At 35.8% G+C, this 72089-nt stretch overlaps 1 protein-coding gene across 1 annotated transcript; it reads left to right on the top strand.

Moving 5' to 3' along the window:
• Positions 1 to 53801: 53801 nt before the first annotated feature.
• LOC131077325 (heavy metal-associated isoprenylated plant protein 7) lies at positions 53802 to 57018 on the top strand. The gene is made up of 5 exons (XM_058014803.2): positions 53802 to 54035; positions 54162 to 54282; positions 54387 to 54580; positions 54703 to 54790; positions 56145 to 57018. Exons 1-5 carry the CDS (start codon positions 54027 to 54029, stop codon positions 56660 to 56662), a joined length of 930 nt encoding a protein of 309 aa, XP_057870786.1. The 5' UTR covers positions 53802 to 54026; the 3' UTR covers positions 56663 to 57018.
• The last annotated feature ends 15071 nt before the right edge of the window (positions 57019 to 72089 follow it).

Genomic DNA, 72089 nt, shown 5'->3' with positions numbered 1-72089 from the left:
GACGATGCTTGAGACGTCTGATCTTTGGTTGTATCACCTACTGCTTCAGATTTGGTACCTTTGGTGCCTTGCTTGGTGTCCTTGGGAGCTTCGGTTGAGACAGGTGGCTTCACTGGTGGATAAGGCTGAACTTGTTCTAAGACAGATTCACTAGAGACAAGTTTTGCATAAGTGGAGCCTTCAATCATCTCCTGCTCCGGTGCTACTTCATCCATCACATCTTCATCAATTTGTATAGTGTCAACCGGGTCTAGACCTTGCTCGGTGACATCTGGATCTTGCTCGGTGACATCAACAATTTCAATTTGAGATTGTTCACCGACATCCTTTTGTTTGAAGATCTCCTGCCACTTGGCTTTTGTCTCATTCTCCACATCTATATATATCCCATTCATCAATTTTAAGGCTCTCTGTTTCACAAGAAATTTAGAATTGTATGTGGTCAAATGCTCCTTGATTTCTGCTATGGACATGTCAGGAAATAGATGGACTAGATTTCTTTCTCTTATTTGTCTCTCTGAGTCCATTGCATATTTCCATCTGTTATCAATATGTAAGTAGAGTTCACTCGGAAGTGACTTTGCTAGTTCTAATGGTGCTAACCGAAACTTCAGAAGTGTACAGATGACAGCTTCTTCAATCTGTCGCTTCTCATCATTATTCCTAGTCTCATACTTAACATATCTAAATCCTACAAATCCACCGTATTCTTTAAGATTGGCACAAAAAATTTCAACACTGTGAATATTTACCTTTTTGCTTTTCACAATCTGAAATTTATTAGCATCATCAGACTCTGTATCACTCGACTCTTTTGCCAAAATGAGTCTCCGAGTAGATTTCTTATAGGTCTTGGTTACCTTTGGTGCAGTAACACTCTTTTGCTTCTTACTCAGTGATGTAGCTGATGCTCTGGTGTTGGGTCTCTTTGTTGGCGGAGTCAGTAGGGCCTTTGTGATGTCTTGTTTCTTTCTTTTCAGAACTTTACCCTTTGGCAACTCTGTGCTCAATGTTATTATAGCCTCTTGAGCTTTTGATTCCTCTTAGATAATGGCAAGATTTCCTTTGACAGGTGTAGAGGAGGATTCTTCTATGAATTTCTCAGATAAAACCTTTATCATCTTTGTAGCTTTTCTTGTAGCCTTAGGTACTACAATGCTCATTTTTACTTTCTCCTTCACCTCTTCATAGGTTCCATACCTTAGTTCAGTTGCATGCCTTGGCAATGATAAATAGGCATCAATTTGTTGCTGTGTAATATCATAATCAATCTCATAACCCATTGGTTGCAACGATTGAGTCCTTAGTTCAACAGCATTTACATAGCAATAATCAGTGTCAACTTCAAAACATATATTGTCCTTGTATTTTTCTACCAGCTGTGGTGGAATCCTGTACCTGTTGTGCATTTTCTCTTGAAATTTGCTGAAGTAATCATCCATGATATCATTAAAGTTATCTCCTAACTTCTTGTTGTAGTAATTGATATGATGGGTGATAGGTCAGTGTAGCTCCCATACTACTTTACCGACTGAGGGAAAGAACTTCTCAAAGTAGAAAAACATACATACAAGTAGTGAACCAAACTTTAGTGTATTTGCTGAGTTGCTCTTCTTCGGCTTCCTTATTGTGTTCAGGTTCTCAAACAAGTTCTTCAGTAGCACTTCACATAAGTCTACTTTCATTCCCTTCTTCACTATTTTGTAGGCCAAGTCAACTGCAGCACATGGTACACTGTTTTCCCTTGCAGATTGGAATAAACAGTAACCAATAACTCTAATTGCAAACTTGAGTTCTGCATCGGTGACATTATTCAGTTTCAATCCTCAGTAATCAGATTCTACTCTAGTTAGACTGATTAGCTCCTTCTGTGATATCATTTTCTGTGCTCATGCATGATCATAGATGGGATTCCCGGTGATCAGGTGAATGACGTCCTTAGTGATCTTGAACGGTTGCTCTTGTAGCCACATGAAATCATCATGTACTCTGCTCAATACAAACTTAACCCACTGGGGTTTGAACACATGGGGATAGACTAGGGCTTTAGTTAATCCCTTGATTTTGATATTCTCAAATTTGCTATCCAGTTTGCCATCAGTGCAAAGTTCATCATATGTGTCACTAATCTCTACATGACCGAGCTCCTCAACACGACATTTGGTGAAGAATCTAACATCTTCTACTAACAAGACTCGATCCGGGATGAGTGAAAATGCAGTTTTGTCATCCGGTTCTGAGGCATCTTTGGGAGTTAGAGAATATTTCAGCGAGGGCTTCTCCACATTTTGGACAACTAATGGGTCTTGGATCTTGGGTGCCATGGTAGGTTTCGGGTAAGATTTGACAAATTATCCTCAAGGTTTACAAACGACTGATGCTTCACACTCGGTAGACAATAGCAATTTGAATAGATCAGAAACCAGCTTAATAGTGAATAGATTGATGTAAATACCTCGAAATTTGCTCTGAATGAAGTTTGATCACTTTGATTCACTCTGCTCTGCTTCTCGAAAACTTGGTGAATGAAAATGACCGCGAAAACACTTTTAAGTACTCAAAAATACCTCATTGGGCTCCATGCAAGTTAGGTCAAGACATTAAATGCACTCGGTTCACCTTTTACCGATTTACTTCCTTTTTTTTTCATTTTAACTGAGTAACCAACTTTCCTTTATTAACCGACTTGACAGGTTTCCTGTATACACCGACTTGACAGGTTTCCTGTATAGTATATAAACTGAATAATTGCATCTTAACTATGTAGATTTTAAATTTTGTACATAATAGAATAGGAACTGTTATGATTTAACCTTTAGAGAATGCAGTCCCTTCATACCTTTTCTTGACTAATTTGGAATAGGTGCATCTAACTCGGTAAGTAAGGTGCTTTCTTCATCTAACATAATTTCCTTCTTTTTCCAAATCATCTTGAATTTTTCTTTTATCTCTTCAGTGTCTCTTCTTAGTTGATCTCTACAATCTCCGGCTAAATGTCCAACTTTGTGACAATAAAAACATGCCATACCAGGATTTGTCCATGATCTCCGGTTGTTCATTCCAAATCTTATAAAACAGTTGGATCTAATATGTCCATATCTTCCACAACATTCGCACCATATCATTGTATTGTAATCCCATGGTACTGCTACATATTGTCGGTAAGGATTTGTGTGAGTTCGGTAACCTCTAGTGTTTGCTCAGTGTGGATACTTCATGTAGTTCTTTTGCTTAGACCAGTACTTCTCGGTACTATGTCCATATCTATTGCAATTTCTACAAAACCCTTTGAATTTTGCTTTCTGATAATTGTTAACAGACTTTGTCCTACATTGATTAGATGTGTGACCATATTTGTTGCAATTGTAACAATATCCATTGGACTTAGTGATATTCAGTTGCTTACCTTTTCTGATCTGGCATATATTGGCAGTATGACCTTGATTTCCACAGTAGTAGCAAATAGGCTTTTTCCTTTTGATGTTATTCCTGTTTCTAGCTTGTTTTGATGATTCTCCTCTCTTGGTAGTATGAATTCCTTTCTTGGTTGATTCTTTTCCTTTGTAACTGAGTCCTCCATACTTGTAGGATCTTCTTGTATTTAGTTGCTCATCCAACATCTTTGATGCTTCATAACTTTTCTCCAATGATTCTTTGGATTTCTTCTCTGTTTCAAGCTCACCAGTCAACCTTGATACTTCAAATTTCAATGATTGATTTTCATCATTCTTCAGAATTGCTTCATGATGTGCATAACCTAGTTGATCTATCATATTTTGTTGAATACCAGTTAACCTTGTGATTTCATCGTCCTTATCAGATACTAGAGCTTCAAGCTGTTGTTTCTCCCTTTGTAGATCTCTTGCTTTATCCTCAGCTATCCTTAATGCATCTAGATTTTCAGTCATCTGTGTACTAAAATGTTCATGTTCTATTTTCATTGCTTTCAGTTGATCAGCTAATGCTTTGTTCTTTTCTTTCAACATTCCAATCATTTCTTCAGTCTCTTCAGATATACTATTCTCAGATGATGTCTCGATTTGTTCCACTAGCTCTTGAGAATCCTGCAAGTCATCAGATAATCTTCTCCTTACTTTCAGAGATTTTTGCATTTGCCTTTGCATGTCTGCAATCACTTGATTTGCATTATCCAGCTCTTCTTGTAGATACACAATCCTTCGAGATTGCTTGTAGCCTTCCATTGATAAGATCTTTCTCTTTAGGTAGTTAAACCCTTTTCCAAGATTCAAGCTCTGATACCAATTGTTACGCCCAATATGGAAAGCTAATGTACTGAGAGGGGAGGGGTGAATCAGTACTCCAAAACTTTTCTTCAATGATAACCTTACTGTTATGCATAAACAGAATAGTGTAGTAACATAAAATAAAGTTAAAACAAACAGATAACAATCATACATGATTCACTCCATAACACATATTTTGGTCACGCAGAAACTCTTGGTTAGAGAGAAAAACTGCGGTGGGGATGGCACCCACAACTTCACTACTACAATAATAAAGATTGCTCGGTTAGAGCTACATTTAGCAATTTCTGATAGCTTACCCTGTTAGGAGTATCAAGATTAGTTAGATCTACCTTACTAAAGGATTTTACAACACTATATAAATGCTGCACCTGGTTAAAGGATTTACAATTTATAGACTTGGTTAGAGTCTTTTACCCTGTTAAAGGTTTCTCTTACAACTTCAAAATATTACAATAAGACTTTACAAATATCTGCAACTTTACATCTGAAATGCTATAGCAGATTCTATGTGCTCAGAATAAGATTACCTAGCTTGTAGCATACCTCGGTAACCCATATTGTAACTCAGTAAACCCTTCTGTTTACTCTGTTCTTCGACTGTTCACTAATAACCTTCTTAGTGAACTCTCTATGTCTCTATAACAGTCTTCGTTCATGGATACACACATCTCTTATTGTTGTCATGTCTAACCCTAAAATCATGCTGTATAAATAGATCTCTTATAGTTGTGATCTAATTCATTGCTTCAATCTTACAAAAATATTCTTCGAATGAATAAATAAACAAAATACTTCATTGGTTAGATTGACCTTGTAATCATACACAATCTCCTAGTGCAATTTCCAATGTAAAAACTGTTAGATGTGCCTCGATCTTGTAACACGTTTTCATGTGCATGTCCAGGTTCAATGTATCTGGTAAAATGTTTCACTCAGTGAGTTAACTTTACTGCTCGGTAGTCATGAAACATTACTCGGTAAACAGCTCAGTGAATACTGCGTTCTATGACTGCTTTCTTCTGTAACCGACTAGACTGTTCATACCGGCTTCTCTATGTGTACCGACTGCATGATTTGGTAATACTAACCGACTAGAATATATAGTATGACTTTGGATATAAAACTAATGGCAATTTGATAAGTAGTAACAACCAATTGTTAGGTCCAATATGGAAAGCTAATGTACTGAGAGGGGAGGGATGAATCAGTACTTCAAAACCTTTTCTTCAACAGAAACTTTACTATTAAGCATAAACTAAATATTGTTGAAACATAATATAAAGCTAAAACATATAAATAACATTCATACATGTTTCACTCCATAACACATATATTTTGGTTACATAAAAACTCTTTGTTAGAGAGAAAAACTATGGTGGGGATGGCACCCACAACTTCACTACTACAATAATAAAGGTTGCTCGGTTAGAGCTACATGTTTAGCTATTTCTGATAGCTTACCCTGTTAGGAGTATCAAGATCTTTAGATCTACCTTGCTAAAGGATTTTACAACACTTATACTAAATGTTGTACCTGGTTAAAGGCTTTACAATTTATAGACTTTGTTAGAGTCTTTTACCTTGTTAAAGGTTTCTCTTACAACTCAAAATAATACATTCAAAATCTTTACAAAATATCTGCAACTTCACATCTGAAATGTTATAGCAGATTCTATGTGCTCAATATGAAATTACCTTGCTCACAACATACCTTGGTAATTGATAAATCAACTCGATAAACCCTTCTGTTTACTCTGTTCCTTAACTGTTCTCTGAAATCTTTCTCGATGACCTCTGAATATATCTGTCAGTCATAACAGTTATAACACATTGTGCTTTCTAATGATTTTGCCTTTCAGCTTATCTATCACACATGTCTTGCTTCATACTTTTTGATCCTCATTTCATGTTGTATAAATAGATCTCTTATGACAGTGATCTGTTCATGCTTTGATCTTACAAACATGATTCATCTAATGAATAACCATACAAATTATTTCATTAGATAGATGTCCTCAAAATCATACAAAATCTTAAGGTGCAATTTCCTATGTGATAACGGTTCCCTGTTCCTCGATCTTGTAACACGTTTCACTCGGTTCATATTAACTCGGTATACCATCTTTGCTGCTCGGTAGACATAGAGTGTTACTCGGTAGACAACCCAGTGTATACTAAACTCTGTGACTTCTTTCTTCTATAACCGACTGCTTTAGTGCTTACCGACTAAGTATTTCAGTAGTATTAACCGACTAGAGTATATAGGATGACTTTGGACATAAAACTAATGACAACTTAGTAAATAGTAATAGTCATACTTAACAAAGTATGAAGGGTAAGGTATAATGAGAATTTGGCTAGTGTGATATTTCTTGTTAACTATTGTTGTGGTATGGGTAAGTGCACCAAGATGGGGGACCAAAAAGGGGTCTTAAGTTGCCACTTTTTTCTAAAATCAGCAAAGTTTGAACTTCGACAAGAAAATGAAGATAGTTACACTCAAAACGTGAAGACCCAACAATAACAAGAGTTGTAGTGCTCCAAGTCTACTTTCTAAACTACTAATTTATTTTGAAATTGGTGGAGATTAAGCATTTCAAAAAGTGGGAGCACACAAAGTGGTCCTATTTTTTCAAAAAAACATAACATAGCACCTAGAATGCTCCCCCTAAAATGTCAACTTTTTTTGAAATTTCTAAAATTGCTTTGATGAGAAATTAGCAAACACCATGTAAATTATGCTCGACTTTTCAACTAATTTTTTAATATGATTTTTGAATAGTTTTTAAAGCGGATACATCTTGAAAACAAAAATTTGAGTGTGCTCCCCCATAAAATTTATGCAAACTAATTAGTTAACAAAAAAAAAATTGTGTAGAATAGAGTCTCGTTTCTAAAAATGTAATTTGTTTCAAAATTCAATGAATGAGTAAAAATATATACCCAAAATACAACATGTTGGTTTTTGACAAAAAACAAACACACTAACAAAAGAAATTAGAGATGAAAACCTTAACATAATCAAAATGTGAAAAAAATTATATGGTTGGATAGCTAAGAGAGAGCTAAATGTCATCATGGTGTTTATTTTTGTTTGCATTGAAACATGTACAAATCTGATGGAGAGCACAAATAAAAATGTGACAAATTTTTTCATGTTTTCAAAAAAAAGTCTCAGGCTTGAGAAGGTCATCCACTCCTTTGGGTTGGATGCCCAAGGAAAATCCAAGCCTAAGGCTTGGTGTTTCCCAAGTCATCTACCGTGGTGCATGCCAAATATGGCATGAATTTAAAAACTATTTTTTTTCATTTGGTGAATGCCAAATGTATTGCATTAATAATTTCTCCATCTGTCTGTCTGTCTGTTTCTCTCTCTCTCTCTCTCTCTCTCTCTCTCTCTCTCTCTCTCTCTCTCTCTCTCTCTCTCTCTCTCTCTCTCTCTCTCTCTCTCTCTCTCTCTCTCTCTATATATATATATATATATATATATATATATATATATATATATATGTCAGTGCAATATATACATAAAATATAACATTTAAAAAGGCACTTATACTTTAACTTATGCTTTATGCATATATTGGCAGGATGTTTGAGAGTAGTTTCTGATCTCTAGGAATTATAATGTAGATTCTAGTTTCTAGAATATAATACAAATTTTAGACTTAGTCAAAATTTAGTAATCAACATGCTCATATCAACATTATTTATTTGGTTTCTCTCTCTCTGGTTTCTCCATCTCTCTCTCTCTCTCTCTCTCTCTCTCTCTCTCTCTCTCTCTCTCTCTCTCTCTCTCTCTCTCTCTCAATTCCTCCCCCCCTCTCTCTCTCTCCCCCCTCCCTCCCCCCTCTCTCTATTCTCTCCCTCTCTTTCCATCAACTCGTCTCTGTCACTACCTCAACCCCTCCCTTGGAATCCCTCTCTCACTTGGTCTCTCTCTCTCAGGTCTCTCCCTCCCTTTCTCTCTCTCACTTGGCCTCTTTCTTTCTAGAGGTGAGAGATCTAGACCCTAGGGAGAGAGGGGTGAGAGATCTAGGGAGAGTGATAGAGGCAAATAGAGGAGAGAGAGAGAGAGAGAGAGAGAGAGAGAGAGAGAGAGAGAGAAGGCAAGGTAGAGAAGTAGAGAGGGTGGGAAGAACCTAGTGAGGGGAGATGTAGAGAGGTCATGGAGAGATAAGTTCACAAAGAGAGAAATAGACCTATAAGGAGATAGAGATAGAGATGGAGAGGGAGGTAAAGAACTAGAGAGGGGAGAGATATAGAGATGAGAGACCTAGAGATTGGGGAGAGATGGGCGAGGGAACTAGGGGAAAGATAGAGGTGAGAGAGATAGAGGGGGATAGAGAGAGGTGGGTAATAATATAGGGAGGGATAGGTAGAGAGGTAAAGATAGAGGGAAGGAGAGATCTAGGGATGTGGATAAACAAAGGGTGAGAGAGAGAGGTAGTGATCGAGAGAATGGAGAGAAACAATAAGAGAGGGATAGAGAAGAAGATGGTAGGAGGAAGGATGGGATATAGATGGGGGTAAGCAAGGAAGGTGAGGTACAAAGGGAGAGACCTAGAGAAATAAAGTTAGTGAGGGAGTGAGGGGGAGGTGTGTAAAGAGAGAGAGGAAAAATATAGTAGAGAGTGAAGGGTGGGAAAGAGAGGTAGAGAGGTAGTGTTAGATCTTACGGGAGAGAGGAGACAGTGAGACAAGGAGAGGTAGAAATGGGACAAAGAGTGATAGAGAGATATCTATATGTTTAGAGTTTGAGAGAGATAAAGACAATGACATAGAGTGAGAGAATGTTGATAGAGCATGCTAATTACTGAAATTTGACTTAGTCAAAAATTTAAATGATTGTCTAAAACCTAGAATCTAACTTATAAATCCTACAGATTTGAAACCACTTTCAAACATCCTACCAATATATACATGAAATATAACTTAAATAAAAATAAATATTGAAATGTGACTTATACTTAAGTGTTTAATTTTATGTATATATTCTTGCTAGGAAAGAGAGTGAAAGAGAAAGACGATTTGCCAATGCTAAAATGAACATTTGAAAGTGCATTTCTATTTGGCTAGAAAAAAATTTGGCACTCTCCAAATAGGTTTGGTGTGACCAAACCTTAGGCTTGGCACACCAAACCTATTTCCATGTGAAAATAGCTTCATTTGGGGAAAAACAATTTTCAACTTTTTGGTCCCCCATCTTGGTGCACTTACCCATACGCTTAAACCTATGTAGCCAAGTAAAGTTGATACCCCATACTTGCATAACTCAACAAAAATCAAGGGTACCTATGCATATATATCATAGCTTAAGCACACACAATTTCCCCGAATAGGGTCAACGTCATAAACATAATTAGTCGTAAGATCATACACACATAATCAACTGAAATAACCAACAACATGATAAACATACTATGATAATGCTATAAATGTATCATAAAGTGCACTATACAAATGTCACTACAAAAATAATGGTGGTACACACAATCCATAGGAATCATACAATATTGCTATACAAATAGAATCTCAAAATAATGATTGAACACAAATGTGGGATGCATTCCAGATAACAAGAAATGTGAGATTGGTATAACACAATTAAGAAGTGAAACAAAAACTAAAATAAGAGAGTGCATATGCCCCATATTAATATATGTGAAAGTGTATAGAAGATGGATGAGAAAAACATTAATGGATCTAGAAGTTGGTGTTAGTATAATTTTCAAAATAATTTGGGAAGATCTAAAATGACCAATCTTGCGTGAACCCCTAGATAAAACTGTATTGACAGATGGATCAATACCTGATGCAGGAGCATCCTTGGTTCTTTGCAATATTGCATCAACCAAAAATATTTCTTTTTAGTTTGTTTTCTATTTTCCAGTTTTAGCATTTCTTTCTGCATTTTCTTGTATTTGCTCACCGGATCTTGCACAGTTGGATTTTGCTTGTGAGCATGATTATCTTCCTTATTCCTGAACCATGGGTCATTTGGATCTTTTTTTAGCAAGTTATCGCTTCCAGATTCTTAGATAGTTTTCTGGCTTAGAACACCAGAACCATTTGGAACTATTTGCTATTGATGAATCTTGTGGATCCTTTCCATAGCATGCGAAGCTTCAATTCGTTGATTCCAATGTTCCTTGGCATGTGGCTGACCTTACCTCTAATCCACACTTCTTCCTTTATATTTTCTGAAGGATTTTCCTTGGCAGAGGCCGACTTGGTGGTTTTACACATTTGATCTTGTTCTTCGGTATTGATCCCTCTTGGGCTGACTTGGATCCCTCTAGACCATATAAATCAATGTAATTAAGCATCATAAATCATCAGAGATAATATAGAAGATATATCATAAGATTTAGAGGTACAAAGTTGACCAATTCTATAATTGATCATGTATATAGCAGGCCAGTGAGCCAAATCTTGTTGTCCAGATGTTACCAATTATTTGTAATAAGTTATCATGATTTAATTCATTCAGTTTTGCATTGACTCCATCATCTTGTATTTCTTTTTTTGTGTTTACTCTTGTTGCACGGTCTAGATAGATCTCATTGAGGTCCCTCCCAACCATGATTGCACCAAGTGGTATCAGAGTGAGATTTTATTTCAAAAATTGTGTTGTCCTAATGATTTTGTTATGGGGTGGCGGATTATAGATCCAACCTGCAACTACAGAGGAATCGCGTGAAGATGGCATGAAAAGGAAATAGGAATGGTGGAGCACGTGGGAATGTAGACCCTACTATGATGGAAATGTTGAGAGGAATCACAACCCGGTTAGAAGTCATTGAAATAGCCTAGAGAAGAGGTCGACATATTAAAGATGTAAGTGAAGATGAAGAAGAAGAAGTACCGACCAAACAAGTAGCAAACCCACCGACGATCAATCTGAATGAAGATAGGTTCTTGAGGGTTTTGAGTAGGGTGAAAACTAAACCACAATTTTCCCCACTGGAGTATGATGGTAAGTTGGATTCTGATGATTTAATGAATTGGATCTCGGAGATGGAAAAATATTTTGATTTTGAAAACACTGTGGAAGAAAGGAAGGTGAAATATGCCTGTAAACGGTTGAAAGGTCATGCATCTCTTTGGTGGGAGCATTTGTAGGCTAATAGACAAAGAAGAGGAAAAGAAAAGATCAAAACATGGGAGCGGATGGTTGCCAACTTAAAATCAAAGTTTACGGTAGTTGATTACCAGGTAAACCTATTTCAGAAGTTACAAAACTTGAAGCAGAAAGAATCTGGTGTGAAGGAGTACACCGAAGCGTTCTACAAATTGAATATCAGATCTGGACATGTCGATGATGAGATTGAACAAGTTGAAAGATATTTGAATGGATTGCAGATGTCTATACAAGATGAACTCAATTTGATCAAGTTGCAGAGCAATGAAGTACCAATATGACTTGAAAGAAGAAGAGAAGTTGAACAGAAGACATGAGCAGAGAAAGAGAGGTAGAGGTGGAAGGTTTTCCAGAGGAAGATTTCAAGGAGGAAGAGGATATTCCAGAGGAAGAGGAGATTATGGAGGAAGAGGAACCTACACAAATCAGAACAAGGACAAGGAAGTAATAAAAGATGGTAGTTCATACTAGAAGGATGAAATTTTTTTTACCAGAGAAGAGATCTTGATGGTTACCAAAATGAAGGTTTTCGAAAAGATGACATAAGACAAGATAAGAAAGTGTTTAGAGGAAATTTCTTTAAGTGTGGAGGAGAAGGACATCATGCTTTTGAGTGTAAGAAGATAGATAACACTGGAATAACTACATTGGTAGACGAAAGCCCAACCAGATCAGCTAACAAACCAAAAGACGAAGAATGGTTGATGATGAGGAGAGCTTTGTGTCATACCGGAGAAGATGAAGAGCCCTCGCAAAGGATAAATTTGTTCAAGGCCAGGTGCAGGGTATCCAGTAAGTGTTGTAAAGTAGTTATTGATAGTGGTAGTTCAGATAATCTTGTTTCAAAAGAAATGGTGACTAAATTGAAGTTGGAAAGATTGAAACACCCTAAGCCTTATCAGATAGCATGGTTTCAGGATGATCATAAGTTGTTAGTGAGTGAGCAATGCTTGGTGAAATTAAAAATTAAAAATTATCATGTTGAAGTTTTGTGTGATATTATGCCTATGGATATTTGTCACATTTTCTTGGGTAGACCTTGGAAGTTTGATAGATAGGCAATACATGATGGGAGAAAGAACATATACACTATTGTGGTGGGCAAGATGAAAAAAACCTTGTTACCCTTGGACGAGCCACTGGAGAGTGAAGTTTGTATGAATGCTAGAATCTGTTTGGTCGATGGAAGGAAATTATTGGATGGAATGAGACATGAGAATGTGTCTTTTTCCTTAGTTCCTAAGAAGATTGAGAACCCAAAGCATGAAGAAAAAATGGAGGAGATAAAAGAATTGCTGACAGAATATGAAGATATCATTTCAGATAATGCGCTTGATGGATTACCACATGTGACAAGTATCAGTCATTGCATGGACCTGATTCCTAGAGCTACTTTTCCTAAAAAAGTTGCACACCGAATGAAACCGACAGAGAATGAGGAGCTGAATAGACAAGTGCAGGAATTGTTGAAGAAATATTTGATTAGAGAAAATTTGAGTCCTTGTGCAATACCAACAGTGTTAGAACCTAAGAAGAATGGAGAATGGAGGATGTGTACTGATTCCATATCAATAAACAAGATCACAGTGAAGTATCAGTTCCCTTTGTCTATGATGGATGTCATAATGGATTGTTTGAGTGGAGATAAATACTACACAAAGATAGACTTGAAGAGTGGATATCATCAGATCAAAATTAGAGAAGGAGATGAGTGGAAGACAACATTCAAGACAAATGAAGGATTGTATGAATGGTTGGCGATGACTTTTGGGTTGACTAATGCACCGAGTACTTTCATGAGGTTGATGAATGAGGTATTGAAGAAATTCTTGGGTAAGTTTTTAATTGTATATTTGGATGACACTCTGATTTTCGGTAAGACAAAAGAGGAGCATTTGTTGCATTTAAGACAAGTTTTGTAGTGGTTGAGAGAGGAGAAGTTGTTGTTAAATATTAAGAAGTGTACTTTCATGAAGGAAGAGTCAGCCTATTTGGGATTTGTGATATCTGTGGATGGATTGAAGATGGACACTGACAAGGTAAGAGCAATCGTTGAATGGCCTACACCGGAAATCATTGGAGAGGTAAGATTATTTCATGGATTCGCTAGTTTCTACCAGAAGTTTATCAAAAATTTCATTTTAGTTTTTAGCCCTATGACTGAGATAATGAGAGGAGATAGGAAGGAATTCAAGTGATCAATAGGAGAAAATAAAATTTTTGAGTTGTTGAAGCAAAAGGTGATTGAGCAGCCTGTGTTAGCTTTACCGAATTTCAACAAAGTATTTCAAGTGGACTATGATGCAAGTGGGAATGCAATTGGAGAATTGAGTCAGGAAGGGAGAGCAGTAGCTTATTTCAGTGAAAAGTTGAATGATGCCAAGAGCAGATATTTAGTATATGATCAGGAATTTTATGCTATAGTTCAAGCCTTGAAGAAGTGGAGACATTACCTGTTGCCTAAGGAATTTGTGTTGTATACTGATTGTAACTAGGAAAATGGAATGCATCAAAGCAATATCAATTAGCTAACCACAAAGCTAAATTGCAATGAAAAGAAATCCTAATACATTCAATAAAGGCATGAAGATGAAATACTAAAATAAAATGCAAACCAAAGCATGTATCTCCTTCATTGTTCCTACATTGTTCTTCTTTCACCTTCAAATTTGATGTGGATCTCACCTACAAGTGCAAAAGTGCAAGTGGAAAGCAAGTTGTTGATGAAATTCGTAGCATAAGGTTACTTGAAAATGTGATTCATTGATTGATTGAAAATGTGATTGATTCTGAAAATGTGATTGATTCCCTCTTTTCATTGAAGAAAATCATCCAATTTATAGACAAATTGGAGAGAGGACAAGATTAGCATGAAGAGATTTGAAACGAAATTCAAATCAAGAATGGCAAAATTATGACAAATGACAATTTGCTATGCAAGGGGTATGACAAATTATGACAAATTATGACAAGTTGCTATTCCCGTGACAAAAGGGAAGAGAGAAAATAGCCTCCATGATTGCAACAAATGGAAGCATAAACATAGGAGAAAATGAAGGAATGAAATTAGGGGAAATATTATAAAAATTAAAGAAAATAGGAGAAATCGAAATTAGGAATTAGGAGAAATTAGCAAATTAGAAAATTGAGGAAAAAGATGAAATAGAAATTAGGTGAATTAATTAATAGGTTTCCATCCATTAATTAATTCATGAAAAGAGACCTAGGACTAAATAAATAGATTTATTTAACCCACAAAGAAGAAGAAAAAGGATTAAATGAACAAATCATAAAACCCTAAAAATTAATGTAGGTACGATCATGATTCTGATTAACAAAGGATCAATGTTGATAAATGATTGAGATTGGTTGACAAAAATCAATGACAAATTGACCAAGATTGACAAGGAGATCAAATTGATAAGCACCAATTGCCGAGAAACAATGACTAATCAATCCAAATTGACATGATTGAAAAGGACAAGGATCGATGATGAATTGATCGCAAAATGACAAGATTGACAAATTGATAAGAGATTGACAAGATTGACCAAAATCATGACTGAAGATTACTATCGACAAGACCTAATTCGAAAGCGAGAAAAATGAGGAATGCAGAAGAAGGACTCGATGCTCGCAAATGATAAAGACCAAGTGCGCAACATATAAGAAAGGTTAATGCGACGCAAGAACCCTAAAATAAGGCAATTCGCAAATGTTAAAGTATGACTCCACAAGCGTTGACCATTTTTAGATGTCTACATTTTGCCCCTCTTTGAGACAATGCGATTCTAAGCGTTGTTTCAAAGAACAATAATGAAAATGCCCCAGACAATAACAATGACATATGCATGCCCCCTTGAGGAATTGGCCGGAATAATCCAGAAAAGAGGCCAAGTGATCGATAAGAATGACAGAAGATGATAGGTTCGAACGAACTGCCAAGACTGACGGAAGAAATATTAGTAAGCAGAAATTAGACAGAGAATAGTTAGAGATGAAGGAAAACTTGCTTTCACAAATGCACATAAGTAGGTGAGAACCTTTATTTAATGTAGCAAAGCGGATGCAAAGCATCATGGCATTGAAGGCCAGAGCTAGAACGCAACCCCTTTTGCAAAAGACAGACACGTCGCACACAAAGAATGAGTGAAGCATCCTAGGGTGCATACATCAAGGGTCGAGGTATGTGCGGCGTTCACAAAGTGAACGTACTTATCACAGACACCCAATGATATAGTTGCCCCAATTTGTGACAAACATTCCACAAACAGAAAACACAACAAAAAAGGAAAGGGACCATGAACCATCCCGGTCACTCTAAATCACTCAATGACATCATCGAGCGACATAGGAACATGATCGAAGCCAAAGATAAATCAGTAAAAAGATAAGATGCACAAATTCAACCAAGTCAAACAAACAGTCTGGTCATCATTGTCAAAAGTGGAAAACAAGAATGATCATGCTGTCTGGTTCCAGGGAATGCGGTACCCCGTCTAAGACAGGACACAGTCTGGTTTCGAGTATACCACACCCTGTATAAGACCCATGATAATAGTGACAAGGACAAATGATATTGATGTTGATTGATTGACATGACAATTTTGATCAATTTGAATGCCTGGTTTGATTGAAAAGTTCATCTATTAATGCATGATTTCATTAAAGCACAATGTTTGATTGATTGTCGTTGGATGTATGCTCAGCGATCTGTCTATGCACAAAGGGGACCATTTATTGACAAAATGCAAAATGCCAAAGAAATTGTTTTTGGATTTTGATGCTTTTCACTTTGTAGGAATTTTGAGTTTTTTTTACAATTTTTTTGTTCATTTTTCAGGACTTTATTTGACTTTTTAGGGATTTTTTTCAGGACATTTTTTGATTTTTAGGGATTTTTCAGGACATTATTTGATTTTTAGGGATTTTTTCAGGACATTTTTTTATTTTTAGGGATTTTTTATGATTTTTGCCCCCAGTGTCTAGCAAGGCAAGGATTATGACTGGTGAATAAAATAGGCTTTCTGAAATGTTGGTGGATAGAGGGAAGACAAAGGCCTTTTATTATGGAGACAATGGGACAAGAGACTGGATATGACTATGTAAAGCAGTGACATGGCATGAGGGACATGTCAAGAGGTTTTTGAAACTATGTTTAAATTTTGCGTCCTTATGTCAGATCAAGATCAAGGAATGAAAAAGAGTGTATGGATAGTGATAAGATATGGATAGGATAAGCAAGACCAAGAATGGATAAGGGACATGGACTGAAGGTCAGGATTGGCTAAGGGATAGTGGCAGAAAGTTGCAATAAGCTAGGGAATATGGATGAAAGGTTATAATAATCAAATGGATAAATACCAAAAGCTATGATAGACTAAAAGCTGCAAACAAGATGCATGATGCTCATGATGATCCTCAACCTTGTCAAGATCAAAGGTGGAAAGGGAAACTAGACATGAGGGACAATAGGATATGAAGGGTAATGATAGGGGTTCGATAGGATAATGGAACAATGAAGGACAAAAGGATATGATAGGATAAAACCTGTCCCCAAGTATGGTATGCAAGAAGTTCATAGATTATGCATGATGCCTATTTGCCAGGTTTTCATCATGGTACTTGCCCAAGCCACCTGTTTGCCAGGTTTTCACCAATGGACGAATTTTTTTTGCTTTACTTTTTTTTTTTCTTTTTCTTTTTTTCTCTCTTTTTTTTTTGTATTTTGACTTTTTCAATGAAGATGGACACATGATAGGGGATGGAAGAAGGACTCAAGCGTCTTTTTTTTTTTTTTTGGATAGTAGCCTTGAAAGAAAATGGACCATGACCTTTAAAAGTATGCTCAAAGATGTTGGTCAGATAAGGACATGGAAAATAAGATGAAACTAAGGCAAGGATTTATGCAAAGGATGGGATAAAAGGGATCAAAGGATGGAAAATATGCATTGGATAATGGATGGGGTATTGGAAGAATTGGGCTTGAGCGAATGGAAATGAGGGCAAGATCAACATTGGCACACACCTTGAGGGGTGATGGACTGATGGAGGAAGAGTGGGTTTTGGATATGGAGATTTCGATGAAGGAAAAGCTATGGATTTTGGGACATAAGGGCCCAAAACGGATGAAGAAGGTGACGGAGGAACAAATTTGAGAGGGTTGGGTGGAGGAATAGCAACTTTGGATGCCAAGTTGGATGTTTCTTTAGGCTTTTGTGCTTCAAGGAGCCGCTTAGGGATCCACATGGTTTTTGTTTTTTCATGCTTTTGTGGTTCCTTGGAGTGCATTGCCAACACAAGGGATTTAGGAACCCATATAGATTTTAACTTTTGTTTTTGAGCAATGGGCCTTTGTGGCCTTTTGGATATTTATTTTTCTTTATAGATCATATTGTTCTTTGTTTTGACATGTCGATTATATTGGACATGTTGATCCTTGAATGCATGTGGATTTTTAGACTTATGACTTTTATACTTGGCATCCAAATTGCTTGGAGGGGGAAAGGAATGCATGGATGGATAGGAATGAAGTGGAGATCTTTTGGATGGATGAAATTTACTCAAGGATTTGTGCCTTTGCTAACCTTGCATAGAGGACGAAGGAATATAAGGACCTAAGATGGATGGAAAGTATGATGGGAAAGGTGTATGTTTTGATTTTGATGGAGGGATACCAACGTCTTGAGAGTGAGTTGTGTAGACATGACCCTTAAGATCTTCTTTGACATGAAGGGATTATTGCTTATGGAGATCTACTCCTTTGCCTTTATGAATATCTTGACTTGTAGGATACTCTTTTCTTTGGGAAGAAGACGCGAGTCCATTATGAGGTGGATATGATATAAGAGAAATAATGAGATCTTGAAGTGGATCGGACTGCACCAAAGTGGAAGAACCCATTATGCATGTCGAGGGTTCATGAACATCTTGCACTGACATGTTAGAATCATGAGGGGGACTAGGATTGTGTAGTGGACATGGTTCAATGACAGGCTCTTCAAGAGATGGAATGGGAGAAATAATGGGATCATCAAAAGGAATGAGATCTTGGAGTGTATATGGAGCATTAAGATAAGGAGATGGAGAAACAAAAGGATCTTGTGGAGGATCTGAAGGAATAATTTGATCTTGACAAGGAGGAATATCATTGGAATCCTCTTTAAAGGTGCTTTTCTCTTGACTTTTAATGGGATCATCGGAAAGGATGGAAGGGATATCTTGATCTTTCTTAGGAAGTGGAATGTCAATGGGATTTGAAAGGACATTTTTTTCATGAAATGGAAGGGGATCGTTTAGGATTGGATGGACTGGGATATCTTGATCTTCCTCAAGGAATGGAGTGTCAATAGGACTTTGGATAGGATGGACAAGAATAGGGGAATCATCATGAGTTTCTGGGAAGATGAGATCCTGGTCAACAATTGGATGGGATGATAAGGTTTCGTGATCTTGATCTTCATCTATTTCAAGACATGTTTCTTCATGCTCTAAATTATCCTCTTCACATGGGGTTGGACTTTGGATATGCATGGGGGATTTTGGCAAGGGATCAATGCTTTGGCACGAAGGGGATGGAATTTGAATGGGACTCTCTAAAAGAGAAGCATTTGATGGCATTAAATCTTGCATTTCCAAATAGTACAAGGGATTTGTATAAATGAATTGATTAGCATATATTTCTGTGGCAAACAATCCTTGGGAGGATGCATTATTTGATACACCATTTGGAGGTGATGGTGTAAATTGCTCTTGTGAAACTTCAAAATATGATGGAATGGGAGGGGAAGTGGAGGCAAATTGAGGGTCAAATTCTTGATGGATGGATGAGCCATTGCTAGACATAAGTGTATTATCTTGATCTTCCTCAAAGAACTCACTTGGTAATTTCCTTAAGATCCTTGCAATAAGGCCACCTTTCTTTCGAGGTTTTGACATAGTTGTATCTGGAATTTGAACTTGTTTGGAAAGGAGTTGGTTCTGGTCTGATGTCATGTTTTGATTTCGAACTAGATGTTGATCAAATTGGTTTGACATGTTCAAAATTTGGCTTGGTGCATGTTGCAAGTTTTTGTTTTTGAATTGGTGATTGTAGTTGTTGATACTGAGTTGTCCATTGAGTTTGTTGTTGATACGTGATAGTCGGTTGGACATATTGTTGAAATTGGACCATTGGTTGTGTTGGTTGTATATGTTGGACCATTGGTTGTGTCTGTTGGATATGTTGTTGATTCGAGATTTGATTGAATGAAATTTGACCAAATGAATTTTGATTTGGGACTTGATTGAAATTTGTGCTTGTTTTTTGAAATTGTTTCATCATCTCTATTTGACAGATGAGAGCTCGTATGTCTGATCGTTCGATAAGAGCTTTTACATCAATTGGCTCAAATTTTGGGTTTAGACCTTGAAATTTTTTAAATGTTTTGGACATTTGGGATATAATCTTCTCACTATTTTTCACTTTTTGTTCCAAGATCTCTTTTTCTCGAACTAGTTTTTCCTCTAGTTTTTGTATTTGGAGCCTTGTTTCATCATAAAAAGTTTGACCGATATTGCCTTGTTGTTGGGTTGGATATAATTGTGATTGCCTTGGACTAAAATTCGATTGCATTGTCAGTTGATACGTCAAACTTTGTTGCATCATTGGTGCTTGGAACCTTGTTTCAATAGACATGTCACTATGCAATGTTTTTGGGATTGACAAATGCAACCTAAAAGGATGACAATGCAACTTAATGTTTTTGTTGTTTTTCAAGATTTTGACAAACTTTTTGGAATGCAAACCTAAAGACACAACCTTGGGAAATTGAAATGAAGTCAAGACCTTAAAGGACAAAGGACCAAATGAAAATAGGACAAATTGACAATGTCTCACCTATATGCTTGGATACTAAGCTAGGTTTGAAAAAAATGATATTAATGAAAGGACAAATTTTAGACAAGGTCAAGACTCCCTAACAACAACTTAGGGTATCATCCAAAGTTTTGATTTTTTTAAGTTTGACAAACCAAATTTTTGAGACTAAATGCAAGAAGGCAATGATTATGACAATGACTTAGGATATGACATGAAAATGATCTAAGGATATGATATGACAAGATGAAGCCAGGACAAGATGACAATACAATGATAAGGATATTTGAAGACCAATGACTTGGAATATGCGAAATGCAACCTAGGCAAGACCTAATTTTAGCATGACAAGGATAATGCACGAATGTCACCTAAATGGAAATCTAGCTTGGATATGACAATGGAATGCAAACTTAGGGAAATGATTTTGAACCTAAGTGCAAAATGAGGATGCTTGCAATGAAAAGGACTAAAATGAAGGGAGATGATAATATGTCCTAGGACCTAAGTTGGACTATGCAAAACCTAGCCTAAAGTGACATGAATTTTGAAACAAAGATATTCAATGTTTTGACAAGCCATGTTCAAATGTTGGATGAATACTTGGACAAATTTTCACTTTTGTTTGGATTTTGTTTTGAATTGAAGGTTGTTGATTTTGAAAACCCAAGTTGATTATGAGCACTTTTGAAAGTTTGTTTTTGATTTAACTTTTGACAATCATGGAAGACAAAATGTTTGTTTGACTTTGACTCAAGACAATCAAGCACATTCACAACAAATCCTATAGCTGGCAAGGGCAATATCTGTTGAATCCTCTAACCATAAAATACAACACTTAGCCGGATAGCTAGACGCTTGGTAGCACTGGCTCCCCCTTACAATGCACTCACTTCTCGGGCATACGAAGCTTTGAGTTCAAGGGGCATCACTTCCCAAGAACTTGCTATCTCTAACTGAGGAGTACATGAGAGGTGTCTTCGGCATGCGCGTATCACAACACCTGAGCCAACATATAGAAGTATTTTGGCATCTAAAAACAAGAGATTCTAGTAAGGGCATCCGTTCGGGTGGGTATTGATCTGACGAATAAATCATCGCAATACCATTCCAGCACCCATTGTCTACAACTTTTGTTGCATCCATAGTTATTTAGAGTGGTTTGGAAGAGCTTGGCTTTAGCTCGTCACCACTTTGGGTCATTCCCTCTCACCAATGCCTATGCGAAGTGCCAGGCAAATCGGGAGGCAGGCCCAGTTCTAAGGGTTAAAAACACACAAACAAAATAAAAAAAAGGCATGATAAGCATTGATTTTTTTGACCTTTATAAAATCAAATGAGTTTATTGATTCATTTGCATCCTAATTAAGACTAGATGAGATTAATTCCACATTAATTTGAAAAATATTCGATCAATTTAAGCCATGATTAAATGCAATTTGTTGTTTATTTTAAACCCTTTGGATGCATGAAATATGGAATTTGTTGTTGTTCTTTGATCCAAATTTTAATTAAAACTATGTGAGAATTGTAGGATTCATTCAAACCTCCCAATTAGGCTATGTGAAGATTTGTTGTTCTTTAAAACCTCCTAATTAGGCTATGTGAAGATTTGTTGTTCATTAAATCCCTCTAATTAAACTATGTGAAGATTTGTTGTTCATTGCATGTTAAGAAATCCTGCATAAATCATTGTCTAGACTCCATAAAACCCACATGCAATAATAGATCATGTCATAAAACCTGCATGCAACAACATATTAGTGCAAAAAACCTGCATGCAACAATGGATTAGTCCAAAAAATACACATGCAACAACAAATGCTCACATAAAACTTGCATGCAACAACAAATTAGTGCAAAAAACTTGCATGCAACAATGGATTAGTCCAAAAAGCCTACATGCAACAATGGATTAACACCAAAAACCTGCATGCAAAAACAAATCCACACATAAAACTTGCATGCAAATATCAGACTCACAAAATTGTCAGATTTACGTGTTCACGTCGGGTTCACCAAAAAATGTAACTAGGAAAATGGAATGCATCAAAGCAATATCAATTAGCTAACCACAAAGCTAAATTGCAATGAAAAGAAATCCTAATACATTCAATAAAGGCATGAAGATGAAATACTAAAATAAAATGCAAACCAAAGCATGTATCTTCTTCATTGTTCCTCCATTGTTCTTCTTTCACCTTCAAATTTGATGTGGATCTCACCTACAAGTGCAAAATTGCAAGTGGAAAGAAAGTTGTTGATGAAATTCGTAGCATAAGGTTACTCGAAAATGTGATTCATTGATTGATTGAAAATGTGAATGATTCCCTCTTTTCATTGAAGAAAATCATCCAATATATAGACAAATTGGAGAAAGGACAACATTAGCATGAAGAGATTTGAAAGAAAATTCCAATCAAGAATGGCAAAATTATGACAAATGACAATTTGCTATGCAAGGAGTATGACAAATTATGACAAGTTCCTATTCCCGTGATAAAAGGGAAGAGAGAAAATAGCCTCCATGATTGCAACAAATGGAAGCATAAACATAGGAGAAAATGAAGGAATGAAATTAGGGGAAATATTAGAAAAATTAAAGAAAATAGGAGAAATAGAAATTAGGAATTAGGAGAAATTAGCAAATTAGAAAATTGAGGAAAAAGATGAAATAGAAATTAGGTGAATTAATTAATAGGTTTTCATCCATTAATTAATTCATGAAAAGAGACCTAGAACTAAATAAATAGATTTACTTAACTCACAAAGAAGAAGAAAAAGGATTAAATGAACAAATCATAAAACCCTAGAAATTAATGTAGGTACGATCATGATTCTGATTAACAAAGGATCAATGTTGATAAATGATTGAGATTGGTTGACAAAAATCAATGACAAATTGACCAAGATTGACAAGGAGATCAAATTGATAAGTGCCAATTGCCGAGAAACAATGACTAATCGATCCAAATTGACATGATTGAAAAGGACAAGGATCGATGATGAATTGATCGCAAAATGACAAGATTGACAAATTGATAAGAGATTGACAAGATCGACCAAAATCATGACTGAAGATTGCTATCGACAAGACCTAATTCGAAAGCAAGAAAAATGAGGAATGCTGAAGAAGGACTCGATGCTCGCAAATGATAAAGACCAAGTGCGCAACATAGAAGAAATGTAAATGCGACGCAAGAACCCTAAAATAAGGCAATGCGCAAATGTTAAAGTATGACTCCACAAGCGTTGACCATTTTTAGATGTCTACACTGATCATCAAGATTTGCAATAGTTGAATAGTAAGAGTAAATTGAATCAAAGACATATGAGCTGGGTAGAGTTCTTGTAGTGTTACACCTTTGTGTTGAAGCATAGAAGTGGAAAGTCAAACAAAGTTGTTGATGCATTGAGTAGAAGGAGGAATTTGCTGACAGAGATGAGAGTGACAATATTAGGATTTGAGGAGTTGAATACCTTGTATGATGATGACCCAAATTTTGCAGATCTCTTGAAAGCATGTGGAGCACCAGTTATGGTGGATAGATGTAAGTGGTTGGATTATTTCATTTAGCATGGGATGTTATTCAAAGGAGTTTAGTTGTGTATACCTAAGAGTTCTATGAGGGAGAATCTGATAAAGGAGAAGCATAGTGGAGGATTAGCCAGACACTTTGGTGTTGATAAAACAATAGCATTGGTGAGTGAACATTAATTTTGGCCTCAAATTCATAAGGATGTCAGGAAATTTGTGCAGAGTTGTAGAGTTTGTCAAATTACAAAAGGTATTAGTCAAAATGTGGGATTGTATAAACCTTTGAAAGTACCAGAGAGACCTTGGGAGGACATAAGCATGGATTTCATACTTGGATTACCTAAGAAACAAAGAGGAAATAATTCTATATTTGTGGTGGTGTATGGATTCTCAAATATGGGTCATTTCATACCTTGTAGGAAGACATCAGATGCAAAACCTGTAGCTGACTTATTTTTCAAAGAGGTAGTGAGATTGAATGGATTACCTAAGAGAATAGTTTCAGACAAAGACACTAAGTTTGTTGGTTATTTTTGGAGAACACTTTGGAAGAAGATGAAGACAAATTTAAAATTCAGTTCTACTTTTCACCCACAAACTGATGGACAGACAGAGGTAGTAAACAAGAGTTTGGGAAATTTATTGAGATGCTTAGTTGGAGAGAAGATCTAAAGTTGACATTTGATCCTTGCACAAGAAGATTTTTCCTACAATAATTCAGTAAATAGGAGTACTGAAAGGACACCTTTGAGATTGTTACCGGAGCACACCCTAGAGGTATATCAGAATTGAGAGATATCAGTAATGAATACAAGAGGAGTGCCAAAGCAGAAGAATTTGCAGATCACATGAAGGCCTTACATATTCAGGTTAAACAACAATTAGAGGATATGAACAAACAAGTATAAGGAGAAAGTAGATGAGAAGAGAAGACATAAGGAATTTGAAGTTGGCGATGAAGTGATGGTGTATCTAAGAAAATAAAAAATTGTAGTTGGAACTTATGACAAGTTGTAGATGAGGAAGTTTGGACCTTGTAAGATATTGAGGAAATTTTGTTCCAAAAAATGCAAATGAAGTGGAGCTACCAGATAGTTTGAGTATTTCACCTATATTCAATATTGTAGATCTACATCAATATCAAGAATCAGAATTCAATGAAGACAAAATTGTAGACTTGGAGAAGCAGTTGTCCCAGAAGGAACTAGATAAGATTGAAGACATTTTGGACAATAGGATTAGCCATAGCACCCAGAGAAATCGGTACAGGGAGTATATTGTGAAATGGAAGAACATACCAGTTGAAGATTCATCTTGGTTTTCTCAGGCAGAGGTGGACCACCTTGGTTTTCCTTTGACCCCAAAAAAGTGAGGGACTCGCTTATTTTCAACAACCCCAGATGTCTGATACAGGAGCATCCCCAGTTCTTGGAAATCTTGCATCAACCAAAAACATTTCTTTTTAGTTTGTTTTCTATTTTACAGTTTCAATATTTCTTTCTGCATTTTCTTTTATTTGCTCACCAGATCTTACAAAGCTGGATTTTTTTTGTGAACATGATTATCTTCCTTATTCCTGAATCGCGAGACATTTGGATCTTTTTGTGGCAAGTTATCGCTTTTGGATTCTAAGACTTTTTTCTGGCTTAGAACACCAGAACCGTTTGGACCTATTTGCTATTGATGAATCTTGCGGATCCTTTTCATAGCTTGTGGAGCTTCAGTTCATTGATTCCAATGTTCCTTGGCATGTGGCCGACCTTCCCTCTGATCCACACTTCTTCCTTTGGATTTTCCTTGGCGGAGACAACCTTGGTGGTTTTACACGTCTGATATTGTTCTTCGGCATTTGATCCCTCTAGACCATATAAACCAATGTAATTAAGCATCATAAATCATCAAAGAGAATATAGAAGATATATCATAAGATTTAGAGGTCTGGAGTTGACCGATTCTATAATTGAGCATGTATGTAGCAAGCTAGTGAGCATAATGTTGTAGTCCAGATGGTACTGGTTATTTGTAATAAATTTTCATGATCTAGTTCATTTAGTTCTAGATTTCCTCCATCATCTTGTTTTGCTTTCGTTGTATTTACTCTTGCTGCACGGTCCAGATAGATCTCATTGAGGTCCCTCCCAACCATGACTACACCAATACTAAATATCATAGAGACTTGCAAAAATACAAAGGTAAACCTATTAGGAATAAAAGGGTAGTAATTTTGAAGCTTTAGAAATGAAGGAACTTATTACCACATTTAGTATCTTGTTGAGCTTAGATTGGTTGGTATATTTTGATGAAGTATTTGAAAATTGAGAAAAGATGATTTGATTATACATGATGAGGATATGATAGTTCATATTGTTGGTTCCCCAAAGGGTTTACAATACAACAGGCATAAACCAAGTTCATTCTTCAAATATCTATGGAGAAGCCAACTTCAACTATCAATATCCTCTATAACTTGGACCAACTATGACAAGAATTCTGCAAATCCTTCTACACTTTGGGCTCTGCAAGACCTGAGAGGGTGATCCCTTGGTGAATCTATAATCTCTACGCCATACTCACAAATTGCACCAAAACCAAGTAGATAATCTGATATAAGGCTCAAACAAAGAGGGAGAATGCTCAAGAATGGAAAATTCTTCAGTGATCCTCAACCTATTGGAGCATGAGATAGATAAAATGTATAATAACAGACATAAACTGAAATGTATTTTGATAATCAACAATTTATAGAAAATACAGGTGAACGGAGCACTAAACTTTCTATAAAGACTAAGACAAGCTAATGACTAGTGCCTTATTCTATTGGGTGCTTGAATTTAGAAGACATAAAATGAATTATAACAGAGTTCTATCTAATAGCATTTAGATATAAGATAATATTGCCTTACAATATTTCTTATCTGCAATCCCAACCCAGACTACTTATCAAATCCCTGAACAAGCCCCACCATCCTGCAATCCTGTTTTAGCATTTAATTGATTTCTTAGATCAAAGCAGAAACATGAATTACATACATCACAACAATGCATTGAGTGGAAGAAATCCTTGATTATATTTCATTCAAAAGATGATAGAATTGTACAATGGAGAGAAATAGATCAGAACTGTATTTCTATTGATTAAATTTGATATTTATGTCATAAAGCAATTTACATATAACTCCTTCAAGAACCTGCAAAAACCTTCACACAAGACTCTTATCTATTGTTCTGCAAAATCTTTACAATTTTCTCATTCCACCTAAAACCTTCTAACTGGGACTTATAACTCTGATTTAGGAAAACTGAGTACAGAGATCAAAATCAAAACCCTATCTCTTGGCCTTGAATTCCCTTTTATAGAAAATAAGGGAGCAAACAAGCTACGGGCTAGAGGAGACACCTGTCATTCAAAAATGACAAGTTACACATAATTCTGTTACAAAATATTCCTTTTTGAGGAATGCCACAACCAACACCAAATATCTATAACTGCTTCATCATGATACTTTATGCACTTTATCCCTTTTGTTGTTGCCAATGAAGATATGATATGGGCCCACCTTGTTGTTGCTCATGTTAAAAAAGGTAACCGTTGCAAGAGAACAAAACTATTTGTCGCACTGTCACATCAAACAGTTAGTTAACTAACTTTTTGCAGTCCTCACTCCTCCTTCAAGTAGGTGTTACTCCATTCACCATATTATTCATCAGATGGCCATCTAAAATTCATGACCTCTGAAACCTTTTCTCTATATGGAGTATATTTAACCGCTACCTGATTTGCATCTCTTTTAAAAGACTCAAAGAATGTCCTTGTACATATTATTTTGTCCATGTTGTCTTCCAGCATGCTAGTATCCAAATCCTCACAAATTAGTTCTACATGGGTGTTTACAACCGTTTCTGCCTCTTCTTTCCAAAGTTGCAAAGACTTAATTGCCCCATTTTCATCCAGCTCACTGAAGCTCCTCATCAACTCCCTTATCTTTTTTTCTATACTTTCTGGCAGAATCTCGGCTTTTTGCATTGACTTCACCAACAAATGGGTTGGCTGAAGCATAGGTGGCCTCTCAACATGATATTTGGAAGCCATTGACATTATTCTAAGTTCATTTCCTCTTTGTAACCATTTTGTAAACAAAGGGATTGCCACTTCCTTGTCTCTGTCAAAACTTTGAATAGCATTAAATAATAAATAATATGAAAAATGAATGTTATTTAACCTACTATCCACCTTCTCATTCAAATGAGTTAGCCCTGAGATAACTATCTCTCTTTGCTTGGAGGAAAACTGATCCTATGACTCCTTTAGTTTATTCTCCAACTCAATGACCTTCTCCAAAAGTTGGCTCTTGTTGGATCAGTTGATGTAGTAGGTTCTTCATTAACATATGGTACTAATGATATGCTTGGGGTATCAGTCTCATTGTCAAATTGAATTGTTGCATCTACATGGGTGATAGGTGGAGACCTAGATGTTGATGGTGCTAATGCAATTGTAAGAGTGTAAGGGGATGCTCCTATCTGTCCCTACTCAAGAAGTTGAACTCTAATTTGCAGGTCCACACATCTCTTTTGAACTGCACTATAGTCACTAAAAAGATTTTCAAACTTCTTCATAAGTTCCTCTTTTTCCATGGCCTCCCTCTTAGAAGTTTCATGGGCCAATTTGTCCATATAAACAACTAACTTTGAGGCCTCAACATTCGATGTAGTAGAGGCTCTCTTTATGATGAGGCTTCCCATCAACTTTGGATTTATATCACTAATATCAGGCCTTCTAGGCCCCTTCTCTAATCCCCATATTGCCAAGGTTGCATAATTATCTACAAATTCTAATCCTTTCAATGCTAATATTGCTTCTTCCTCTGAATTGAATTGCTGCTCTTTTTATTTCCTAATGGCATGAAAAGCCACTGCATCTACTATATCCCACTCTGGTAGAATTAAGGCCCTGACCTGATTTATGATGATCCTGGCTTCATCTACAATGATTCTTTTGAATTCTTCCATCATCTCATTCTTGACTTCTTCTTGATTCTCTTGATCAGACCTATCTAGCCTTTGTGCCTTTCTATTAGCACTTCTCCGTTTGTATTCCTCTATTTTCATTTTCCATACAAATTGCAAGAAGACAACTCTTTTCACAAAAGCCTCATCCTCAAGAAATTTATCACATGCATCCTTTCTTGCATCCCTGAAGGCTCTACCTTGAATATCTAAAGGAGTGAGGTACAATTCTAATATTGGTCACACAAGAGGGATATCAATCTGCATCTGTCACTACAATAGTATCCTCCTCTTGTTGTTCTTCCATGTGTTATTCCACTACTAGTTCTTCAACCTGCCTTGGAGGTGAAAGGGGCGCATGTGGTGGTGAGGGACTCTTGTTTGATTCTTCAAGATCAATGATTTTGACCCCCTTAAAAGGTTTTTCTTGTACTTTTGGGGGTAGTTATGTCTTCATTATTTTATTTCCTTTTCCCCTCACCAACTCTTCGCTATCACTGCTACTTTCCTCTTCACTACTTGTCTCTTCTCTTACCCTCTTTATAGGCTCATAACTAGGTCGGCCTTTGTCTAGCCCATCCATTCTTTGAGGTGGAGGAGGTCGTGGGCTTAGTGGTTTCATTCTCATTTGATGAATCAAGGCTACCTCTTCTGGTGTTATGGGTGTAGGCCGTTGTAAATTTCTTCTCTCAACCTGCTAGCCATGGACTTCTTCAAGTCTGGTCCTCTTTTCCTTCAATGCAAGAATCAGTTCATCAAATTTATTCATTACACAATCAACTTTGGCACAAAATTGAGTGAACTCTCTCAATGGATCATATCTTGGATCCATTCTCCGCACTATAGCCCATAGCATCCTAAAAAACTATCCATTTCTCCTTCCTCCAATCCTGAGTCATGAAGTCAAATTTGTCGTCTGTAAAATTCATCTTATTCAAATATCAATTAGAAACAAAGGGAAATCATGAATCCCTATCTAATCAAAGAGTCCTAACGAACTAGACAATGAAATAATGCAATATCAAACAAATAGGAATTAAAATAGTTCAAATCAAACTCCCTATTCCAAGATTGCATATAGCTTGCATTTCTCTTCTCTTCTATGTGGTATGATGGCTCTCAGATATTGCGCTAGCAACCTGCAAGTGACACAAAGATTCAAAGTTCGTGATTCAGAGTAATTGTCCAGGATTGAGGAGGAGGATTGAAAATGGAGACTGAATGCTCAATTTATAGATAATTGGAGAAGATTGATTGAAAGGTGGAACAAATTGATCAAGAGGTGGAACTCGGGTGAGCTCACATGTTGATTGATAGTTGAACTGCTAATTTAAAGGTGAAACAAAATAGATTGAATAGATTAAAGGAGTTAACTGATTGAGAAAAAGCTAACTGAAGGAAGAAAAAGAATGATTGGAGGAAATAAAGAAGATGACAAAGAAAGCTTAATTTAGAAAAAGCTAACTGAAAGATAGAAATAGAGATTGGAGAGATAAATGCTTTAATTAATTAATTGATTGAATTAATTAATTAATTTAGCATGTGCTTGCACTTAGATTTAGATTTTCAATTTAATCTTTGCATGATATTTATTCAAATAATTAAATTATATTCAATTTAGTATTTGAATATATTTAGAACTTGACTTTTGTTTTCAATTTGGTTTTTGAAATCATGCACGTGTTTGAATTTGGAAGAAATTAGAAGAAATAAGAAATTAAATGAAATTAGAATTTGGGGATTTGGACATGGAAGAATTAAATAATTTAAAGAAACTATTTAATTATTTAGGAATGGACTTTAATTAAATAATAAAGATTATTCAATTTAAAGGATTAAATCATAATTAATTAAATAATAAATATTTAATTAATATTTAGAAAAAGGGTTGAATGATTAGATGATTAGATGATTAGAGATAGAAATTGAGAATTGATTTATTTAAATAATCAAGATGATTTAAATTGGGGAATTAATCAGAATCAATTAAATAATAAATATTTAATTAATATTTAGAAAATGGTGTAAATGATTAAATGATGATATAAATAGAAAATAAAATAATTAGTAAGATTATGAGGAAATATGAAATTAGAAGAATAAGTTTAATTAACTTAATTAAATAATTAAAGAATTATTTAATCAATTAGAGGAATAATTAGTACATGATCAAAGAGACATTTTTAGGTGTCTACATTTGCCCCTCTTTGAGACAATATCAAAACGACGTTGTTTCAAAGAAAACGAATTTTTTTGCCCCAGTATGCCTCGGTGACACTTAGGGTGTAAATATGCCCCCTTGAGAGATTGTTTGTGCATTAAAGACACAAATGATCTCTCGAAAAAAAGAAGAATGTGAGATGCAAGAATAGTTAGTTGATTAGAGATAGAGATAGGTGATGTGAATATGATATTGAGATAGAATATGAGAGATTGAACCTTAGAATGAAATAGAATAATGAATTAGAAGCACTTGAAGATGATTGATATGAGAATGATTGATTGAAAATGATTTAGAAAGAGATGATGAGAAAAGAATCAACAAACGAGCAAAAGCAAATGAGATGAAATGAGAATGAAATTGAATGAATCACAAACTTGTGTCATTTATTTTATTGTGCAATATATATTCATCACTGAGCCTTATTATTGAACAATGGAGCTTAGCACATCAGGGTATAAGGAACAAGATGTAAAGATATCTCATTGAAGAAGCAAACACGTAGCAGCCAAGCAACAAACTAAGAAAAAGATAATGCCCACCATGGCTCCTCTAGTTACTTGTAGACATCCTTGAGTAGCATAGGAACATAATCTAAAGCCAAATGATAAAAGATAAAGACTAACTCGGACAAAATTCAGTAGCTATACTGACCTTGTGCCTTCATTCTCAGTTGCTTGATGTGATAGTTGATAATGTTTGATCTCAGAAAGTTGTGGACCCTGTTTAAGACTGACCTGCCTGATTTCGAGTGTATCCTCTTCTGTTTAAGACAAGATAATGATCACTTTGATATGGATATGATACAATTGATAAGATAGTTTGATTAGTTGATTGCAGATATTTGACTGGATAGTCGTATCCTTTGTTAACTTCATGCGAAGCATTTGCTGGATATCTGCTAGGGTATTTGTTTCTCGCAAGACATTTTATTGCAAGTTTTTTGATTGATTATTTTTTATTTTTAGTTCTTTTCCAAGAGCTTTTTCGATGTTTTTGGATTATGTAGATCGATATTTGAATGTTTTTGAATGATTTTTTCAAGACATTATATGGATGTTTTTGGTTGATTTTTTTCAGGACATTATATGGATGTTTTTGGTTTTTTTTTCAAGGATTTTGTAGATGTTTTTGGGATATTTAATTTTTTCACTATTTTTGGATTTTAAGGTTTTCAATGTTTTTGGATTTTTTCAGGATCATATTTGATTTTTTTTAGGATGTATTCGAAGGTCGTTATATGATTTTTTATATATTTTTAGGACTTTATACGATTTTTTGGATTTTTTCAGGACTTTATATGATTTTTTGGATTTTTGCAGTTATGCCCCCAGTGTGCAAACTTGTATGACATGATGATCTGCAGAATGCATGTGGAGACAATGAATTTTTGACATGACCTATGTTAATGCAATATGCATGATGAAGATGCATTTCCTATTCGAACAAGGTTGACTGTGTTTGTTTTAGCATTTGTAATACACCATTTGAATTGGAGGTGCAAAATATTTCATAGATAAGCAGTCAATTGATCTTTAAGGTCCCTCAGATCATTCAAATCAACACACTTAGTGACTAGGATTTACAAATGGAGATGCATAAAACTTCTCCACTGGTTCTTGAAACTTAGATTTTTGTTTGCCCATGTGTGTGCAAATGAGTTAATTCCTGCTCTTGTGTTCACTAAAGATCCTTAGCATCCTATATGACTAGCTACATGGATTATTCTAACTTCAAAAGCATCATGAATAGAGCCTTGAGAGCTCTGACGAGGTTATAGACTATAATTTCTCAAATATTGCTCCATTGCTAGTAGGCGTTCATAGCCCTAATGGAGTTACTTGTATGTTCCCATAGTCAAGCTTTTTATCACATTTGTATGCGTGATATTTCAGTTATATATCATTGCTTTTTTGCCTTAAGATGAATATTTGGCATAGCTCTTTTTCTTTTTATTTTCTTGCCTTGACTTGTAAGTAATGAAACCTACTTGGGTATGACAATTATAGCGGCACTGAAGTAGAATTTTAGATTTTTCACTAGTCATATGATCAACTAGGTGTCTCGAGTGAATTAGAGATTTATTGTGTTTGAGATATAGCAATTGATAGATTGTGGGTTAATGAGTCTCAAATAGTGAAATCACTACCCAACCATAAGTAAACCGTCGTCACAGGGTAATGTTGAAAATGAATGACCTTAGGATCTCAAAGATTTCATGTCTGAATATCTAATAAAGGAGATGACCCTTGTTTCTCTTGAATGCAAACGGATGATAAACTTGAACAGTTGCCTTGTTTTATTGATGCTGCTATGTGAAAATATCAAAACTTTTGAGAATGCGATGCATTTGAAAAAGAAATTATATGTAATGCAGTGTTTTAAATGATATGATATGCAATGCGGAAAGTAAAACCTAAAATACACAGCCCTTAGGTATAATATCGTTTAAGGTGCATGTTGTTCATAGGGTCAGAGAGTGGCTCTCCCTCTATGGTAGCCAAATTATATGCTCCATTGCCTATAACCCTTGTTATGATGAAAGGACCTAGCCAGTTAGGTTCAAATTTCCCTGGCCTTTCTTGTTCCACTAGGTTCCTTTGATTCTCTTTAAGTACTAGATCTCCCACTTGAAAAGTTCGTTGGTGGACTCTTTTATTATAACTCTGTCTCAGTCTGTTTTGATATCCTTGTAGATGGTTGAACATTGTTTGTCTTTTTTCATCAAGGGTCTCGAGTTATTGTAACCTTGCTACCTTGTAGTCTTCCTCTGATATGATGTTCTATAAGGAAATTCTTAGAGATGGTATTTGTATTTCAATGGGGAGTATTTCTTCTATACCATAGACCAAGGAATATGGTGTTGCTCCTGTAGGTGTGCAAACTCCTGTTCTATAAGCCTAAAGAGCGGGATTTAATTGGAGATGCCAGTCCCGTCCTGTGTCAGTGATAACTTTCTTAAGAATTTTCAGTATTGTTTTATTTGTAGCCATTGCTTGTCCATTACTTTGTGGATAATATGGTGTGGAAAATCTCTGTTGTATGTGAAATTTGTCCCATAATTCTTTCACTTCCTGGTTTTTAAATGGATGTCCATTATCTGTCACAAATCATATTGGAACTCCGTATCTGCATATAATATAGTTGAGCATGAATTTTGATATCTTCTTTCCAGTGGTGTATGTAAGAGGAATTGCCTCAACCCATTTGGTAAAGTACTCAGTGGTTGTCAAGATGAACTTGTGCCCATTGGAAGAAGTAGGGTTGATTTTACCCACTAGATCTAATCCCCATTGTGAAAATGGCCATGGTGATGTAATTGGTTGAAGATCTTATGCCGGTGCATGAATGAGGTCTCCATGCATTTGGCATTGTTTACACTTTTGTACATACTTGTAAGCATCCTTTTCCATAGTTGGCCAGTAATAACCTGTTCTCAATAATTTCTTTGACAATGGTGGACCACTTTGGTGAGCCCCACAAATTCCATCATGGAATTCCTTTAAAGCAAGATGTGCTTCAAATTCTCATCCAGACATCGAAGAAGAGTTCCATCAAAACCCTTTCTATACAAATTATCAGCTATAATGGTGTATCTAGATGCCTTCCTAATAAAGGTCTTCTTTTGATTTCTGGACAGATCCGGTGACATGTATTGGGTGTGTAAATATGTATATATTTCATTGTACCAAGGTGATTTTGGACCCACAATTGCACATACATGTTCTACTGAAGGAGTCTCATAAGCCGGTAGCATCAACTGTTCTATGATACTCAAATTGGGTTTCATTAGTAGGCATATTCAGAAGAGATCCTATGGTGGCCATTGCATCTGTTGCCTTGTTTTGTATTTTTGGGATCTGTTCAAAGGTGAGTTTGCTGAAATTCTCTTTCTAATCTTCCACTAGCTTCTTATAAGGCATGAGTTTGTCATCCTTTGTGTTGTAATCATCATTGACCTGGTTCACAATCAATTGTGAATCCCCATAGACCTATAATTCTTGTATTCTCCACTATATAGTTGTACGAAGTCCTGTGAGAAGAGCTTCATATTCAGCTATATTATTTGTGCATGGAAAATTTATCCTAAATGATTTAGGTATAGAATCCCCTTGAGGAGTAATGAAGAGAATTCCTGCTCCAGACCCATGACTTGTATATGACCCGTCAAAGTATAATTTCCATATTGGAGATGTTGTCAATGTAAACACTGATTCATCTGGAAAGTCTATGAGAAGTGGGTGACTATCTTGTAAAGGAACCTCTGCTAACTGATCTTCTATAAGTTGTCCTTTAATGGCCTTTATGTCTATGTATTCTATGTCAAACTCACTCAAGATCATGACCCACTTAGCCAATCGCCCGGTCAATGTTGCTCTGCTCAATAGGTACTTGAGTGGATCAAAGCGTGCAATGAGTTTTACCTTATGACTTAGCATGTAATGTCTGAGCTTTTGAGATGCAAAGATTACTGCTAAGCATGCTTTCTCTATAGGGGTATAATTAAGCTCATAGCCAATCAGAGTCCTACTTATGTAATAAATGGCTGTTTCTTTTCCTTGGTCATCATGTTGTGCCAACAGAGCTCCTAAAGCTGAGTTTGTTGCTGATATGTATAACAATAGAGGTTTTCCTAGAGTAGGCGATACTAACACTGGTGTGTTTACAAGATAATCTTTTAGAACTTGGAAAGTTTCCTGGCATTGTTCTGTCCATTTAAAAGTAACTCCTTTCCTGAGTAAACGCTAGAATGGGGGACACTTATCTGCCAACTGTGCTATGAATCTCCTTATGGACTATAGTCTTCCCTGTAACCCTCTGAGTTGTTTAAGTGTTGATGGAGGTTTTATATCAATGATTTCCTTGGCCTTGGCAGGATCTACTTTAATTCCTCTGTTTGATACTATGAACCCTAATAGTTTACCTGTTATTACATCGAACACACACTTCTTTGGATTTAATTTGACATTATACTGCTCCAACCGATCAAATATTTGTGCAAGGACCATGAGGTGACCTTCTCTTGTTTGTGATTTAGCCAATATGTCATCCACATAATCTTCCATTATGTTGTGGATCATGTCATGAAACAACGTTGTCATAGCTCTCTGGTATGTTGCTCTGACATTTTTAAGACCAAATGGCATCACATTCCAGCAGTGTGTTCCCCATGGGCATGTAAATGTCATTTTATGTTGATCTTCTGGTGCAATTTTAATCTAGTTATACCCTGAGAAATCATCCATTAAGGATAGCATTTCATTTCCAGCTGTTAGGTCAACTATCATGTCGATATTGGGTAGTGGGAAGTCATCCTTAGGACAAGCTTTATTTAGATCCTAGAAATCAGTATAGATTCTTATTCCTCCCTTGGGCTTAGTCACAGGTACCAGGTTGGATATCCATTCTGCATAATCAATAGGTCTAACGAAACCTACATCCAGCAGCTTTTGTAGTTCTATTTTAACCTGTAATGCAATACTTGGATGCATTTTTCTCAATTTTTGCTTGTAAGGTTTTACTCCTGGTATCAAAGGTAAATGATGCAACATAATTCAAAGTTTAAGCCTGGCATATCTGAATAGGACCAAGCAAAGTTGATAGGTCATTGCTTGAAAAAAAGAATGAATCTTTCTTTTTCTTCTTTTCTTAGTGACTTTGCCAAATGAATGTTGTGTATAACCTCCCCTTCTGCTATGTTTACTTCTTCGGTTTCCTCCATAAGTAATGTTGAACTTTCTCTTTCAATAGGAAGGTTACCTAACTCACTCTTGCCATTATGGATAGTTTGATCCTTATCTTCTGTTGTAGAAGTACTTTCTTCTCCAAAGTATGTTGTTCTATTCAGGTCTATAGCAAACCCCGATTTATGGTCACCTTGTGGAAATCCCTCTCTAACTCCGAGAAATTATGTAATTGCTTCGTCATTTTCAAACCAATCTAGTGTTGGTTTTCCTTCTTGCCCCCAATCAATCAAGTGTGAATGTAGTAGGGGTAAATCATTACTCCCTTCTTTAGTAGACTCTGATAACATGAAGACTTGATTGTTTGAATGACTTTGTGTATTATCATCATCTATAAGCTTTATTTGATACCTTAACATTATACTTTCTAGTGGGCCGGAATCATGGAGTGATAAGAAATCGTAGTCATGAATGTCTATCTCACTTTCACTATATTTTTCATCATCTGTTATCATCACTTATTTCTTCTTGTTCCTACCTCTGATTCTGGTGTCGATTGACTGGTCTTCTGTGAACATTAGTTACACTTCTCAAGCCTACTATAAGCCTTTGCAATCTTTCTTCATCTAATTCATTTGGTTGAGCCTGAGTTGTTTCTCGTGGTAGAATTAGTGACAATAACCATGGATGAGATTCAGGTGGTGGTGGTAAACCTGCATCTGTTTCTACATTAGCCTGTGTTGTTGTGTCATTAGTTGTATCATTTTGTAACTCTATACTAGGTTCTTGCAGGAGTTGTCTCATGTCTTCTCCGTTTGATTCTGTACTAGGTGATGTGGGTACTTGATTACTTGTTTTAGATGAAGATGGAAGCACTTGCGTGGACAAATCCCTTTGTGGTATGTAGTCTGACGGTTTGCTTGGTCGATTTAATATATCAAGGGTACGATGTCTTGCTTCTGTGATATGTTGTATATGCTTATATCCCAATCCTTGATTCCTTGGATTATCATTAGAAACAATAGGCTCTAGCCTTCCTTGTTTCTATAACCCTAGTCCTATGGTACCATCATATCCATGTCTCTAGAGCATTTTGAATCCATTAACATACTGATTTGTGGGTATTCTAGGTATTGTCATATGATCTTCTCTATATATCCAGTGGTTAATATCTTCATTCAAGGATTCTTCTTGTAAGTCACCCCATCTAATGAAAGAGCATGAGTCTGTGTATCTGACAATTTATTTTCCTTTGTCTCGCTTTTGCACTGTATTGTGAGGTTTCCCAAAGGACTTAGGAGAAAGAGACAATTGTCTCCCACTTAAAGTATTTGCAATAGAATACTCTCCACAACCCATATCTTTTATTTGTAAGGAGGATGTTGTAGGCATATCCTTTTTTGTTTATGTGATTTTTAATGCCTCCAGTTGTGTAGTGAGAGGTGTTGCCTGATTGATAGGTACCTGATTATCTACACTTTCTTTCAAGTAATTGCAATGTTGGAAGGGATTTGGATCACCCCTTTATGGTGATTTCAATACCATTGAATGGGAATTTGACGCACTGATGAAATGTGGATGGTACTGCTTGCATGGTGTGGATCCATGGATGACTCAATAACATGTTATATCCCAGTTCACTGTCCAAGACTTGAAAAGTGACCTCTGTTGTTATGGGTCCCACTTGTACGGGTAATGTTACAATTCCTTTTGATAGACGTTCTTCATCATCATATGCCTCGATGTTTATCCTCTTGGAAGAATCAATGTGAAGTTCAGAATATCCTAGTGCCTTAACCAACTTTAAAGTACAAATGTTGAGACCAACTCCTCCATCTATGAGTACTCTTCTGATTCTTCTCTTATGAATGTAAGATTCCAAATGTAGTCGGTCATTATGAAGTAGTATATCACTAGCAATATCTTGTTTTGTGAATGCAATACATGTGCCTTGTGTCAAATTGCCTACCATAGTCTGGAAGGCATTTTCATCTATATCACTGTCCACAACTAAATCTTGAAGTGCTTTATCCAATATAGCTCTATGAGTAGGTGAAATACGCAAAAGTTTGAATAATGATATATGTGCTGGAGTTTTCTTAGGTTGTTCAACAACATTGTAAGTCCCTACTACTGGTGGATGATTTGGTGGTATCCCTTGTAAAGTTACCTTTGATCTACGAGTAACCACTGCACAATCTCTGTCTCTAGGAGTTATGGTGATTGTAGCGACTGTATCATTTGACTTACAAGATTTGTCTGTATCATAGGTTGTTTTATCAAGATTTATGTTAAATCCCTCTTCATAGTATTTATGTGTACATTTGACATCCATTATGTGTTGTATGAGTTCATCTTCAAACCAACCTGAGTGAGATGGTTGTTCATGCCCCCAGTCTCTGAGATAAATTTTTTTGTCATCATCATACTTTGGTGCCTCTGATATCATGCAAAATTGGTTATCTATGTGAGTGTCTTAATATTGCTCATCTTGATTAAGTGTTTCTTGTGAATCATTGTTTGCTATATCTCCTGAACTTATGGCATTAATAGTGTAGTTGTATAAGACTTTTGTGTAGTTAGTTGTATTGTCTTGGGTGCCTGAGTGGTAGCTTTCCCTTTGTCATGCTTAACAAAAGGATCCTTAAAAATTGTATGATTTGTGTTTGCTGAGGTTTTATCAGTATCAATTGTGATGTCTCCTTGGTCTATCATATCTTGGACCAAGTTTTTCAATTTGTAACAACTTGATGTTTTGTGACCTTTAGTCCGATGATAATCACATAAATCATTATCATTCCATGTGTAGGTTTGAAAGGACCTGGTTCGTATACTCTAACTTCAAATAAAGTGATCATGTTTGTTTGTGTTAACTTTTTGAGCGCTGACTCAATAGGTTTTCCTAGAGGTGTATAATTTCTTCTTGTAGCATTTACCCTGGGGTATCTTGTGTTTATTTTTTGTGTAGCATTTACATTTGTGGAGGTCATGTTGTTCCCTATATGTGGATTAGATGACTGAATCACTCCCAAAGATAAAATGGGTTGAGTTCTATTTATTGTTCTAGCTTCTACAATACCATCATTGGTCACATTTTTGTTTTTCGACCAAAACTTAGATTTGTCATTGTTGTTGGTGTTGCCATACTTAATAAGACCTTGTTCTATTAGTCCCTTCTCACATTTGAGAGCTTTTTCTGTGATTTGTTTGAATGTGGTTAAACATTACATTTGTATCGGATATTTAATCTTAGGAATCAAGTTTTCTGTGAACATGTCTACTTGTTCTATTTCTAGGATAACTATTTTGCACCTCCTATAGAGAGCCCTCCATCATTGTATGAAGGATGCAAATGTTTCATTCTCATATTGTTTAGTGGCACACAAGTCCATCAAAGTAACCGGGGTGTGAATGTTGTGCAAGAATTTTGCAATAAATTGTTCAGCTAATTCTCCCCATGATGTGATGGTTGGTGGTAAATGTGAAAACCACTCTAAAGCCAGACCTCCCAGACTTTTAGGAAATAGTCTCATTAGATAAGTATCTTCTGAGGCGACCTCTATACATGTTGTAAAAATTTCTCTGATATGATCCCTAGGATCACCCTTCCCTCGATATCTATCAAATTAGGTGTTTCAAAATGTTGTGGGAAAGGTGGCATGTATAATGTGTGATCGAATGGATAAGGACGTAAGTCCTGCATTGTGTAGCTCTTTTTATCGTTACTAGTTTGCATGGTCATCATTTGTTGCTATAAATTCTGTATTTGTTGTGTCAGAATATCTATTTGTGTCAAAGGTATACCTTGTGTTTGTTTATGTCCCACAAAAGGATTCGTGGTTGCATAACTAGGAGGTTGTTGGAAGGTACCAAGATTATAACTTTGTGTGTTTTGCATTCCACTAGGTACTGTGAAATAGGTGATATGTGAACCCATGTTTGGTTGAGTTGTACTTGTTGTATTAGCAAGACCTAGATTTGCATTTTGATGACTATATGTTGATCCTATAGAAGAGGAAACTGGAGGTTGAGTTGCACTTGTTGCTTGTGTTTGAATAGGTGCCGAGACACTTGATATTATCAGTATGTTTTGTGATGGTATACTAGCATTGATCATCGAGGATGACACACTTGTTTGAAAGTTTGCATTTGTGTTGACATTTGTTTGGATAGGTACATTTTGAGGAAAACTGGAGGTCGTTGCTTGTATTTGTGTCAAGGGTGATGTTTGACTGTTATCTTGACCTAAAGTTTTTCCTGGTGGTAAGACCTTTGTGACGTCAAAATCCTCAAGTAGTTTTTCCCTATTTTGTATTAACAATGAGAGATACTTGTCCCTATCACTATGTATAAGTGCATCTAGGATCATAAGGTCATGCAGATCTTGTTGAGCCGACTCAATTTCTTCTTTTGTTAGATGTTGTTGTAATTCGTTTAGGGTAGACATTGTTTGAGTACCTGAGTGTTGACCTGTTGACATGTCCATATTCCAAGTAGGGTTTACAGACTGTGTGTTGTTCGGGTCCATTATGCCTTTCTCTTTTTGTGACCTTATGATAGGCATCTACGACTACTAGATGAGGGTGGTTCTATGCAAGACAATGACTTAACACTAGACTGTGGACGTAAATATGAGGTATGAAAGACTACACTAGACTCTCTATTGAGGATTTTGATGTGAGATTTGAGAATTTCAAGATTTCTCTAATGCAAGTCTTTCCATTTCTTGACTAAGTTGTTTAGCCTTGATCTCTCTATCAATTCTACGGGAAATCTTAGACTCAATGTTTATCTCATGTATGACTCCTATATATTGAGGTGCGCTTCTTCTTAAGTCCCAAGCTAAGTTAGCTAGACCATCAATGATTTCGCGTTGACCACCGTTTGGAACTAGATTAGGTTGCTTGAAGGGGAGCAAACCATCATCTGGGAGACCCATGAAGACACATGATATGAATCTATAACTGAGAATGGATGTAGACGTATATGAGGTCTAGATGACGACGTATATGATAATGTAGGACTACGTAACTAATATGGATGATAATGCAAAAGACTTAGGACGATAACGAGGACGTAAGTGGGACTATGCAAAAGACGTAGGATGATAATAAGGACGTAAGTGGGACTATGCAAAAGACATAGGACGATAATGAGGACGTAAGTGGGACTATGCAAAAGATGGCATAGGGTCACAAGTATGTAAGGACTTTAAGTTTTTGGTTTCAAAATGGACTTTGTTTTCAGTAACTTCGTGTATATGACAAGTTTTGTAGTTTTCCAAATCTGAGAACAATTGCTAGGAGGTATGTATAGTTGACTAACTCAATTTTCATACAATCTCAGAAAATTCAGAGATACATGGGATAGGGCCTGAAATAGCCCAAAGGGACTGACTCAATACTCGTCTAGCACAACGATACATAAAAAAGCATAGAATACAATCTTAGGCTGGATAGTGGAAACCATTCAATGAGGCCCTTACGAAATACCGAGACAAAACAAACAGATAGAGAGTCTGGCAGCATTGGCTCCATTCCACGACACACACTTCTTGGGCATGCCAGTCTCTCTTACCCTGAAGATCAAAAGATCTTATAGCCGAGGGATTTCTATATCATAGTGTAAGGTACATGAAGGGTATCTATGGGGTACAATCCGCACTCCCAGAATCACTAAATGTAGGATTTTTGGCAACTAAATTGGTTTGTAGTATTAGGTTTCAAGGGGTCCTGATCCAACGATGGATTCTCAGAGCAAGCCACTTAAGAATTTAGTTGAGCTTATCGGTGCAGGGAAGGCCCCCACATACGTCGAATTCACTCAACACTCTAGCTGTCTGACCAGTATATTTATATAGCAGCTCAAAAAGCCCGCTCGAGAGTATGTTGGGAGAGATGATATCCCCAACACATCCCAATTTGAAGTACCTTTGTGGGGTGATGAAATCCCCAGTCAAAGATACCCCTCACTACGTAGAATACAATAAAAATTGGATGTCGTTGTCACCTCCTTCCTTTCTCCCAAGACCCCGAAGGCAAGTGGAAAGTCAGTTAATGCAACAGTAGGTCCACCCCAAACATGATAAAAATTATTCACCTTAAGAAAAAGAAAGATGATTTAACCTAATGCAGCTTGATTCACGTTCGTTTTATAGCCCCAAATTTAGGTGTTGAATAGGCATGTGCATGTCCACTTTAAACACCAAATCGAAATATAAAAGCATACATGTCAATTTTAACCATTTGTTGATTTTAAGCACCAAAAGACAATGTGTGAGATACATGCATGTCCATTTTAGCCCATGTTTATTTTAAGCACCAAACAACGAAGTGTGAGATTATCCATGCATGTCCATTTTAACTATTGTTGATTTTAAGCACCAAAAGATGAAGTGTTAGGTGATGCATGCAAAAATACTAATCTAATCCTTTCTGTAAATCCGCCACAAGTTGTAAACAGGAGATTAGTAGTAAAATAAAACTAACAAAAAATAGAAACTCAAAACTTGACAGAAGCGAATGCGTAACTTTACCTATGCGATTGTGTAATACTTACAGACCGAATGTGTAATTCTGACAGAGCAAATATGTAATTCTGACAGACCGAATGCATGATGATACCTGATCGATTGCATAGCACTAACAGGTCGATTGCGTGACAGACATGCAGACAACAAAAAATTAAAAAATAAAAGAAAACTAAACCCGATTAGAAACCTAAAAAACCAATTGTGAAGCCCTAGCCAAAACTCTAATCATCCATTCAATATTGATTAGATCATATTTAACTTGATAAAAAAGAACTAAGCTATTATATCTATCAAAGGCCAGTTGCTTTTCCTAATCTTGTATCGATTTTTCTGTTTAGAGAACCTTTTGATAGCGTTTGGCTTCTCTTCTTTCTTGTTTCGTCATTCTTGCACCTGAAATCCTGAACTGTACTTTTCTTTCCATAAACTGTTATAATCAAATCATAAAATAGAAGCAATTTGATCCAAGATTAACCCAATTTGAGACAGAATTAGACATGTGAAATAATAGACGCAAGAAAAAATTATAAACAGATTCTCCCTACAAATGCGGGATTTGGACAGGGCGATTGCGTAACCCTATCTGAGTGAATGCGTGACCCCGAGGGGTCAAATGCGTAATGTTGTCTATGTGATTGCGTGATGATGTAAACTTAATTGTGTGACGGAGAATCTATTCTCAAAATTCGTGCAACCTGCAAAAAAAATAAAAAATCTGTACGATCTACAAAAAATCACACAGAAAACAGAGAAGGTTAATTAGTTGTTGTTCACGTTGGGTTCACAAAAATGTCGTCTGTAAAATTCATCTTATTTAAATATCAATTAGAAATAAAGGGAAATCGTGAATCCCTATCTAATCAAAGAATCCTAACAAACTAGACAATGAAATAATGCAATATCAAACAAATAGGAATTAAAATAGTTCAAATAAAACTCCCTATTCTAAGATTGCATATAGCTTCCATTTCTCTTCTCTTCTCTGTGGTATGATGGCTCTCAGATATTGCGCTGGCAACCTGCAAGTGACACAAAGATTCAAAGTTCGTGATTCAGAGTAATTGTCCAAGATTGAGGAGGAGGATTGAAAATGGAGATTGAATGCTCAATTTATAGATAGTTGGAGAAGATTGATTGAAAGGTGGAACAAATTGATCAAGAGGTGGAACTCAGGTGAGCTTACATGTTGATTGATAGTTGAACTGCTAATTTAAAGGTGAAATAGAATAGATTGAATAGATTAAAGGAGTTAACTGATTGAGAAAAAACTAATTGAAGGAAGAAAAAGAATGATTGGAGGAAATAAAGAAGATGACAAAGAAAGCTTAATTTAGAAAAAGCTAACTAAAAGATAGAAATAGAGATTGGAGAGATAAATTCTTTAATTAATTAATTGATTGAATTCATTAATTTAGCATGTGCTTGCACTTAGATTTAGATTTTCAATTTAATCTTTGCATGATATTTATTCAAATAGTTGAATTAAATTCAATTTAGTATTTGAATATATTTAGAACTTGACTTTTATTTTCAATTTGGTTTTTGAAATCATGCACATGAGTTTGAATTTGGAAGAAATTAGAAGAAATAAGAAATTAAATGAAATTAGAATTTGGGGATTTGGACATGGAAGAATTAAATAATTTAAAGAAACTATTTAATTATTTAGGAATGGACTTTAATTAAATAATAAAGATTATTTAATTTAAAGGATTAAATCATAATTAATTAAATAATAAATATTTAATTAATATTTAGAAAATGGTTAAAATGATTAAATGATGATAGAAATAGAAAATAGAATAATTAGTAAGATTATGAGGAAATATGAAATTAGAAGAATAAGATTAATTAACTTAATTACAGAATTAAAGAACTATTTAATCAATTAGAGGAATAATTAGTACATGATCAATGAGACATTTTTAGGTGTCTACAAAACTCATTCTTTATTATATCCTCAAGGAAGTTATGCTCGTGGGGCACTAGACCTCCTTTAATTCTTGCCCTGAACATATTATAAAACCCTTCAAGGTCACTATGTTTGGCTAGGATAACCCCTAAATGATATGGTGCAAAAAACTTATCAAAATGTACATATCCCCCTTTAATAATCACAAAATATGGAATAATAGTATAATCAGGGAAAACAGTTCCTTTTCCTCTCCCCTTCAACTCCTTATCATGCATGCAACCTATTTTCCATATCACTTCAGTAAAACCCAATCTTAAAGTAACATTGAAAGGTAATGCATGTGTCTCACTAGAGAAACCATAAACTCTGATTACTGTATTGATAGGATAAGGGATAATGTCCCCCCAATTGAGCTCAATTATCAAGAGTGCTAGCCTCTCTTTTGGTCTTATAAAATCATGCAGTTGTGTGGGAATCCTTGGTGGATTCACTGTTAATCTCTACCTCAATTTAGAAGCAAAATTATTGTCAAACCTCACAAAACTGGCCTTTGTCTTATCCTAAGACATATCCATGCTCCAAAGTTGCACTGGCACCTCACTGTTGTCAATTTTTCTTCTGAGATTCATGGTGCCCTCAAAGTAATCTGCATTTTTATATAGGAACATGTGCATTAGCAATGAACACTAGTAGAAATGAGTGCTAATACACCATTATTGACATCTTGCAACCTCTCATGAATCTTCTCTTCAAGGTATGGGGCAAAGTAAAAAATCACTATAAAATTTGGATGTTAAATTTGTATAGCCATATACATAAAATTAGGTGGCATGACTATAATAGGATTGAATCCTAAGATTTGACACAAAGAGAAGAAGGTGGCCTGAACATAGGTTGCAAAAACACCAATAGGAAAATACTCCTCTGAACTAGGGCCAATATGGTGAGTTGTCTCTCTTTCTTTTGCTAAATGAGCCGGAAGGAGGCTAGCTATGATGAAACCCTTCATCCTATACTATTTTGCCTTCAACTCATTCAAATATATTTGTACCAAGGTAGCAAAAGGTTCATATAAATCAAAAATATCTTGGAATTCCTCCCTCCTAATTGTCAACAAAATCTCTCCTTCATTTTCCCTTATAACTCTCGAAATAGGGTCATATCTATTTTCAATAGGTTTGAGGAGGTCGACATCCATGAATACATTCGACACTACTAACTTGCCCAAGTCATATTTCCAAGTAGTTGAAAAGGGGGATTGCAAATTTCTTTGTCCATACCACAATCTGAACATTTCTACCTCAATCATCGGTACCCTAGCATCTATGATGTGGTATGCTTTATTAGTTAACCCTTCTCCTAGGGTTTTGCCCTAAACAAGTCTTTGCCCTTGATATCTATCATTGGTTGAGGGATTCAATTTATCGAGAAAATCATCAAAAAGGTTTCTCTTTAGATATTCTTTTTGTCCTAAGTGGTTTTACAGGGGAGCCATCTTACTAGGCTAGGGTTTCTTTTCACTTACCCACAGAGGGAAGAAGAAAACTAGGGCTTAACACAAGAATATCAAATACAACACATAAAAGTGTGAATTCTTACTTCTTTATGCCAGATTATAAACCCTAGAGCAATTCACAATATTTTCCCTATAATTTTCATACAATTCGCACTTCAACTGCTCTGAAAACATATAAGAAAGATTGAGAAACTTACAACTTTGTATGCACCAGACAAACCCTAATTTTGCATTGCAAGAACTCGTTCCAATCTTCCCTAGCTCAAGAATCACCTTCCGATCACCTCCAAATTGCTTTGTGAGTAAATGGCTCTGAAAATGCTTTTATTCACTCCCTGGAATGAAACGCCACTGTCCCATCTGCCATTATTGCTCACGCGAGAGAAGAAATGACTCCAATTTGCATTTGAATTAAGTTTGAATCTCCATCGTTTATTAATTCTACACTAGCAGATCGCACAAACAATATTAGTCAATCTGACATTGACCATCACATGTGGCAAGTGGGCCCGTCAAAGGTATGAGGTAGCACCTCTAGCTCACCATCCACTTAGGAAACAATATGACCCCTTAGGATACAATATGACCCCTTAGGACACCATAGTACCCATAACGACCCAATATGGTGTCTTAAGGGGTCATATGTTGTCCTTAGGGGTCATATGGTGTCCCATGACCCCTTAGGACACAATATGACCCATAACAACGCAATTTGGTGTCGTAAGGGGTCATATGGTGTCCTAAGGGGTCGTAGGACACAATATGACCCCTTAGGACACCATATGACTCATAACGGCCCAATATGGTGTCATAAGGGGTCATATGTTGTCCTTAGGGGTCATATGATGTCCCATGACCCCTTAGGACTTAATATGACCCCTTAGGACTTAATATGACCCCTTAGGCACCATAGGACCCATAACAACCCAATATGGTGTCCTAAGGGGTCGTATGTTGTCCTTAGGGGTCATATGGTGTCCCATGACCCCTTAGGACACCATATGGTGTCATAAGGGGTCATATGACCCGTAACGACATCGTATAGTTGTAAAGGGTCATATTGTGTCCTAAGGGGTCATATGGTGTCGTAAAGGGGTCATATGACACAATATGACCCCTTAGAATACAATATGACCCATAACGGCACAATTTGGTGTCTTAAGGGGTTATATGGTGTCCCAAGGGGTTGTAGGACACAATATGACCCCTTAGGACACCATAGGACCCATAATCTCTCTCTCCCTCTCCCTCTCCCCTAATCTCTCTATCTCTCTCTCTCCCTTCCCTCTCCCCATCTCTCTCTCCCTTCCTCCCCATCTCTCTCTCTCTCTCTCTCCCCTAATCTCTCTCTCTTTCTCTCTCTCCCTCCCACTCCCCCCTCTCCCTCTCCCTCTCCCTAATATCATATACTAATTTATTTATAAATTAATATATCAATAAACAATAGATTAATTATGTGCAAATTTAGTTAGTGAATTTACTTATTAAAATTGGATATCCGATTGTACCGGATGGATCCGATTTTATCAGATATTCAATTTTTGTTGTAAAAATCTCAAATTTCAAATTTTGGCACAGGAATTCTTTGGGATTTGTCTTGGAAGTGACAAGCCTAGAAAGTCAACTGAAAAAATGTGTTTTTCAGTATTTCTTGATTTTCTAGACTTTACATTAGTGGCTGATGACTTTTTTGTAGCCAAAATTGATAAAACGAAAAGTGTTTTTTAAGGACGTTCCCAGCTTTCCAACAATATAAGGCTTGTCTTATTTCGACTTTAATAAATAATAATTATTTATTTTCTAATTGAATTCTGACAATAGTCCTGATTGATAGACTGATTGAAAAACACTCATAATCTGAAACATGCATCACATCCTATGCTTCATCTACTATAGGGAAAAAAAAAATTTTAAAAATTCATAAGGTTTTGACCAAGTTAAGGTGGTTAGACGTAGGAGTTTCTGAAAAGTTGTAGTAAAAAATTCATAAATAATTATTTATTTTATAAAAAATTATAAAAAAATATGTGTCACATCCAGAAATGAGTCTAATAATTATATTATAATAATATAAAAAAATATTATGATTTAATTGTGATTAGGGTGGTCAGAAATACATCTACTTCTTATCTTTTTCTTGAAATTTTAGTACCACTGCATTGAAATTTGAAATTTTCATCAAATAGGATTTTTTTTTTCAAAAAACAACTAGTAGCTTATAAACTACATTCAATTTTCTATAGATTCTCTTCTTACATATTTTAAAAATAACATGTTCACAACTTATTCAAATTTTCATGTCAAGTTGCATAACTCTGATTTTCTAAAATTTCATTGCTACTTAAGGGTTTGTTTTGGCACACCATGATCTTGCACATACTCATATGGAATGTATGGGATATTGTATATGAGCGAATAATGTAATATTCATTGGAGCAGAGGATTTGGTTGATCATTGGCGATCGAGTTGAGATTGTGGAAGAGATTTTAGGCCTTCGGTATTGAGCTTAATTGAAACTGTACTCAGGCATGGGAGATGCTACACTTGCGGTTCAATCTTCATTCTGGATTGTTGTCCGATGTTTTATGTAGTTAGTGAGACTCCTTTTGTGATGAGCAGTGTGCTCTAGGCTGTTGGCCTTCTTGCATGTGCAGGCCCCTCATTGTAATATTTATTCATCTGATCAATGGATAGATATTGTGGGTCACCAATCCCACCGTAGTTTTTCCTCTTTGAGGTTTTCCACGTATAAAACTATGGTGTTATGGTGTTCATCTTTGTGTTTACATTATTGCTTATTGTTATATGCTTTTATGTTTACCGGTTTCCGAGTTGTTGTATTAATAAGGTTAAAATTCTCCATTCCGGTAGAACATTGATTCACCCCCCTCTCAGTGTTCTTGGTTTCCAACAAAATCAACATCACTGCCACACCTTACAACCATATAATAGCCAAAAGTCACAATACCAAGTATAAACCAATGAGCCCCAATATCACAAGGCATAGCACATCTTGCTTAACATGCCAAAGGCAATAGTCAAATTTTAATAAAAAATACAAAAAATCAATTTAAATCAACAATACAATCCCGATATGCCTCAGGACACTCAAAACACTCTAGCACAGCCTCTACACAGACAATGAGAATAGACTTAAATCTAACTGAGACATCCAAAATTGAGACAGAGATCAAAGGCGCATATTAGCGCCTTTACTCCGCGGAGTAGCGCCTTCGTTATTTACTTTAGCGCATATAAGAAACAATTTAGCACTTTTATATAACAGTATAACACATTTACTTAATGAAATGACACATTTGCAAGAAGGTTTAGTACATACATATCATAGCAACACATTCGTTAAATGAAATAGCGCTTCCATCAAACAGATTAACACATATATTAAATAGAACAACACTTTTAGTAAAAACATTAGGGCATACATTTAAATATCACATTTTCTAAGAAGACTCAAAAAACGGAAAACAAAAAATACGACAAGGAATTAAATCATAGAGTCAATATAAAATGTCGGAAATACAATCAAAAGAGTCACAATGATAGATAAGAACTACAGGGACAACCTAAATTAAAAAAATGAAATCAATATATGATATAAATCGAAGCTTTCACACAGAGACTCCCAACCATTGAATGGGAAATCAAACTCACAGAGGGCATTATTAGAACTTTTTCATGGATAGAAAATACAAATCAAACCAAAACATTGCATACAATCCCTCTCATACAAAGGTAAGACACTCAAGCATACCAAGGATACCCACTACAGACACAGAGACATCTTGAAAGCCATTCACGGCTAAATCAATAAAACAATTCTATAACTTTATACATATAATCCCAAACCATATTCTATATTCTATAATAATATTTTTCAACTATTTCCCAAAATTTACCTGGCAAACAATCTTTCTCATAGTTACAGAGTAGACAATCTCCCAAAAATTGAAAATGCACAAGAGAAAATCCTCCGACTTGGAAAATGTAGAGAAGGTCTATGAAATTTGATGAAGAACAATCCACATCCAAATCCCAGCCAAAGCCAATATTCCAATCAAAATCCAAAATCCAAGCATCAACAATGAAAAATTCTTTCTGGAAGCCAACCCAAGCGAATGCACAAAAAACTCAATATAGAAAATCAAAGCCAAACTATAAAAAAATGTCGGCCAATAGAAATAATCAATTAAAATATATTTCTTACCAACCTTCTCAAAACCCAAGGTAAGAATAATAAAATATTATTTAATCAACTTACCCCAAAATCACAACAATAGAAAAATAGTGTAGGTAAGGAATATAATATTTAATTAACTCAATTAGATAAAAAGAAATAATAATAAACAACCACGACTAATTTAAACCATGGGCACAATTAAATATAAGAGCTCATTAATAAAATAACCAAAGGTATATAAGTAAATACCCAAATTAATAAATAATAAATATCCAATAATCATGAAATTAATAATATAAAATCTCTTATTAACATTAAATATTAATATCAATTATTTATTTAATTTATTATTATAAACTATGTAAATCCATTAAATTAATTTAACATTATTAAACTATATAAATCAATTTGTTAATTAATATTTTAATTAACCAATAATCATAACATTACAAACCAATCCATCATAGGTTAATTCAAGAGACCACTTGACGCTAAACAACAACTTACACCATGACACTAAACTGACAAGGGTAATCAACTTAAACCTAGAGTATAAAATGGGTTTTCATGTCATCTCCGATCTTGCCATTGGGATGAAGACACGCTCAGACCTGTGAAGCCAGGTGGAGTTGATGTCTGGTACCTGCAAACATGTCATCACCAAAACATGCGCGACAACATATACAATAACGTATATCATAAAATAGACAGACAAGTGAAGAGAATCACAACATCATATCATGCTCGCAATGAGTGATATGACATCGTCTCTATCAGGAATACAATAATAAATAGTCACAACAATCATAGCATCAACTCATCCAATATAATCATGAAATAGGGTTAGTACATCATAAGATGTCATCAAATCACCATAGCCAAATATAAATCACACATATAAAATGAGTACATATAAGAGTCCATCATCATAATAATCTATGAATGTGATCATCCACAGGAAATCATAATGTCAAGTGCAAATATAATATGTCTATTATCCATAATCTATCACATAAGCTTTGGACTTCCTCTTATTACTCACATTGGGATATAAATACAACTCTCAAGAAAATTAGACGCACATCCTTGATCTATGTCTTGTTCTTGCTAATAGTGAATAGGGGAAGCATATGCCCCTTCTTGTAAACAAAATAAATATTTTTTTAATGAAATATGTTGTTCATATTCGATGTTCAAATGGTGCTACATGGGTGTGTTTGGGTGCATGTACGCAAAGTCTAGATAGTTGTGTGTAATTGTTGTAGGTTGATGATTATCTTAGAATATAAATTATCATAGATTATAAGAAAGGGAAGCCATGGGTTTGCTTTCTCATAATTCAAAATGAAAATCCTAGACAACCAAAATTAAAAACGACTTACATCAAAATAAAAACTAAAACTAAAGGAGCCCCTTAAAAAAAAAGAAAAAGAAAAATTAGAATTAAATTCTCCATAATGAGATCCCCTATCAATTTTATATAGATCACCAAAGTTGTCAGTAGCATTGGGCTGCATAAAATATCTTATAACCTTGACTCCTTTCTGTTTGATTTAATATAAATAACCAGGGAGATGCTTATATCTGGCATACTTGAAGTACTTTTTATGAATTGATTAAATTAGTTATGAGTACTCTCTAAGGCCTGGTTAAATGCTCCCGTCATCTCCCCTGGGAAGAATAATGCAACTACTGTACCAACTGTTTGCAAATGATACTAAACAATTCATTGTTAAAGCTGCCTTACCTGGGAACTATAAAACTGACCTGTATAACATTGGCTTTTGGAGACATTTTTTGGGTGCAAATCTACACCATTGATTCCATTTAGTTGCCCGCACGTACCAGATGTATGAGAGTTCCTCGGGAGGAATAAGCCCTGCTTTGTTTATTATTATATCTCCACATTCTGGTACAATTAGGTTGCACATTGCAGTTTTTCTTCTTGTCTTTGATAATAATTACAATGGCAAGCACATGGCCATGCTCAAATCACTAATACGGCCTTAAAAAACAATTTATAGATTTGGGTAGGTTTCAATTCTTTAAAAAATTCAGGGAATTGAGTTTGAATTTGGAAATCAAAGAGGTAATAAGGTTTTACAATATTAAATAATTTAGATCGTCTATATGTTCCACTTAAGTAAATGTTTAATTCTTATTGACAGCAGCTGCTGAAGATCAAAGAAACTTAAATCTTATCAGAAAAGCTCTAATACCATCTTTAAATTTATCCATATTAAAACAAATAAGATTTTAAGATAAGAAACAACTTTAAAATGGAATGTTGAATTTATGACTGTTCAATTCTAATTGACAACACCCACTAAAAAAAGTAAAAATCAAATAAGACCCAATTACAAATACATCAATATATTCTTATATTACTATTTTAAAAAAAGAAATTTTGAAGTTTTAGAAAGCAAATGTAGCAAGATTGGAATGTGAAATGACTTGACATACATGCTTTCAGGATGAAGATAAGGTAAAAAGACCTTAAGAACAGTGACATACATGCTTTCATGCATTGCACTTACAAGTCAGTATTTAGTATTTGTATCAGGTTGAAATTCATTAGGAATGGCTTATTAGGGTTAAATTCAATGGAATTGTAAGCCCTAGAGGCCCACAAAAAACAATACTTTTTTTAAAACTTTTTATTGTTTATTGATATAAGGCCAACCAAATTAGACCAAATGTTTTTGGATCTAAATTTTTTAGTTTGGTTTGTGTCTTTTCATTGAAGATAGCTTTAGGGAAAGATTCTCGTGGGAAATCAGCCCTAACAAAAATATAGGAGAAGTGAAATAGAGCAATATTAAAAATGGTAACATTGACTTTATAAATAAATATTATTTACATATATCTATAAACAAATGCAGAAAAACCTTCAAGTCGAAGAAATTCCTTTATGGCCGCTACACCTTCCCATACACTATTTTTATCTTCAATTAATTAATCTTTGCCATAAACAGTATTATGTTAAGTTGATGCCCATATACAGTATATATAACAGCCTGCCTCCATCTAAATCCTTCCCCCCTCTCTCTGCTCTGCTCGTTGGCTATGCATATCTAGCCTTGAGTTTTTAGACATCTCCAACTTTCACAAGTTTTTGTTGTGATTTATAGAAGAGGCTTCTGCAATGGGAGAGGTACTACTGACGTTTTTTCAGTGTGTTAGTTTGCTTCAATCTTGATGATCTACATCAATCTAAACCAGTTCTTTTTAGGATAGATGTTTGATGTGCTATACTACATATGTTGAACGTTTGTAACAGGAGAAAAAGGATGAATTGAAGGAGAATAAGGAGGAGAAGATTGAACCAGTTGTATTGAAGGTTGATATGCATTGTTTAGGTTGTGCTGGTAAAGTTAAAAGATCCATCAAGACTTATAAAGGTCGGTTCTAAACTCTCTGAGTTGCTTCTCTGCAATTCTTAGACATTATGTATTCATTGATTTTATTATCAGTCTAGGACTCATGATCTGTTTTGTTAATGCAGGGGTAGAAGATATGCTGTTTGATATGAAGCTCAATACAGTGACTGTGAAGGGTAATGTAGATCCTTTGAAGTTACGTGAGAGAGTGCAGAAGAAGAGTGGAAGAAGAACAGAGATCTTATCTCCATTGCCCAAGAAGGAGAATGTGGAGGAGAAAGAAAAGGTTGAAGATAAGGGAAAAGATAAAAAACCAGAGGTATTTCTGTTTTATAAAACCAAAGTCCTGAGTTTGTTTATGCTGGAGTTGTTTGATAACATTTTGGAATGTATTTTGTTCCTTCCTCAATTGCTTTCTCTCTGTCTGTCTCTCTGTTGCAGAAAGTTCCAGTAACAGTTGTGCTGAAGGTTTGGATGCACTGTGATGGCTGTGCTCAACAAGTGCAGAGGATTATTCTGAAAATGAAAGGTATAATTATAGTGAAATTCACTGGAATACATGTAAAAGACACCATTAATGCATGTATTACCGTAATTTAGAGTTTTAATGAATAGGTTGACTGTAAAATCATTCAGGCCTGAAAGGCTTGTACTATGGATTATATTCAAAAGAGCAATCAGATTTATATGTTGGACAAATTTTGGTTATAGATTAATAAGGTATTGAGTATCTCTTTGATAGAAATGTCAAATTTAGGAACCTGTAGATCTAGAGCATATTCCATGTAGAGCTGTAATTACACAACTGTACTGCTTTGTTGGAGTCATAAATTATGAAATTTGAAATGAATCAAAGGGTAATTTAATTTGATTTGTTGAGTATAAGTTGTGAGGGTGATGGTATGTTGTTGGATTAAGTTATTTGTCAAGGTTCGAAATTTCAGAGGTATGATATAAAAGATGAGGTTGAGATCGTGTCTAACCCCACAGTTTTTAGTAACAAAATATATTCATAAAATAATACAAAATCCTCTATTTTAAAAAATTATATGAAAACTTCTTCATAAATGAGTGGACTGTAGGAAAATTAGGCCTGAAAGGCTGCTGCTGTGAAGAATATTCAAATCAGCAGGAAGTTCTGAGTGTCATACATACTTTCGGGTACAGTTCAACATGTTTGCTGTGTTGAGAATCTAGGTGATTTTTCCTTTAGTTTTAGGCCTGCTGCTGTGAAGAATATTCAAATCAGCAGGAAGTTCTGAGTGTCATACATACTTTCGGGTACAGTTCAACATGTTTGCTGTGTTGAGAATCTAGGTGATTTTTCCTTTAGTTTTAGGCCTGTGTAGATTTTAGAGCACCGCTTAAAGCTTCAATCACATAAGAGTATGTTTTGAAATCACTCAAATTTAGATTTTGCCTAGGTAAATGGACTGCAAAACAATTCAGACCTGAAAGGCTGCCATTTTGAAGAATCTTACATCAGCAGGCAGTACTTAATATTATTTTTTTGGCTTTAGATAACAAGCTTCTGACAGGTTTACTCAACACGAGTGTCATCTACTCTAAAGTCTTAGACACCCATGTATATCCATGTGCACACATGTAGAGCTGTAGTTTCATAGCAGAAATACCAAATCTGATTTGCATATTGTGAGCCTTGAATTAGGGTTTCAGCTGGTAAATAAATTGTATAGTAAACAAACCGAGAAGATAAGATGGGGCAATTCTTAGATATGTACTGAGCTTTCAGATCCTCATTATCATTCTTTTTTATTTATTTTTCTTACAATTCGTTGGAGTTATGGTCATGTACACGTGTCCTACATTGCATCTGGTTTTTATGTTTACTGAACTGACTACAGTCATGTGATCTTCTTCAGGTGTACAGGAAGCTTTTGCTGATTTCACAAACAATAGGGTTATTGTGAAGGGAATGATAGAGCCCAAGAAGCTTGTTGATTATGTATACAGAAAGACAGGGAAACATGCCCAAGTTGTACCACCACCCCCCCCAAAGATAGAAGAAGAGGGTGAAAAGAAACAGGATGGTAAAAAAGAAGCAGAGGAGGTTAAAAAGGATGAGGATAAAAAGGAGGAAGAAAAGAAAGATGATGGTAACAAAAAAGAAGGGGAAGAGAAAAAGGAGGAAGCAAAGACAGATGAAAAAAAGGACAGTGGGGAGGAAGTCAAAAAAGAGGGTGAAAAAGTTGAAGGAGAGGAGAAAAAAGTTGAAGCAGGGAAAGAAGAGGAGAAAAAGACTGGTGGGGAGGAGACAGTCATAGTGAGCACTGTGGAAGAAAAAAAGAATGAATTTAGTGCCCCCAAGTATGTAATTGAACATGTTTATCCTCCTCAGCTATTCAGTGATGAGAACCCAAATGCCTGTTCCATCATGTAGAAGGTGGCCTTTCAACCACCATGCCAGTTGTCATGTCAAGTATGTGTATGTTAGGTGTAGTGAAAATCACTTAGGCAAATTGAGGGAGACATTACAAAAATAATTCTCTTTCCAAGCTCATATTTTTGTGGATGAGCAGAGCCATGTGTACAAATCGGTTAGGTTCCTTAGGAATGTATGTAATCAGGTTATAGACACATCTGAAAGGGTAATTGAAAAATATCCCTGTAAGTTGTAGGAGTCCTTTTGGGAATGTGAAGTTGCATGCCATAAAAGCAAATGCAGAAGTGCTTATGTCAGTATACTTCTAATGTAATGGTTACCTTCATATATCCAAAGTACATTACCTTCATATATCCAAAGTACTTTTGAAATTTCAAAATCTTTATTGTATTTAGATGATTTATTGTTATGTTTCGAGATTTCATTGTGTAAGATTTTGTTTGCATAAACTTTTGGATCACACTTCTTGATCTATCATGAGAATGTAAACGAATATCATAAAATATAAAAATATAGAACTACTTAAATGATTTTATGTAAATCAGAACTCCTTAAATGATGTTTATCAGAACTTCTTAAATGATTTTATTTTATATTAACATATTTATGTTTTGCTGGCTATGGTAGTATTTATGAACTAAGCTTAGACTCAAAAGAATACCTAGGATTCTGCTTGGATATTATTTTTCTAGAATAATATATTTATAATTTTGTTTAAGACCTCATGTTATTAATTTATGTTATATAATTATATTGTAATATTTTTTTTCTTGCAACTGATTATTAAAGATATAAAATGTTTGATGACTAATTTTTATTTTTATTGGTAAAGATAATCAATATAAGATTTTTGAATTTATAAGAAGAAAACTATTTAATAATTTTTAAAAAATAATTGTGTCACTACTTACATCATCATTTGATATTATATTTTGAAATTGATTTTAAATATTAATGTAAAAAATCATAATTAAAAAAATTATAACTAAATATATAACTTTTATTATAAAGTGTACATCATCATTTTTAATTGAAAGTATACATCTTCATTATTGATATCTACATATTTTATTAAATTATATAATAATTTATGTTTGATAAAATATTTAAAGTTAGATTTTTTTGTTATGTAGTTCTTGATTTATTAGTAAACTAAACATAATTAGCTAATAGATTTTGTGAGTATAATCTTTGATTCTAAATATTCATTTTATTATTATGATTTTAATTATGACTATTTGTTAGATGTTGGAAAATCGTATCATATGGGACTCTATAGACAAAATATACATATCTCTAACATTGTTTAAATGGTTGCCACCACTTTTCCACTATCTTGTGATTTGTTTATACTTTCAACAACTTTATCATAAGTCATCAAATTTCATAATCATGACTCATTTTTATCAAATAATTTGTCCCTTCTAATCTTTATATACATTATTTATAAAATTATTTGATTAGAAAGACAAATCCCAATATCTACTACCATTACCATTAGAATTCACAAATTAAAACTTGGAAGACTTTGTAAATCTTATGTAATTATAAAGCTAAAAATTTACATGGTGGAAGATAAGAATTCAAATCATTATAGACTTTGTTTTCTATGTTCAACTTGTTTAGCTGTGTAAGGGTGGACTAACACTTGAATTAGAACATCTTTGTAATTATGCTTTTCTAAAATTTCAGTTGAGTAAAAGCTTTGAAATTAGTAAATGATTACATATAATATTATGTAAATTGGGTTTTTTTGTGTTGTTTTATTCAATTTTATATGTTTATTATAGTTAATTTTTATTATTAGGGTTTAGGGTTTTTGGTGACAGGTTTTCATTTTTATTTATTGTGATAGTTATCAAGTATCCATAAAACAATAGAAGCAACAATAGAATTTAAGATGGTACAATACAAGATTTTATACTATGATTATTATTAATTTTAAAAAAAGAAATAATGTAATACTCAATTTTCATCTATTTCATGGTCCCTTTAAAACTCTAAAAAATGATATTCTAAGAGTAGTGATTGATGTCTTATTTATAGGGACAAAGCACAATAGTTAGTCCCACTTTGTCATCTTAAACCTTGCTTGAAATCCTTAGCTCAAACTAGAATCCTAAAAAAATCACTTCACACCTATTATAATGTTGGAAAAACAAAGTAATTTTGCTTCACCTTTTAGAAGTTAAAATAAAATCATCCAAAGACATCATCTTGCATGCGTGTATCCCTCACTATTAGCTTTCCAAAAGTATAATATGTATTATGTTTTTTAAATATGATCATATATTTTAAAAGATTATAATAAGCATAGTTCCATTGGAAAAAAGTGCTTTATAAACCAGAGATTAGAAAAAATAATAAAATGCCCCCAAAAATGGCGTATGCTAAGAAAAATAGGTTTGAAATTATGTTAGTACTAATTAATAGATTAAAAAAAACAAAAAAACTCATGCAATGCACATTGAAGTGAATTATCTAATTCTAAGAAATTAGAGAAGATTTTAATTGTAGCGAAAACTATGCATTATGGTAGAATATCACTCAATAAAAAATATTACAAAAAAAAAGTGAAAAATAATAAATAATATTTTTTTAAAATTAAAAAAAATATTATTAAATCGACATGAAGATTACCACAACTCACTAATTTACATTGTCCTTCAATTATTGATTGTTTGTTTGATATGCAATTATAAAAAAGTGAATAATGCTTATTTGATGGTCTAATAATGCTAAGTGGGACACATTATTATGCTATAACCTTTATGTTTGAGGCCATCCTTTCATTTTTGCCAACTTAATTATTTGTTGTTGTGAAGAAAAGGCAGAATGAATGTGAGGATGATTCCCACTCTATCATAGTCAATATCATTTTTTGTTGTAACTTATATTGTTTCTGTTTAGGATTCAAAAGTATACTAGTAACCATAATACACAAAGTGACAATAAGTTAATCTTTTAGTTCAATTCTAGTCTAAACGTTTTTTTAAGGTGTATAGTTTTTGGCTTTTTGAGAACTGAAATTTAAATCTCAAGTGCACAATCTTAAATGAATTAAAATTATGTTTTTTTCCCCTTTTTATAGTTTTGAACTCAATATTTGAAGATTATAGATTGAACATATGGCTTACAATTTAACACATGTCTCATTTTTAAAAGGGTTGAAGTTCAAATTTAACATCTAAAATGATAGTGTCTTTGAAGTTCTTTGTAAGTTGTGGTTAAAATCCTAACCATTGATGTTTGGAAACTGAACCGTGGTTCAAAATTGCTTAAATATTTAGGTTTGGTTTGGAATCATTTCATTTTGAAGTTCAAAATCTCAAAAAAGTGAGATAATTTTAGTGTGGAAGGTCAAGAGGTATTGTTGATGTTATTTGAAGACCAAATTTATAATTTGAAGCTTTGAAATTAAGAGATTGAATGTTGTAGTTCATTGCTTAAAGATTGCAATTTTCATTTAGGATTGAAGTCTTTTTTAATAATTAAATATTTGAATAGTAAGGCAAAAATTAAAACTTGGTTGCATGCTTGAAAAGATTGAATCACAAAAGCTAGATAGCAAGAGTTGAAAATGTCAAAATAAGACACCATGAAATATTGGAAATCATGATTGTGCCCCAATCCCGCTCTGAAGATTTCAAGCTTAGATCTCAAATTAAGTAGTTTGAAATATTTTTGTAAGAGAACTAACCACGACTCAAACTTGCCTTGAAATAAAAAGCATATATGATATTTTGCTTGGAAACAATAATTCAACATGATCTCAAAAATGGAAATATTGAGTGTTTTGATATTTCGTAAAATGTTTTGTTCCCTACAAACCGAGTTTTAAGTCATTGAAAATATCTTCCTTTTGCATGTTGGATGGTTTGCACTCAAATTGAACCTAATAATATACATATTCAACAAAAGAAGTCTTAGTAAAATGCTCAAATTTTGAAACTAAAGAAAATAATAATGTTACAAAACTATTGTTATTTTACTATTTGTAGGTTTGCCACAAGTACGTACATTTTCTTTTTCTCTCATCACTAATTCAAATTTACTTCATTAGTACAATGTCACAACAGTGATCCTCTTAATGCACCCAAATGCATGCATTTTCTTTCACTCTCATCACCAATTCAAATCAACTTCATCAGTACAATATTGCTTACATTCTTATAAGATAAGATATAAACAAATGCCAAATAAAACAAAACCATCATTAATCAAGAGATCTCATTCAACACAAGATTCCATATATAATTTTATATTAGAAAACAAACTAATAAAATCATACGAATACACTTTATATTACTCAATATATAACCATTCCAACTTAAAATTTATCTATTAACATAACCATTACACCCACTAATGTCACAACAATGATCCTCTTAATGCGCCCAAATGCATGCATTTTCTTTCAATCTCATCACTAATTCAAATCAACTTCATCAGTACAATATTGCTTATATTCTTATAAGATAAGATATAAACAAATGCCAAATAAAACAAAATCATCATTAATCAAGAGACCTCATTCAACACAAGATTTCATATATAATTTTATATTAGAAAACAAACTAATAAAATCATACGAATACACTTTATATTACTCAATATATAACCATTCCAACTTAAAATTGATCTATTAACATACCCATTACACCTCCACATCATCTTACCAAAAGACACACAAATATATATATCATTACATGAAATACCAACCGAAGGTAGCTCAATCCATACATCAATAATCACTATTGATGTATGAACTGAGCTTAATTTGGTTGATATGTCAATGTCATATAATGATATACATCCATAATCATTATATAACATACCAACCAAAAGAAACTCAATTCATACATCAATAATCACCATCGATGTATGCCCTGAACTTCCTTTGATATCATATAATGATATAGACCCATAATCATTACACCTCATAAGCTCTTTCAATATTGCTATAATTTCATAACAAATAATCTTGTGGCCAACATGAAAGGCCATCTCTAATGTCTTAGAGAATTCATATTTCCTAGTCTGGATAACAATTATAATGGTGTGAGAAGGAATATTTTGATTAGGTAAATAAGGTTAGATTTCCATGAAGTGTTTTGTCTGGTGGTGTTTGGAAAGAGGAGGACAAAGGTGGTACAAAGTTTAATTATATCACGTGGGAGATGAAAAATGTGGGGTCACGAGATCTCGTTGGAGTGCGTTGCATGTGATGTGTGTACGTTGAAGCCCACGCGACGTAAGGCCTTTTTTACCATGGTGGGTCCCACTCTGACTTGGCGCTGACGTGTCAGTTGAATTAAAGGTTGGGAAGTTGCACTGCTTTAGAATACGTTTTCTCTGCCTATTCAGCTTTTGACGTAAGCGCATGCGTGGTGTTGCGTCGTTCATAGTTAGGTTTTTGGCGTATATCCTTTTTTTTCAGAATCCCATAGGTCTTTTATTTGCTTTATAATGCCGTATTTGTCTAATATTGGTCATTAATGGAGAGAAAACGATTTATACCACTTTTTTTCAATGCATGTGTGTAATTGATGTATACTTTTATGGTTTTATACTAGAGTTGAATGAAATGGTCATATGGGTGGTATTTCTGAAAGTTCGAGAATTATCTAATGTTGGATATGGATGGAGACAAAATGTTGTATACTTGTTTTCAATGTAGGTGAGAGTATGATTGATGCATACTTCCATATTTCTACTATAGGGTCATATGGGATGGTCATATGGGTGGTATATAGAAAGTTCAGAAGTTACATAATATTGATTTTGGATGGAGAGATGACGTTTTACACTTCTTTTTTTTCAATGTATGCGTGAGTATCACTGATATATACTTCTATCCTTCTACTATATGGTTGTATGTGATGGTCATATGGGTGGTATTTGGAAAGTATAAAAATGATCTAATATTGATTATGGATGATAGCTAACGTTTTTTTTCTCCAATGCATGTGTGAGATATAAACTTCTACCCTTCTACTCTAGGGTTGTATGGGGTGGCCATATGGGTGGTACTTGGAAAGTTCAGAAATGATCTAATATTGATTATGGATGGAGAGAGAATGTTTTATACTTTTTTTTTTCAATGCATGCGTGAGAATGATTGATGTATACTTCCACCCTTCTACTCTAGAGTTGTATAGGATGGCCATATGGGTGGTACTCAGAAAGTTTGGATATTAGGTGGAATTGAAGATTTTTGAGTGGATTCCATTTCATTTATCATTTTTTAATGGTGTATGTTATGTCTTTTATAAAGTAGTATAAGAGAGTTTTATTGGTTAAAAAAAGAGAAAATTCTTTACGAATCAACAAAAAATCAAAAGAATTATAGAAAATATGGATTTGATATTTTAATTATTCTTTTTTCAATGATGAGTTGTTCTAACATTTAAATGGGAAACTTGATAAACATAATTCGTGGACAAATAAGGTTAATAACACATTATTTTGGATAAATAAAATTAATTGCCAAATTTATTCCATGTCAATTTTATTAGTTTTTGTCTTGAAAATAATTATATATATTGAATTTTTAATTATGGTAAACATGGCCAATAGATTTTGATTAATTGTGGTAAATAATGGCCAATACATTTTGATTATCTTTTTAATAGTTTTCATTATGATATTTGAATATTTAAAGAAGCTCTTTTTACCAAATAATACAAAAGCAAAGAATTTTGTTGAATTTTGATTCGAGAAAATATTGTGGACCCTTATCATCGTCACTGCATTGATTAAATATATGCTTTATTATTTTTTTGGCATGCAAACAAATTATAACCAATTGCACCAAACATAAACATCATATTCTATTTTATAATCTTTAGAGTGCAAATAAATTCCTTCACATTCAACATATCAATTATTCAAATTATAGTTTCCACAAATCTTCTTTTTTTTTTTCTTTTTTTTTTTCATTTTTTGCATTGTAAATTATGTAGAGCAAATAATGAAACAAAGTGCTAATGTTTTTCCTATTTTTTTTAGTATTTCAAAATTTCTTATATGCTTAGAAATTCTTCTCCAATATAGATGAATAAAAAAACTTAGAATAGTAATTTAAAAATAACTATAATATTTGCACTTGTAGAGAACATGAAACTAATACACATTTTCAACACACGCCGTATGTCTAACCTCAATTATGTAATACAAGAAAAGATTGAAAAATGAAATAGATTGGACAATAAAATGTTCAATGAAACTCATAACCATTCATCCATTTATCAAAATGTGATACTATAGAACATGAGATGCCACTGAGAGGGGGGTTGAATCAGTGGTTATCAATATTTTCAACCTTTTAAACCTGACTATGTGTATCAGATAGCAGTTCAAACACTAAGTGAATATATCGGTTGGACAAGGAAGAGATTAAGATGCAAGCACACACAAAGACATATCACATAACACCAGATATACGAGGAAAACCCAATGCGGGAAAAACCTCGATGAGAAATCTTGTTGGAGTCTACTACTCCAATCCAGCCTCATAATGAACAACTGTATTACAATGATTTAGGGCACCAACCCAAGGAGCACCAACCCCTGCATCGAGCACCAACTTAGTGATATACAATATGATAAATCTTAAGACAAATAAGAGCACCTTGTTACAAATGTGTTTTGTAACCCCTACGAATAATCTCTCTGTCGGTTTCACTCCTCTACTTTACCACTTGAATCCTCTTTCTATCACTCTACCTCTTCTCCGTCGGTTCACTTTTCTCTGACTCACTGCCTCTTGTCACTACCAGTACTTTACTCACTCTCTCTGACTTTTCGGCTACTCAGCCTCTGTCATGTCTGACCTCTTCTCACTCTCTCTCTGCTCTTCTTTGCTCACTGCTACTGCCTTACCGGTTCAGGCTCTATTGGTTGAATGAACTGTCAGACCATGGACATGGCTACCAGTTACTCTACTTACCGATTTAAGCCTTCTTACCAGTTCTCTCTTCAAGCACTCAATCACTTCAATGTTCTTCGATGAAATCTCTGATTGATTAACTCTCTGATGCACACTCACACATTCTTATCCAACATCACAACATCATCAGCTCTGATCTTTTATCTGCACATTTATCTTTTTTCTTTCCCACCAAAAACATCAATTCAACTTTGGCACGCTAGGGTTTCTTCACCAACCGTGAACCATGTCAAATCATATATGATCTTGCTTGGGGATTGACAACCTGCAACAGATCAACCATCACAACCAATTTCGCTACTTCCAATACACGTTTTCTATATTTAGCAAACTGACCCTGTTCACCGACCTTGACTTTGTCAATCACAGTGAATGATCTAGTTGTTTCCTTCTATAGTCGAGTTTGCACTTGGACACCCTGCATCGATCATTGACATCAAGGAATCAGATCTCTATCCTTCACTCTGCCTTGAGTCGCACACCTCTGTAACTAACGCGTGATTTCTATAGTTGACATTTAATGTCGATCCAATCACCAACTACCTGATGAATACTAAGAGGAGGGGATGAATTAGTATGCCAAAAATCTTAAACAAACTCTTAAGCAGTTTAACTGCAGACCGGTGTAGTAGATTAAACAATAAACCGATTAAAACATAAATAAGCCAAATAGAAAATAAAGCATTCACCCATAGAAGTGCAATCACCATAACACAAGATGTTTTGACATGGAAACCCAAATGGGAAAAACCATGGTGAGTAAAACTCACAAGTCAACTATCTGCAGAATAGTAACTAGACCGGTTAAGGTTATACTGGTTAAGGCCTTACAATCTTCTTCACCAGAACAAATCCTGTTAGGAATCCAGATCTCTGTTAGGAGATAAGTCCTACTAAAGACTACCCCATTAGAGGATTTCAGATCCACAACTGTGAACCACCTTGTTAGAGAATTTTAAATAGGCTTGGCTCGGCCTACCCGGTTAAGGGTTTCAGACTCATCAAAGATATTAGTAATCAACAAGTGAATGATCTATATAGTAGCACAAAATGCTTGATCAGATCCTTGGCAGCTCCTTGTTAATGCATTCCAGCATTACTTCAGTCTTTTGTATTTCACACTCTCTATCTCTGTTATGTGAGACCTTTTCTCACGCAGACCTTATCTTCGTTCGCACACTTCAACCTTTTAAAACCCTAGACATGATGTCCTCATATAGGAACTTGATTTCATGTCGGTCCAATAAGATTAGACTACAATTTCCTAGGTACAATGCATCTAGACACATTTGGTAACACGACACAGAAACATCGCCAAAGTGTCGGTGGATGATAGCTTATCACACATTATACCGGTTAACAAAGTATACTGATTATCGGTTGACAAGTGAAGACTGGAAAACTAGAACATAGTGTTCCAATCAAAAGATTAACTATCGCTCAGGGTCTCCATTCCGCTTTGAGATCTTCATACCACTTGGGGTCTTCGGTCATGCTTTGACTAGTAAGCATCTTTTTGCAAAACACCGGTAGTCTTCAACAAAAAAAGACTATACATTTAATGACATGCAATACCGGTTGAGAATAACGCATACATTAATAAGTGTGTGTCCATCAATGACAATCACAACTAATTATCATAAAATACTAACAATCTCCCCCTTTGGCATTGATGGCAACACTTAGGAAAATTTTGACATCTAAGTGCTTACAAAACAAAAGCAGATGCCATAATCAAAATTACTCCCCCTAAGCATATACACTACTTCCTTTGCAAAAAAAAAATTACGAGTATGAAATTGTAATGCTCGCCAAAATTTTAATTTTAATATACACTACTCCCCCTTTGCCAACAATGACAAAGTAATGCAAAATATTCCCTTGTTTGCATAATATAAAAATAGAGTATGTGTTCATGACAATAAAGAGTAAATTTTTTTGAAAAGAGACTTAAAGGTTTGCATAAAAATTTTCATGTCTGAAGACCATGACTCAAGAAGTGAGGCAGCAATTTCACTCTCCGTCTTCATCTAGAAGGCTAATTCTTCCAATGCATCGATGGTGCTCATCTCATGTGTCACAGTAATAGCTTCCAAGTTCAGGAAGCACTTTTGAAGAACTTGCAATTTTGGCAATAGGAGCAACTGAAGCACCTGCAGATCTCGAGTCCGATTGCAGATTTCTGAGTCAAGCTTCGCAATCTGATGCTGGTGAGTATGAACAGTTTGTCCATATACTGTGAAGTGATCATAGGGCAATTTTAAGTTGCCGATATATTTTTGTAATTCTGATTGGAGTTGAGTTTTTTTGTTTGAGAGCATCTTCACAACATAGGTGAGGTTGACAGATTTTACTCAAAAGTAGGTTACCTTCACCCATGGCTGAACTTATATCACCTTTTTGCTTAAGCACTTGTGCCCTGTCTTCATCCATTTGTTTTACTAAGGCAATTGTGAGTGCCTTTTCATGATTTTTCTTTATAGTGGCCTGGGCAACATCTTCCAAACATTGTACCTGTTCATTGAATGAGATCCTACTCCTTCTTTTTCCTCAGTTCTTCCAATCTCTCCTGCACTAGTTGAATGCTCTACAGTAGCTTAGTCTCATCAACCGATTGAGTCAAACAGGCAAGAGTCAAATCGGTGTGACTGGTGGAATCAACCTGCTTGGCTTGATCTTTGGTTACCTTAGAAGTCTGTCCTCCTTCTTTTGCCTTGATCTCTGCTTGTCTTTTCTTCTCCTCTTCTTCCTTTTCTAGAGCTACCTTGGCGACCTTTCTTTTCTCCTCTTCCACTCTCCTTTCCTCCTCTTCTTTCTTCCTCTCTTCTTCTTTCTTTTTCTCCTCTTCCTTTTCCTTCTCTACTTCCTCCTTCCTCTTTTCTTCTTCCTTCTTCTTCTCTTCTTCCTTCTTCTTCTCTTCTTCCTGTCTTGCTTTCTCCGCTTGCTCTTGCTCTTGTTTTTCTTTCTCCTCTTTCTCTTTCTCTTTTTCTTGTTTTTCTTTCTCCGCTTTCTCATCCTTTTCTTTCTTCATTCTCTCCTTTTTATGTTTTTTATTTATCAGGAGTGATATCCTCAATGTCCAATGTGTCACGGGGCTAGACCGACCTGCTGCCCAAACAAGCTTTTTCCTTCCAAAGGAGGTCCAACCTCATGCGGCACTGGCAAACCTTACTCACGACTTCCATTGCGGACAAGTCCTTTCTTGTTCCCAGACTACGCCATACCTTTTCAAGTGTCCACCACCTGACCACATTAACACACACCCATGCGGAATAGAAGTGCATGCCAACCCTCTCACAGGTTTCCTTCATCCTGATGCTCCTAGCACTCCCTTCAAGTCCCTGACTCTACTCTAGTACTGTCTTGTCACACCATCCTTGCACCCCTAGTACAAGCTTATAGGTCTCCTTGATGCCTTCGTCTTCTTGAGTCCCCCATAAGACCCTGACTACTAGCACTGACCCTTCTGGAACTCCAACTCTGCACACTCCCTGAGCATGCCCAGTACTCCCACAGCACTGGCGCCCCATGTTGGCCTCCCTTATCTCCTCTGAACCCTTAAGCACCAAACGTATCTCATGGGACGACTAGACTCCCTGAGCTAGCTTCCTATTTGTCCATCTCCACACAATGAACACAACACTGGGGCAATAGATAGCTTTATTGTTATGATGAGACGGCCCCTGGCCCGGTCTACAAACAATTCCAACTCTGCCGCTGGTCACTACCCCGAATACTTCCCAAGCATCCGATTACAAGTTCCTGCCCCTAGACCAATGTCCACTCTTGAAACACCGGTACAAATACCACTACACCTCGCCCCTGGCGGTAGCTTCCCATATAGACTCCTGATCCACGAAGACCTTGTCTCCTTCGGAACTCAACCTGGTGCACCACTGACTCTCTCATGAGCCCGTGATGGCTTACCCAGTACACCACTTAGAACCCCTTCCTAAACAAGGACACCAAGTCACACTGCTTTGGGCCCTTGGCCTATGCCTACATGGCTTCACTAGTGAACCCGATTCCCTGTACATCCTATGCACAATATCCAACTCCATGCAAACACCTAGTCTAAGTCTCTCAGACTGACAAAACACCTTGCACTCCTACTTGGGCACCAAGCTCTTCGCTCCATGATCCAATCCAATATCCTTGGTTGCTGAACTCTCCTTCAACTCGGCTATGCTCCCAGAACAACTCGCCTATGGACCATGTCCTCTTTTTGGTCATGCAACTCATCCATCTTTGTCACCCTCTTGGACTCGCCTCATGGCTCGGCTCAACATGAGCTCACTTTCGGAACCCAGTCCCTACTGCCACATTTGACCCCCACTCTAGGGCCTTGAGATCCCGGATCTCAATGCAAATCCCACTTCAGGTAACCTAGGTGCGTGCCCAGCACATCACCCCACTTGTTCCACAAGACACATGGACTTCTGGCTCTGCAACTCAACCCACATAGCTTGCCCAACTCTCAAGCTCCAACATTCCGACATAGATAGCCCATTGTGCGGCCATCCCCCTTACAAGATCTTGGGTACTCCATTTCCCCAACTGGGACAATCCATTGCACGATCATCCTTCTCGCAAGAGCCTAGGTACTCCACTTCCCTAGTCCTCGGGTCATAGACAACTCCCCGGGAGTCATCCCCAACATTGGCTCAATTACTCCACTTCACTGAGATAGGGACCATGAGAATGCATCCACCAGTAAACCTCACCATCCAATGATAAGGCGGGGTTACTCTACTTCACCCCTAATGTCCATGTAGGACCTCTATCTCCCTAATACTAGAGGGCAGGGTCACTCTTCTTCACCCCTAGGAGGAGGTGTCTACCGCAGACCACCTTGGTGTACTCATGGCACTCGGCTATTCTTTCAACCGACCCCCATATATAAGTTTTTCGTCCAATTCTCACACAACTGTAGCTTGGCATTAACCATTTGTCAATCACCATGACTTCCACCTACTGAGAATAACAAGGGACTTACAACCCCAGAAGCCTACTGATCTCCCTGAGACAGCAGCCCCTTACATCCTCCCCCACTTAAAACAGGCGACGTCCTCGGTGCCGGACCATTCCACCCAAGTCTCATCCTTCGCAACATTAGGACCTGTTAAAAGTGAACTTCGGATTCACTGTGCCTTGCACTTGTATCGTTTCTGTCCCTGACATACTTGATACTTGCCAGCATACCCCATACTGGACTTTCACTTGCATGAATCCCATCCATGGCTAACTCGCTTCAGCAAATCCCCTAAGTCCAACTAACTGCCTTTGCACTGATCTTGTGAAGACGCTCCCTTGCCTCCAACTGATCTTTGCTGCTAGTCCTCGACTCAACAACATATTGCAAGAACCTAGTCCTTGACTTCCACTGAGATGACTGTCCTTGTTTGAACATCCGTGAAACAATTCTGTGATATTCGGTTGCACCATGCCCCATATCGACTTCTACATCTCCAAGACTCCACCGTTTGCACTGCAACATGACAGAACACCACAAACCATGCTCACCTCTCAACTCAACCACTAGTGCCATCCTCAATGACACCCTTGTCTTCCAACTTCCACTTCTCCCAGATCCAATCCTAGCATCCACTGAAAGACACGCCTGCTACCAACCCTGTTGTGCAAGCCCCTGGTATCTGGCCACCCTGAAGACACATACTCCACTAACCACAACACCCAACTGACTTCCCAAGTCGCACATTCAACCTTCAGCTCTCAACTTCCTTTCTGTAGTGCCATCCTGATTGCCTGTTGACTGACCCCGGTGCGCCCCGCGTCTTATCCTGTCCCCAACAACTCAACCAAAGAACAACAACCAACATACTCCTGTTGATCCACCTCTAGCTGCACATGATCCTCCTGGTACTTGTCAATCACTTCCACCTCCTTGGTGTACTCTCGCAAACCCACACCTCATGAGTCTACCTAGGTGCGATTCCCTGAAGACACCCATCTTGCATTGCATCCCACACATTCGATCTTGTCTACTTCAATATGTTGTACTACTTTGTCTGACTGATGCACTGTCCATGAAACGCCCTGTGCCATCGGTGCTGCAACCCAAAGAAAATACCAACGTCATTCAGCCGACCAACCTCTTGTGCATAATTCCTCTGCAATCCACATCCAATGTGGGCAAGGTACTCACTCCTTCCCTTGACTTTCTCTGTGACGGTCCCATCTTTGGTTCCCAACCTTCAGACCTAACTCGCCACAAATTCATACCTCAGATTATGTCCCAGACACAATCCTACATCTTAGGTGCACTTCCCTGAAGACACCCAACTCTTGCATTACATCCTACACATTCAGTGAACTCACTTCCATCCATTGTGCCTGTCTGACTGACACACTGTCCACGGAACGCCCTACGCCCTCAGTGCTGCAACCCAAAGAAGCCACCAACATTTGTAAGACAACCAACCTCTTGTGCCCAATGCCTTTGCAAACCACATCCAATGTGGGCAAGGTACTGCCTCTTTCCCTTGACTTCCTTTGTGACTTGACCCCTCACTGGCTTTCCACCATTGGACCTGCTTTGCCACCCAATTTACACCTCAGATCATGTCCTAGACATAACCCTACACCACACTGGGAATGACCTTACGCCATCCCACAGCCCAAATTGTTACACCTTAGGCCCATCTCCGATAAGACCTTACACCACACTGTACCTTACAGCTCCATCAATTTCACCTCAGACCCATCCTTGACAAGATCCTACACCACACTGCTCCTCGCAGCTCCTAACTCCTTTGACTGGTCTTATATGCCACTACCCTTGGACACTACCAATTCAAATCTTGCGGCCCTGTCGACTACTTCCATCACTGAACCCAGTTCAATACCGACTCACACCTTGCCTACTTCGCTTCACTTGAACTACTAAGGCACTTCCCGTGCAAGATTTTCCCCACCAAGAGATCCACTCCTGATCCCTTGTCGCTCCACTAGCATAGTCCCTTCCCGATGGAACTCGGCCCCAGGCACAAACTCCAACCAGCTGACTACCACTCATGGAACTTGGCCACAGACTTCACCATCCTTATCCATACCTAGATTGGCCTCACATTTCTAGTGACCACACCCTGCTAGCCACCCTGGTCTACCTGTCCTCGACACTGCAAACCACAATCCGCCTTCGTAGTCTTCCTCTGAGCACTTGATAGCCCAGCTACCTCAGCTCATCTAACTGGCCTTGCCAATTTTTATGCTCTGAAACCAACTGTCACGGGGCTAGACCGACCTGCTGCCCAAACAAGCTTTTTCCTTCCAAAGGAGGTCCAACCTCATGTGGCACTGGCAAACCTTACTCATGACTTCCATTGCGGACAAGTCCTTTCTTGTTCCCAGACTACGCCATACCTTTTCAAGTGTCCACCACCTGACCACATTAACACACACCCATGTGGAATAGAAGTGCATGCCAACCCTCTCACGGGTTTCCTTCATCCT

The sequence above is a fragment of the Cryptomeria japonica genome, chromosome 11 (genome assembly GCF_030272615.1).
Source record: "Cryptomeria japonica chromosome 11, Sugi_1.0, whole genome shotgun sequence".
Classification (NCBI taxonomy): domain Eukaryota; kingdom Viridiplantae; phylum Streptophyta; class Pinopsida; order Cupressales; family Cupressaceae; genus Cryptomeria; species Cryptomeria japonica.
The sequence above is the reverse complement of the archived record's forward strand: the minus strand, read 5'-3'. Positions and strand labels throughout refer to the sequence as shown.

Coding starts and splice junctions, on each gene's coding strand:
- LOC131077325 (XM_058014803.2), top strand. Junction 54,283..54,386: donor ATCCATCAAGACTTATAAAG/GTCGGTTCTAAA, acceptor TTGTTAATGCAG/GGGTAGAAGATATGCTGTTT. Junction 54,791..56,144: donor GATTATTCTGAAAATGAAAG/GTATAATTATAG, acceptor GATCTTCTTCAG/GTGTACAGGAAGCTTTTGCT.